The 70,289-nt window shown below is 54.5% G+C and overlaps 2 non-coding genes across 2 annotated transcripts; both read left to right on the top strand.

Moving 5' to 3' along the window:
• Nucleotides 1-36,614: 36,614 nt before the first annotated feature.
• On the top strand, nt 36,615-36,686 carry TRNAA-UGC (transfer RNA alanine (anticodon UGC)). The gene has a single exon. It is a non-coding gene; the product is annotated as a tRNA-Ala (tRNA).
• Nucleotides 36,687-40,070: 3,384 nt separating this feature from the next.
• On the top strand, nt 40,071-40,142 carry TRNAA-UGC (transfer RNA alanine (anticodon UGC)). Its single transcript has one exon. It is a non-coding gene; the product is annotated as a tRNA-Ala (tRNA).
• The last annotated feature ends 30,147 nt before the right edge of the window (nt 40,143-70,289 follow it).

The raw sequence follows: 70,289 nt of genomic DNA, 5'->3' as shown, positions 1-70,289 counted from the left end.
AGGTGAGAGTGACATGTCTGGGATATCGACTGTGAGGTCCGTTCCTCACAGGTCACACACGTAGGCCAGCAGGGAGGTGGGAGGTCATCCAGAGCATCAGAAAAGTCCTGCTAGCCAAAAGGAGAGGTCAGGGGGAGGGGAGATGAGAAGGCAGCTAGAGGAGGAAACAGTGGGATGATGGTGTCATTTCTTTTGCACTGTGGCAAGATCTTTGGAATTGAAGTTAGAACTGGGATGCAAGGATGGCATTCAGATTTATCCAATACAGTCCTATATCAGCAGAAATGGATCGTGCATGCTCTGGAGTGGTCACACAGAACCATGGGCCAGCTGGATTATCAGGGTTCACTGGCACAGTCCCATTGAGGGACTGTCATCTGATCCAGCTGAAGGTGCTATTGCAAGGACACCTGTGACAGAGACTACCATCATCAGCTGGACAGCAACCAACGATCCTGTTCAAAAGGTTTGGATTCCTCACATAAATATGACCTAAGCAAAAGATCTCAAGGAATTACAGAGAGAGAGATATATGTTTTTTTTAATAAACACTTTGACCAAAGTGGGCTCTGCATGGTGCTTCAGAGCAAACGTGCTGTTTCCTACAGCCAAGGCCAGAGATTCAGCTGTGGGTCTGATCTTGGGCCTGGCAGATGTCTCCTGGGGATCTCAAAGACATCATCCTGGTGATGGAGCAGGCACATGTGTGACACGCCACTAGAGGGGCGTCTGGAATTCCTTTAGATTAATCCAGACATGGTCTCCGGGTTTATATAACCCTTGCAGTTGAGTTTGAAAACTCTCTTCGGCCCTTGTAAATATAGTAGGCCAAAGGCGTTATCTGCGGGGCTTCCTGTTGGAGCCTGCCGCTTGTTCACGGTGAACACTGCTGGGCATAGGGCACGTCCCCACTGGAGCCCTTGTGTCCTCGTGTTTAATTGCTGTTTTAACAGTCCATTCCATCCCCCTATTGTCCTGTTACACTGGGGGTGATAGGGTAGATGGAACGTCCATCTCACACCTCGTCGCTCGCACCAGTCCTGGACACCCTTAATCTTAAAATGTGAACCATTCTCAGACCTAGTTTCTTGTGGTAAGGGTAGGATAGTAAAGCAATGGTCCAGGCCAGCACTGGTGGCCAGTGCGGTTGCCATGCTGCGTGGGTGCACCATTCCTATTCCGCTGATTCCTTCCACCCCAGTCAAAATATAGGTCCAGCCCCGGGGTGTCCTGCACAAAGGACCTATATGATCAAGCTGCCATACTTCCCATAATCCTTTCCCTTTGCGCAGGTTGGCATTTGACTGTCTTAATGTTACTTGTTTTTTCATTTCCTTACTAAATTTACAAATTTCGATTATATATTTGGCAGTGCGCCTCCTTACAAGCCATGCTCGCCTCCTAGCTTGTTTGAAGAAATGGAATTCTCCAGTATGTCCTAACCATTCTTGTAGCCACTGTGCTAAATAATCAATGCTCAGGGCTTCCAAGGAGTCTTCTGTGAGAGACATAATCTTAGCGTGTTATTCGGCCTCATTATTCCAAAAGTGGGCAGGGTCGGAGCCTTTCTGATGGGCAGAATCATGTGCTATTGCAATTGGTTGAGACTCTGAATGTCTCAGGATTTGCTGCCATACCTCCTTTCCCCAAACATCCCGCTTCTTTCCCTGCCAATTCTTCCTTTGCCAATTCCTCAACCATTGTGTGGCTCCTGCCCAAACAGCAGAGGAGTCAGTATAAACAGTCCTAGCTCCAGCTTTTAAAGCCATTCAAATGGCTTGTAGTTCAGCCAGTTGGGCAGACCCCTCAGTTTGGGTGGTTAGGACTTGTGGATTAGCCACGGACACAGCAGCAGCAGTTCCTAAGCATTTGCCCTCACATTTCTTGGCAGACCCATCAGTGAACCATGCCCCTTTGGATTGCTGAGGATCAAATTTCAGTGCTTCACTCCTTGGGGACTCAGGTTCCTCCCAATAGTCTTTGGGCATTCCTAGTCTCTGGACTTCCTCAGTTAATTTCCCTTCGCTTGGGCTCCCATCGCCACCTGTTCTAGGGTGAAGGTACAAGGCCCACCGCCGTCCTGCCATTTGGTGAGCCACCCCAGCAGGGAGAGGTTGTCCAGTTAGGATAGGTTTCAAGATGGGGAGGGGTAGTTTTCAATGTCCTTCTCTATCTCCTGGGATAGTCTCAGTATCTGGTAGAGCTCAATAGGCTCCCAGTACAACTCTCTCAAGCACTGAGGAGTTGCACTGTGCTCCCTGCCATGCCTTGGATCCAAAGTGTATACGCCGCTCTCCTTGGCCTTTGCCTGTTCTCTGCCACAACCCCCAGCAGGCCCCCAAATCTCCTACCATCACATGGAGTACAAAAGGGCCTGGGGGTGTAGTGGCCCTAATGATTGGTAAGCTTCTACTTCTTCCTTTAGTGTATTAGGGGCCTCCTTAGCTTGTTTGTTCCATTCCCAGTTGGCTGATTTCTTTCATAAGCTCTGTAAAGGTCAAGCTAGGATCCTGAAACCCGGTCTGTGTTGCCTCCAGAATCCCAATGTGCCAATAATTCCTCGTAGGGATTTCTTATCAGCTGGGTCGGAGAGATCCCGGAGATCTTCCAAGACATCTTGAGGTATCTCCTTTCTGCCTCCCACCCATCGCACCCCCAGAAACTTCACTTCCTCACTTGGTCCTTGCTGTTTTTCCCATGGTATCTCAATCCCTAATGCGTAGAGCTGACACATCACAGCATTGCTTCCTTCCCGTACATGTTGTTCATCGTCTCCCCTATCAGTATGTCAGCTATATATTGAAGAAGCGTGACTCCTGCTGGCATCGTGACTTCCTCTAGCACCTTAGCTACCTGAGCGTGGGCTAACGTAGGACTATGTTTGTATCTCTGGGGTAATTGGGGAAAGGTGTACTGCATCCCTTCCCATGTGAAAGCAAACTTCTCCTGGTCTTGTGGAGACAACAGGACCATAAGGAACACATGTAAACATCGAGGACTGCCATCACTTTAAACCCAGCTGTGTTGAGCTGATCTGATATTTCTAGCAAACTAGGAACAGCAGTGGTTAGCAGCTGTGTGGCAGCATTCAGTTTTCCATAGTCTACAGTCAGTCTCCATGCCCCATTGCTTTTTCTCACAGGCCACACTGGGGAGTTAAAAGGAGAGGGGATTTTCTTTATAATTCCTTGCCTTTCTAAATCTTTAATGAATTCCTTCACCAGCTTCCTAGCCTCTGGAGGGATCCAGTATTGCGGCGTGTTCACAACTTGGCTGTTGGGCAATGGTTCGATCATCTGCAGCAATGTCACTTGGGCTAGAGCGCAGTGCAATGGGGCAAATACCTGTGGGTTAGCAATTTCCCATTTCCCAAAGCAATCTAGCCAGCTCTGGCCACGACGGACATCCATCCCAAGTGTGTTCACTTTCTCCAGTACAAGAGTAGGCCTTACCACTTGGCCATTGGCTAGTTCCAGCTTAGCTTTAAGCACAGCATGTGTTGTTGACATCCTGTCCGTTGTCAGAGGTAACACAGCTAGATCAAGAGGTTCAAGCAGAGCAGATTGAAAAGCTATCAAGATAAAAGCAGCAGTTTACACTGAGTGCTAGTTTTCAATCACCAGATCACTGTTTCGACCAAAATTTAACCAGCTGTGAACTCAGAATTTATCCCTTGGTTTCTAATGGGTCTGTATTCATTTAGGTGGGATCCAGCTGTGCTTGTGTGCAGACCCAGTATCCAGAAAGGACTGAACTCACCTCAGTGTGTATAAGCTGCCTGATAATACACAGATATGTAATGTAACTTCCATTAAAAGGTATGATTTGAATGATGCAATGCTTTTGGAAGTGACACTAAAGTTACTAGACACTTTTCTGTAATTTTGAATACGTCTCTGTCCTTGTAGATACGTTCCCAGGATGGGCTGAGGCCTCACCTTGCAGACATGTAGATGCCACAACTGTTGCAAAAAAAAGAGCTCCTGGAAGAACAAATTGCTCATTTTGGTATTCCCCTAACATTATCTAGCCGGACCCATTTTTTTTCGGACACGTAATGCGGAAAATTTGTGCAGCCCTTCAAATTGAGCAAAAGTTTCATTGTGCCTCTCACCCCCAATCCAGTGGGGCTGTAGGAAGGAAAAAATTTCAATTTGAAAACCAAACTGGCCAAGATTTGCACAGAGACTGGTCTGAAATGGCCAGATGCATTACCTCTGGCGTTAAGGTGCATAAGAAATACGGGGACTAGGAAACTTGGGCTGTCACCTGCCGAGCTCTGAAGGGGCAGCCCCATGCGGCTGCCTCGCACAGCACCCTTAACACCCACGCAGGCAATCTTGCCACTGGCAGGTGATGCCCTTCAAAATAGTGCCAGGCATTAATGAGATGTGTAAGGTCTTTCTATGCACAGGTGAGAGAAGCCTCCCCTGCTCCCGCCACTGACATCTGTCACTCCCTGGAACCAGGACACTGGCTCTGCATTAAGGTACACCAGAGGACCTCATCCGGTGCTGTTAATTCCCGACACTGTAGCACAGAGCAAGGGCTGCCCACCTGGGTCTGTGCTTCCCAGTGTAAAAGGATTGTGGCACCGGCAGACACAGCGCAGTCTGTAGTTAGTTACAGTTCTGCTGCCACCGCAGAGCTGCACGGCCCAGATGGACTTCCTTCCACCAAGCGCCAGCAGCAGCTCCCTCTACAGCCCTGCAAGGAGCCTTTAATGACCCAGCTGTTACCACCTGAACTTCTTGCTGCTTTCTTTGTTTTAAAGATCATAACTTCATTTCAGGACTCTATATTGAGGTTTACATTACCAGTCATGTGCTAGCTGTGAAAAAAACTGTTACATCCAGAGACTTGTGGTACTAACCTTTATTGGAAGCTCACCCAAGAGTGAGTTAGTGTAATGATTTCTTCAAACTGTTGGTTATGTTTGTGTTTGCCCCATAATGGACAGGATGGTTAGGAAAGCTGCTTGAAAGGATGTCCAAGTATATTTCATTAGAATTATTAACCTTGGTCATTGTGCATGGATTGGTGCAGTTAATCTTCTGCTGTGGCAGATTGTTGTGGGAAAGGATAGAATGAGGCATAGCGCAAGCAGTGGGCCAAGTAATGATGCAGAATATAGTAAAGGATAAGGAAGAAGAAAAGGAAGATGTACTTGAGCTAGTGGCTAGAAGTGATAACAAAGGCTAGAGGCCAGGTCGGACGGTGGGACAGCGCGGCCTGCACAGGGATCGCTCCTGGGATCCCAGGAGGCGTGAGCAGGGCGTGTGGTGCCCTTCTGCCGGGCTCTGGACCTTAAGACGACATGAGACTGCAAGTCTCAAAGGAGGAGTGTGGAAGTAAAATAGTGGATGCCTCCTAGGCCTTTGCAGGCCTGTCTAGGGAAAACTGTCTGCCAAGTCAGTCTTCCCAGCTGTCCAAGGAGTGTATTGTCTGTAAAAGATTGCATTATCTGTGCTGTTGGGGCCTCCTCCTTGCTGCTGCTTGTGCTTGTGACGTCACTTCTGCCTCGATACCTGATAGGGCAGCAGCAGTCTCGTGGCTTTGATGCTGACTGAGGTGACTCGTGCCTGAGGACCTGATAGGAGAGCAGCAGGCACATTGCGTCAATGTAGATTGTGAGGTCACTTCTGCCTGAGCACCTGATGGGCCAGCAGCAGGAACCTTGCTTCAATGCAGATTGTGAGGTCACCTCTGCCTCCGGACCCAACAGGCCAGCAGTATGCACACTGCTGCTCTTCGTCTTGGTGACCTCACTTCTGCCAAAGGGCCTGATAGGCCAGGGCCAGGCACATGCCTACTTCTTGTGTTCATGAGGTCACTTCCGTCTGAGCACCTGCTGGGCCAGCAGCAGGCACATGGCATCGATGCTGACTGTGAGGTGGCTTTTGTCTCCCGAGCTTTTAGGGCAGCAGGAGGCTTTTGGCTCAGGCAGGTCACTGAGGAGTCGCCTCTTTCCCTGGCGGGGACATGCCAGAGCTGGGCTCATGTCTGCAGTGTCCATTGTGAGGTCACTGCTGCCTCAGGAGCTCATAGGCCAGCACCAGCCCCGTTGCTGCTGCTGGAGGCTGTGAGGTCATTTCTGCACAGCTCCTTCCCTGCAAAGCTCCTGTCCAGCTCAGCCAGGGTTCAGTCCACCTCCCCATCCCCTTAGACAGCCCGTACTTCATCAGCGCGTCTACGGAGCTGTTGCAGGAGACAGTGTGGAGCCTTCCTGGAGGCAGCTCAGCACCACCCTCTGCTCTCCCCTGCTGCACTGAGCTCCTTAGGGAGAGCAAGAGGTGCAAGCGATCCTGCTGAAGGCATTCAGCTCAGGGCAGAGTCCACCATGCCTCCTGCTTGCAATAAAAGTTTCTGAAGCTTTCTTTCCCCAGCAATCCTTGGGGACCTCCTCACGCGAATGTCGACAGAAATCCTAGTGTGCCGAGAATGGCAATGAAGGCAGCTGGAGCAGGATAGAAAAGCAGCCACATGTATCCCAGGCTCACAGGGTAGCTGAGGTGGGAAGGGGCTTCTGGAGGGCTCTGGTCCCACCCCCTGCTCAGAGTGGAGCTGACCAGCTCAGGTGTCTCCGGGCCTCCTTGCGATGTCAAAGTTTGACCATGTCCAAGGAAGGATTCCCCCATGACTCAGGGTGCTTCTTCCAGCACTTGGCCATGCTAATAATGGCTGGGAAGTTTTGTCTTCTCTCAGATGGGAATTTCCCTTGCTGCAGCTGGTGCTACTGCCTCTTGTTTTGTCCTGGGGCACCTCTGGGAAGACTCTGCCTCCATTCTCTCAACACCCTCCCTTTAGGCAGCTGCAGACAGCAGGAAGATCCCTCTGCGCCTTCTCTTCTCCTGGCTGCATCCACCCAGAGCCCTTGGCCTCTCCTCGTGTGTCCTTTGCTCCAGCCCTGACATGCTTGGAGGTCTACACTGGACCAGCTCCAGTGTGTCTGTGACACGCCACTAGAGGGGGGTCCGGGATTCTTTTGGATTCCAGGGTTAGTTGCACTGAACTGGAGACATCATCATTGGTCAAATAGAAGAATTTATTAGAGCTAAGCAGTTCCACACCTATGACAGACGCTGGACAATGCTAAACAATTAACACCAGACGATCTACAAGGATTACTAAACTGAAAGCTATTAGAAAGAACTAAAAACCAAATACACATATCAGAGCTCTATGGTTAAGCCATGGATGCATGGTACAATGACCATTCTCGCCCTTTCCTTGTACTTATGGGGCCACCCCTCCGGTATAGGCTTCCCCAGACTGTTCTCAACACGCTCAAACTGCGCCAGGATGATTCAGGTTCTCCCTGGCAGTTGGCATCAGGGATGTCTCTGCTGATGGGAGGGTTGTTGGATCCACAGGCCAGATGACGGTGCGTCCGGGTCCACACCAGAGCTATGTGCCTTATTTGCCTTTATCCTTCCCGGGCTTAGTTCAGTATCCAGCCGATCAATGCCAGACCACAGTTACACAATACAACAGATGGCCTCAGTCGGTAACAGTATGGGTACCAACAGCATGCTCCACAGGATGGTCAGCAGATGACAGTCAACGGTATCAGTACGGCTGCTCAACAGATAACCCAGGGTAAAATTTCACAAGACCTAGATGTTTACAGTGCGAGTCTGTGGTGTCACTTCTTCTTTGCTGCCTAGGTTCACTCAGCACTCAGCGGGTCACTGGAGGGCTACAGCAACCCCACGGTGTGGTGACTCCGGCCGTGGGGCACCCGGGGTTCCTAAACTCTTGGGGAGCACCCCAGAGCAACCCCCTCTTCTCTGGGCTGCACCATCCTGAGCCCCACGCTTGCCGGTGTGGTGCGGGTCAGCGAGCCTGTCTGGTAGAGGGGATCTCCAGAACAGGCCCAGAGCCCAGTGCGCAACAGAGGGGAGCAGCCCCTTCCCTCCGCCTGCCAGCTGCACTCTTGCTAACACAACCCAGGGAGCAGAGGCGGCCCTTGCTGCCCAGGCACACGGGGGACTCCCGTTTGCCTTGTCCCCAGGGCTCCCGGGGCCTTTGCTGCAGAGCTGCTCTCCAGCCAGGCATCCCTGCAAGAGACCGTTAAGGACATGCGAGTTGTTAACGTCTCAAACATTGTCACAAGACGAATTTCTGCAAACAAGTTCTGCGTGGCAGTGGCAAACCATAAAGGAAGTGTGCCAAAAACCACGGCACGGGGCTGCCCGCGCCCGGGAGAAGCTTCTGGAACCCGGCGGCGCGGCGCCGTTGGTCAGCACAGGACGGGGGGGGAGGGGTGCGCCGGAGGACGCACAGTCCCGCTTTCTGATTGGCCCTGACTTCGCAACGGGGGCGGAGACCACCAGAGACCCCGGAAGCCCCTGGACCATTTCTGGAAGGTTCCAGGAGGGTGGACTGCGCATGGCAGCCAATTGGCATGAGAAGGGAGGAAGCACCTCCCTGAGGCGGGGCAAGGGCCTATAAAAACCACAGACTGTATAACACACACGTGCCCACCACTGCGGGGTTGCCGTGCCCATCATGGACACCGCGGGCTCCAAGGGTGGTGACTGTCTCTTCCTCTGTCTTTCACTCCTTTTCTGTCTTTGTTTCTTCTTATAAACATTTCAATAGAACCCACACCGACCATTCACGCTTTACCAGTTTGGGTTGCCTCCAAGTTAGTGTTCTCTCTAAGTCCATGTTAATGAATAAAGCCTGTGACTGATCATTTAGTGTCATTTCACTTTAATTTAGCCCAAGGGAATCACGAAACCTGGATCTCTATGACCCTGGGTCAAAACAATCCACAGCCCTTTGGGGCTTCCCCACCTGCAAGGTGTATTTGGGGAAAACCCCCTCTGACCTGAGACTGAAGGAGACCGTGATGCAGCCTGGGGTATGGAAAGAAAACCAAAGAAAGCAAGCCCCCATCATGTGGAGACATCAGGCCCTGGGAAAGTAGCTGGAAGTAGCACAGATGGTTGGAAAGGGGAAGTCTCCACGTAGCAGATACCTGTAGCTCTTGGTGCCTGGAGGGCATTTCCATCTTTGCAGCATGCTTGGAGGGTGAAATTGCGTTCACAGGCCTCCTGGGACACATTCCCTGGGAGCACAGTTTGGGGCAGCAATGGTTTTCCTCTTGGAAACATCACAATCTTGGCAAAAGAGAAAGCTCCCCTAGAAACCTAGAGTGGCTTCACCTCTCACCCAGCTCCATGTCTAAGCTGGTGGAGGAGGTGGCCTTGGATGGTGTTTATAACTCCTGGCCTCCCTGAGGTACTGCCCAGGTGCAGACGATGCCCCCAACCCCAGCACCCACCGCTTTGCAGCCTCACCGTCTCTTGCAGCCTCCCCCACCTGCCACCTTCCCCTGAGAGGTGCCCACCAAAGACCTCAGCCTGGCACAGGCACACACAGCCGTGGGCAGGAGAAACGCTGCCCTTCAGCTCCCGGGTGTGAACGGGCAGTGTGGGAGCACACAGCAGTGTGCTGGCAGGGCAAATGCAGGTCTGCTGGGAAAGGCCCCAGGACACGGAGGGGGCAGAAGGGAAGAGCCCAGGGTGTTCCCTGTGTTACATGGACACACTGGGGAAGCTGCCCCAGGGCCATCATCCCAGACCAACCCCTCACATCAGCCCTTTCCAGGGTGGGTGGCTCACCCCGGCTGTGGGGTGGTCCTTGGCCAGGTCTCTCCTCCTGCAGGTCTCCGTATCCCGATGGAGAGGAAAAGGGCAGCCTTGCGTGGCCTCTCTTCTGCACCACACCACGGCAGATCCCGGAGCACGGCTGTCTGCTGACCCCGGTGTGGGGCACAGCCTGGGCTGGGAGGGGGCCAGGTGCTCAGATCCCCCAGACTCTGCTGGGAGATGTGGGCAGCTGGGAGGCCTCAGGCAGAGCTTACCCAGGAGAGCTGAGACAAGAAAGGCATTTAATACCCCAGCCCTTTCCATGCCCGAGGTCACCAGGGCCCCTGGCCCACTCAGCAGCAGGCCCACACTTGCCTTAGCTGCCTTCCCTTTGCTGTGGATGCCCTGGCAGGAGGCCTTCTCGTTGCCCTCCCCTTCCCTCACTGGTTCCAGCTGCAGCTGAGCTCTGGCTTGCTGCACTCCAACCCTGCATGCACGCACCAGGTCTCGATGCTCCCCCAGGGCAGCCCGTCCCCCTTCCACCCTCTGGGCACTTCTCCCCTGCGGCACCCTGAGTGCTGGTGCTGCCAGGGCAGAGGTGGAGGATCCCCCGGAGCGGCTCCTCCGGGAGCTCCCCAGGGAAAAGCTGTGCCAGCCCCAGCCCCAGCCCCAGCCCCAGCGTGGCAGAGGGGAGCTGCCCTCTCCCAACCCACCCTGGCAGTACCAGCCCCACATCAGTCTGCTCCTGAAAGGCTTCAGCACAGCCCTGGAGGGGCCCTGTGGCATGTCGCAGCAGGATGGTTTGACATGGGCACAGCAGCAGTGGTGCCGGGAGCAGGGGGAGGAGCAGGGAAATTGGGGTGAAGACCCCTGCCCTTGGCTGCATGGCTGGGGCTCTGGACGGGCGATGCCTTGGTGGCCGGCCAGGCTCCAGGTTCGGGGTGGATGCCAGCTCAAGGGCAGGAGCACCGGCATTTTCATGGGCTTCCAGTGCAGCCGTGGCTGTGGTGAAGGCAAGTGGGCAGAGCAGGCACACACAACTGCAAAGGCTGGGCATGAGAAAGGCACAGGGGTAAGGGGGAGCATGGGGGGCAGTGGGGCAGGGTGAGCAGCTTTGCTCAGGGCCCCATGACTGGCCCGGGGAGGGTTGAGGGCTCTGGGGCTGGCTGGGCTCCAGATGCTGCTTCATTGTCAGCTCCGTGCTGGGAACGTTGGGGTCTCACCCTTTGCAGGGAGCAGCCTGCGGTGGGGCCGTGAGTGGGGCCCTATCTGGACCCTGGTGATGTTCTGCTCAGAGGCAGAGGAGGACGAGGGAGCGTGGGGCCAGCCAAGGGCTCTGCCCCTCGCCCACCAGCAGAGCAGCCCTTGGGACAGGCAGAGCCTGTGTTTGTGCCTGGGGTCTTTCCATTCATGGATTTACAGAGGAGTTTTGGTGGGAAGGCACCTCTGGAGGTCTCTGGTCCAACCTCCCACACAAAGCAGGGCTGGTTGGAGCCCTATGGTCTTGTCTGGTGATCACTGGCCTGTGCCTGATGCCGGTTACCATCCCCAGTCCTGCTCTGCTCCTCTTGTCCGGGCACTGCAGGACAGCATTTCACACCAGTGGGTCACTGCCCTGCCTGCCTTGCCGGCACCCTTGCCTCCCATCTCCCCTTCCCGTACGCAGCAGCTCTGCTCTTGCTGCTCCTGACAACACACTCTTTGTAGCAGGAACCCAGCCACAAATGATGCATAAACCCTTGAGCTGTGACACAGAAAGACCTGCTCTCCTAACTACCCATCGTAAAATCAGACCCTTTGGCTGCCTTCACTTTGTCATCCAGCTAAGACCGTGTACAGTGGAAGCAGGGTAGTGGGTCCAAACCCAAATCACCAAATCTGCGATCTGCCTGCATCCAGCTTTCTTTGCCAACGCTTTCTGACTGCAGTGCACAGATCTGTCTGAGGTAGAGATGGGGAGTCAGGTCAGCAGGACGAGGACAAGGTCAGGTCAGGACCTGCGAGGTGCAAGGTCAGGCACAGGCATGTCCACAGCGTAACTCAGGCCAGGCCCAAGGACAAGGGGAGCAGTTCCCCAGCAAGGGGGAGGAGGCCCCGCAATGCCGCTGGTCACTCTGTGTCTCCCCTGCTCTTGTGTCCAGCAGATCCCCCTCCCTGTCTGCCTGCAGCCCCTCCATGCCCACCCCACTGCCCAGCACAGCACAAGAGCCCTGGCCCTGCAGCCCCTCCAGCAGCTCCTGCTGCCGCAGGGACAGAGCAGCCTGCCCCGAGCTGGGGCACACAGAAACCTGGGTCTCCTCCTCATTTTCCATCTCTGAAGGCTGCCCTGCTTTTCCCCTGCGACATCCCTGCTCCCCAGAGAGCCTTTCCCAGGTGACAACGTCCATGCTGGCCTGCCCAGCCATTCCTGCACCCTTCCCTGCTGCTCCCTGCAGGGTCCCAGGCTGGCGGTGCTGCTCTGCAGCGTGAGCAAACTGGGGGCCGCAGGGTGACACCTGACTGGGCACTGGCCGTGCTGGTCAGGTGGGAAGCGGGCCCAGCCAGACAGGGATCACCACCACCGACACTGCTGGCACGTGTCTGTGCTCATGCACAGTGCTCAGAGTGACCCCGAGGTGTTTGCAATGGCAGGAGATGTGTTTGGGTGGGCACGAACTCCAGCCTGGGGTGTTTCCCTGAGGGTGCACGAATCCCTCTCCAGTGCCCCTTCCCTGGGCCTCCTGGGTCCCCACTGCCCCTCCACGGGTGGCAGAGCCCTCATTTCCCTGGGCATACCTGCATTTAGTGCTTTACATTCGGGTGACTCCACCAGGGACTGTCCCTCCCTTGGTGAGCCTCCACTCACCGCCCACCCCCAGGCACTCATTGTCCCTCCAGATCCCCTGAGCTCTGCTGGTGGCTCAGAATCCCCTCCAGAAGAATGGCCATCTGTCATCGGCACTGTCACCTGTGCGATAGCCCAGGGGAGGCAACTCAGAGACCATTCTCCATCTCCACTGGCACCGCTCACTGAGAAAGGAGCCCCAAATCCAACCGGCGGTCCCTAACAGATCACATGGAGACTCTGAGCTTGTCCTCCAGAGCCCAGAGAGCTCACAAGCAGGACAGCAAGCCCTTTTGTGGTGCAATCCCTTGGGAGTCTTTTGGACTCCCCCTTCTGAAGAAAGGCCAGGCTTGAGGCACATCACAGAGGCGATCCCCTTTCATTATAAAATGTTTTTCGGAGGCCAGGTCTGGCAGAAAGGTGCCCAAAGCCTGCTCCTGCCTGCATTTACAGGAATGCCCAGGGAAGCACAACCCTACCACCACCCACTAGGAGAGTGCTTAGGCCATATATCCACAGCAGAGCACAGCAGGAGAGTGTGGAAAGAAGGAGAATAGCCCTGAAAGGGGAAGGTCCTGCTGGCATTGCTGGATGTGTCTCCAGGAAAGCTGCAGTCCTTGTGCAAAGGCTGCAACCAGGAAATTCCTGCTGTGGCAGTGGGGCGATGGTCCTGAGGAGCACAGGGTCTGTCCCCACAAGCTGCATCCAGACTCCTCTGCCCTCCTGCTCTGCTTTGAGTGTTGGAGCAGTGCAGAGGCAAGGGACCAAGCCACAGTGGCAGCTGGCTGCCACCCTTGCAGAGGAGGGCAGTGAAATCACCCTCTGACTGTGGCCAGGGGAGCTGAGCTCTCCTAATGGACACGGGACCCACGGTCTCACCCCAGCTGTGCTCATCCCAGCCTGACTCTGTTGCCCTGCACTCCCTTGGTGTCAGTGCCAAAAGCGACACTGCAAAGGGAAACTCTCCTCATTGCCCTGGGGGCATCGGAGGCAGCTCAGACCAGCGGGCTCCAAGGTTGCCCCTCTCTGCTGATGAAGGGCGAAGCCTGGCTTCCTGCTCCAACACGATCACTGGGTCAGATTCAAATGAGAGTTTCCTGAGGAGAGGTGGCAGGAACCAAACAATGTTTTCTGTTAACAATTAGGTAGAAGAGCAAAGTAGGCCAGAAAGAAAAGAACACAGAGCCTTGATGCCAGGTAACCTGGGAATGATGAGTGGATGCACGTGGGACAGTTACTGGTGCTGACACTGTCCCAGTTGAATGAGTTTCTTCAGTGCCTCCTTGAGCTCCTTGTTCCTCAAGCTGTAGATGAGCGGGTTCAGTGTTGGAGGCACCACCACGTACAGAACAGCCACCACCAGATCCTGAGCTGGGGAGGACATGGAGGGGGGCTTCAGATGGGAAAACGCGACAGTGCTGACAAACAGGGAGATGACAGCCAGGTGAGGGAGGCACATGGAAAAGGCTTTGTGCCGGCCCTGCTCGGAGGGGATCCTCAGCACCACTGTGAGGATCTGCACGTAGGACAGGACAATGAAAACAAAGCACCCAAAGAATAAACAGGCACTAGCCTCCATAACCCTGTCTTCCCTGAGGTGGGAGTCTGCGCAGGAGAGCTCGAGGATCTGGGGAACTTCACAGAAGAACTGCTCCACGACATTGCCTTGGCAGAGTGGTATTGAAAATGTGTTTCCAGTGTGCAGCACAGCACAGAGAAAACCACTGCCCCAGGCAGCTGCTGCCATTTTGACACAAGCTCTGCTGCCCATGAGGGTCTCGTAATGCAGGGGTCTGCAGATGGCAACAAAGCGATCGTAGGCCATGACAGTGAGAACATAATATTCTGCGGAGAACAAAAAGAAAAGCAGAAAACTCTGGGCAGCACATCCTGCATAGGAAATGGCCCTGGTGTCCCACAGGGAATTGGCCATGGATTTGGGGACAGTGACAGAGATGGAGCCAAGGTCGAGGACTGAGATATTGAGGAGGAAGAAGTACATGGGGGTGTGGAGGCGGTGGTCGTAGGCAACGGCAGCGATGATGAGGCCGTTGCTCAGGAGGGCAGCCAGGTAGATGCCCAGGAAGAGCGAGAAGTGCAAAAGCTGCAGCTCCCGTGTGTCAGCGAACGCCAGGAGGAGGAACTCGGTGGGGGAGCTGCTGTTGGACATTTGCTTCCTCAGGGCCCACAGGGACTATCCAAGGAAGAGGAGACAATGAGGAGACAGGAGAGCCTTCTACAAACAAAACCTTTGTGTAGAAGCCTCCCTCCCCCAAACATACACATTATCTCTCCTCCTCTTGCCAGGACCGTCACTGAGCTCCATGGCTTGAGCTCCCCTTTGTGCTGCCTGAGTTTGCCATAAGGAGCGGGGGCCTCTTCCCATGGGCTCCAGAGGACTCAGTCCTGACCCACAGCAGTGGGTGCATGGGAACATGGGTGACTAAACTTTCAAATTCACAGTTTTAGTCAGATTTCATCCACTCATAATGTTGAACGGCTTTTCAGCATCTTCACTCTCAGTTCTAAACAATGGGTGTTCTCAACTAGTTGCAAGCATTTTTTTTTTTTTTTAGATTCCCCTGAGTCATCATCCCTGAGGAGTATTCTTGGAGACAGAGATCCTCAGCATTGCAACTGCCCTCAGAGTGAACAGCTGAGATTCTGGAGAGGCAAAAGGATTCACTCTGTCTTTAGTGCAGAGTGAGGAGAGCTGGCCTCTCCATCAGTCTTGTTCCCAGCTGCCCTGTGCTTGCACCTCTGAGGTGCAGGACATTTGCACTCATGCTGCCCTAAAAAGAAATGACACTGCTGAGAGCAGAGGAATCAAGTTTCAAAATACAGACCACCAAGCCCAATAGTCTTTCTTGGAATATCTGAGGAAGGTCTCAGTACTCCCCTTCTACTCGTTGGACTCATTCCAGCTGCCCACACCCAGCCGCCCAGCAGCTTTCTCACAGCCTTAGCATCTAGGTGGCTTCTCCATGGGGCACCTAGATAACACCCAGGTGCAATGAGAGAGCTGTGCCCCTCTGGAGGGCAGCTTGAAGCCCTGCGGGACACCCCAGAGAAACAGTCAAACGTCCTAAAGATGGGGTGTCCTGAAGAGAGAGTTGGCTCATTCCCAGCCCCTACACCACATTGCTCAAAGCCCCACAGTTCAGAGGGGGACTTGGGCACTTCAGTGTCAAGGACGTGTCTGTATGACAGGACCTGCAGCATTGGTGTCTGATTTGCACCTGAAATGCCCCTGCCCAGAGAGTCCAAGGGGAAGGACAAGGACAGCATGGACAGATAGAGAAACACACAGCAATATCATGATATTTCTGCTGAAGGAAGGAGGAACAGCGAGAGACAGGGGACACTGAGGTGTTTCTCCTCTCTGGATGCCCATCTGCGAGGAAAAAGCCCATGCCCAGCACCTCACAGCCTTGACGGCAGAGGGCTGTGCTGGGAGAGCAGATGAGACACTGGAGTCTGCAGTTTCCTCTCACACTTAGACCGTGACTTTGCTGCCTGGAGCTGTCCCTGCAAGGAGCTCTTTCTCTGTCCCACGTGTCATGCCAGTGCTCACAGACCCCCCCATGCCACCCCTGGGTGCTCAGCTCTGCCCTGCAGAAACCTCCTGGGGGCAGGGCACTGCCCAGGGGCACCTCTGTGTTTGCAGGGGCTAAGGAGCAGGTGGGATAAAGCTTGATGAGGCTGGAAAGGTGATGCTGGTTCTGTCTGTAGGCTGAGGGGTGGAGGAAGGGATTTCTTGAGTTTCTCCCACAATTGTTCCCTTCTCACTGTTGCTATTTGGGAATCTCAATCCCCTGCTGAAACCGGACAGATCAAATAACATTTCATCCCAACGAAGAGAGTAAAACTGAAAGCAGAGACTCAGGAAAGCTCCTTCCTTTTCAGGCATCCCAGTCTTGACCTTCCTTTTGGAAAGACCCCTCCAGAAATGTTCTCAGGCTGAGCCGCAGCTGAGAGCAGCCCTGACCCATGCAGCACCCTCTCAACAGAGAAGGGAACATGTCCTGCCAGGGGTCAGTCATCCCACCCAGAGCTTCTCCCCACAGCACTGTGGGGAGTTCCCTGGGCAGGCTGAGTGCTGGCCCTCACAGGTGGTCCAGTCACTGCCCTGGGCACACGGCACCCTGGGGCACAGGCACACTGCTCTGAATTACAGCCCTGGGCAGACCTGTGTGCACACCCCGGCTTCACACCCTGGCAGCATCCCTGGGAGAAGATGGCAGGATGCCGTTGCCCTGTGACGGTGTGGCTGGAAATCCCTGCTCTAAAGCACCTCCTGCTCCACTCAGGAGGGACTGGCATACCCATCCTGGCAGACCCCATCAGCCATGGCATGTGGTAGCTTTAGAGAACCCCTCAGGATGCCTCAGCTGCATTGCCCTGCAGCCAGAGACTTACTGTGTTAGGGGCTGTGAAGATTTCTCCTCCAGTCAGCTCTCAGCCATCTACCCACTCCTGATTGCCTTCAACTCCTGTCTCACTCCTCTTGCTCATCTCCTTTGTCTCGTCGTGGCACCTGCAGGCAGTGCCTGCAGCCCTGCTGCTCTTTGCAGGAGAGCTGCTCCTGGACAGAGCTGACTCTCAGCAGTGCTGCCAGGTTGCCAGGAGCTCCCTCCGTCCCAGGAGCCTGGCCCCTCATGGGAACAGTGGCCCAGCTGAAGAGGTGACTTTATTTGTCCTTTGTACTCCCTCCTCCTGGGAAATGTTCAGTGAGGAAGACTAAAATAATCACTGAGGGTCTCTCTCTAAACACTGCAGACAGACCGATTCCAGCATTGCAGTTTGTCTCATCAGAGGACGTTTATCTACCAGAGGTGGAAATGTCCCACTCTGGAAGCCCCTCTTGCCATCTCCTAACTAGGCAGGACACCTGGACAGGGACAAGAAGGGAATTCATTTTCCCATGGCTCAGGGATTGATTCAGATGAGTTAACCTGCACATCTCATGCCATCTTGGAAGCCCCTGGCATGGAGTGGCATTTAGCTGCCTCTGCAAACACCTTAAGGGAGGGTGTCAAGAGGATGGGGCCAGGGTCTTTTCAGTGGTGCCCAGCGACAGGACAAGAGGCAATGGGCACAAACTGAAACCCAGGAAGTTCCATGTGGACATGAGGAAAAACTTTGCTGTGAGGGGGACAGAGCACTGGAACAGGTTGTCCAGAGAGGTTGTGCAGTCTCCATCTCTGGAGACATTCAAACCCCACCTGGATGCAATCCTGTGCAATGTGCTCTAGGTGACTCTGCTGGAGCCGGGCGGGGGGGGGGGGGGGAAGGGGCAGGGGGTTGCACTAGATGATCTCCAGAGGTCCCTTCCAACCTCAGCCATTCTCTGATTCTGTGTCCTGCACTCAGTGTTGCACACCCCCACCCTCACACTGCCCCCAGGAAGAGCCCTGAGCAAAGCCTGAGGGAAAGGATCACCCCTTTCCAGGGGCTGCCTGTCGGTGCCTGGCCAATCTGCTTGATAAAACACATCAAGGTTTACTGGACATCAGAGCCAGCTGCACATTGCCTTTGCCTACCTGCAATCAGTGCCTCCAACTTTCTGCTCTAATCAACCCCCAGGGAGCCTTTTTTTGTTAACGTCCCTCCGTGGGACCTATTAACACTCTAAGAAACTTTGGTGTTTGCTTCTGACTTCAACTTCTGGAGTGGTTTGATCAATCTCCTCTCAGCATCTGAGGTTCCTGGACTCAGCACCAAATACACCCGAGGGGCCATTCTAATGCCAAAAGCCCTAATAACCCCTGTCACTTTCCAGCATTTTCTTTAGTTCTTCAATCCTTTCATGGATAATTGGAGATTTTTCAGAAGTGTATCTAAAAGATGAGGCTTTCAATGAGCACCTAAAAATAGAAAGTTTCTCTTATTTTTATATTTTGTTTTCCAGCTTGCAGAACAAGTGATATGCACATTCTCCAATTCATACTGACCCAGTGTCTCCTAATGAAGTCTGGACATGTAGGGAAAGCAGTAGCCTTGATGGGAGATCTTTAGGGACAGCCTTCCTCCTCACCTCCCCAGCCCTGCCGTTTCTCTCATCAGCCTCTGGGGACTTAGATCACTCCTGTTAAAATCCAGCCTTTTTCCACTCAAGTCTCTAGCTGCATGCTGCATTCCCACCTGCTTTCCTTAGAGAACTGGTTGTAGACGCAGAAGAACTTTTCCTGTCTGCAGACAAACAAATACAACATACGATAGAGTTTACTAAAAAAATAAAATACACTCCCCAACTGTATGCTAAGTGCAAGCTGCCTCCAGTGAGGTCCACTTGCCACAAGAAAAACCTTCCCTGAAATGGTTTTGACAGAGAGATAGGAAAGGAGAGCTGGAAACACAACTAAGGAGGTGGCTAAAGAGACAATGAGACTCCTGAGAGACGAGGCAAGCTGCAGACTCCCTGAAGCCCAGAGCAGCAACTAGGGAGGTGAGAGGTATCTGAATGGCTAAAGAGTAAAGGCAGGAGGGAAACTGGGCAGCTATGGAAAGTGCTGAAGTCCAGACAGTCTGAGGCAAAGATGCTTTTAGAAATGATCAATTTAGTCAGGACATGTGAAAATAGGTGAGAGATTACTGAGACTACCTCCACAGTATAACAGACAGAGCAGTGGTAACGCAGGTTGAGGGGGACAGATCAACATTTCTTCTCCTGAGATTAAGACTCTTCCTGAAAATTGCCAATATTTCCACTATCACGGGAAAACATTGACATTAAAATTAGTCAATCATTTTAGCTGGTGAAAGTGTGTTCATACTTGTCAGATGTTGAAAACAGTTCTTCCCCTTTCCAGGCAGAGCTCAGGTGTCCAACCACAAAGACCCAGCAGCACTTGGAGAGGCCCCGGTGTCTCTGAGGCACCTGCCTGGGCCTGGCAGCTCTCACGGGGCACCTGCGGGAGACCAGAGCCCCTCCGGGCTGCAGGTGGAGGCTGGGCAGAGGGCACCAGGGCACCTGCGATGGCACCAGATGTCCATGACCCTGTGACGGCATCCCACCCCAATTCGGAGAAGCACTTTCCTTAAAAAAGACCACACACAAAAGCCCCTCAAAACACCAGCATATGGAGAAAATACACCACCAACAAGAAAATAAAAAAAGAAACCGAATCAAGGAGGGCTATAAGAACAAAGAATGCTAAAAACTGAAAAGTGCAACTAAACATTTCCTTGTTTACATTCTTTTTAAAATTTGTCTTGATTCATTTTTATTGACATTTTCTAAACATTTTTGTTATAATCAGACCCACACGATTAAAAAAGTTATTTTTATGTCTCGCACAGCGCTTAGTGGCCCAAACCACTCCCTGCCTGGGACAGTCCATGCAACTCCTCACTCTTTGCACAGAGCCATTCCTGCTCTGAGGTGTCGAGCTCTCTTGACTCAGAGAGGGAAGCAGGATAACCAGCTTCAATGAAACACTCTATTTTTGGATGGCCAAGTTTGCAACAATCTCAGCACACCTGTGTTATAGTGATGTCTTGAAGGAGTCCCTAAACATCCAGCTGCACTTCCTCTCCATCCCTGCCCAGCAAATGAAGTGCAACTCCATTTGAGGGGACAACAGGGAGGAGACACATCTCACCCCATGCCAGACCCCTCCAGTGCAGATGTCTCTGTCTAATCCAGGTGTCTGGACTTCCCTTTCTAGTCAAGGGAGAGAAATAAGGCGTCTCCCTGAGAGGTCTGGAGAGACTTCTCTTGGTGACCAGCTCATGCTTCAGACAGCTTCCCACAGGTCCTGGGCCACCTTTCCCAGCACCACATGGGAACACAGGTACCCCGGGCATCTCAGGCAGCAATCGTCTCTGTATGTGGGCAAATGAATAGAGGCCTGAAAACCTATCCAAACAATATCTCCATGCAAAGACTAAAAAGAAAACATATTCATTCCCAGAAATTCAGATATTTTTTATCAGCTCTAATGATCCTGCAGTTCTGATGCTTTAAAGTCACTAATCGTTGTGGTCCCCTCACATTGACTGCATTCAGTCCGGTAAGCCACTGCTCTGCCACCAGCCAGACAGCACCTGCCGCTCATGCAGTAAACCCTGCGCAGAGCTGCTGGAGCGGTGGCTGCACCTTCAGCTGGAGCAACACACACAGCCCCCGGGGGTGGGGGAGTGCGGCGAGCAGCCTGGAGAGCGCAGGGGGACCCGCGACACCCACTGCCCTGCCGGCAGCGTGCGTGGACGGGGAGCTGCCAGGGGCACAAACCGGGGCCAGGCAGCGTTGCCCACGTTGTACCCGCTTAGCTCCACGGCAGTTGTGGACCAAAAAGCCTTATATCCAGCTGCACTGGAGGACACAGGCATCTTGTGCCGCCTTCAGTTTTACCTTCTGAAATAGCAGCCTGTGCTGACTGAGAATGTATTTTGATAGGAATGGATTGGCATTTAAAATCCACTCCCTCCAATTTTCTCTGCTCGACTTTAGTAGCATATTGACAGCCAATGTTCCCTGTGTGATAGGAAAGGGGCAGTTAAGGATATCGCCTAGGCTCTGGGGGCGTTTTGTGTATCTGTTAGAAAAGGCAGCTAATGCAGTAGTGATGGTACTGGCTGGGTTTGGGAGCAAAAGAGAGGCAAATAATTGATTTTGTTGAGGAAATGGCAGAATATCCTTGCAGTGTCTCCTATTCTTTTTCAAAGGAAATGGGAAAAAAAAAAAAAAAACCCGAACTTGGAAGTTGCTTTCAGGGCAGCACAACCAATTTTCCTCCCCCCACAGCTCTCTGCTCCCTGCGCCTTGCACAGGCTGCCCTTCTTCAGGCACTCCCTAGCAGGCATCCACTACAAGGCCACCCCTGCTGCTCTGCCCACTAATCCTCACCCACACGCTCTCCACTGCCTCATCGCCCGTCCCTGCGCAGAGCTCCCTGCACGCCGCTGCTCTCTCTCCAGGGTTTCTTTCCTCCACATCACCCTGCACCTTTTCCTTGCCATCCCACACCACCACTTCCTCACTCTTTCTGCAGTCAGCCTCTCCCCTGAGCTGCCCCCACTTCAAGGCTCTCCTCACCTCCTTGCCCACCTGGTTGGCCATCAGGTCAGCAGATGGGAACAGTCTCCTTCCAAATGAAGCGTGACAACCTGCAGCTTTGCTCCCTCTCTGTGTGCTCCCCTTCAGGACCTCCTCCAGCTGCTGTAACCCCAGGCCAGCCGGGGAAGCAGCCGCTCCCCTCTCCTGGGAACCTCTTCCTGCTCTCAGGGCTGGTTTTCAGCCAGAAATCCTGCTCACCACAAAACTGCAAGGACTGTCACGGGCTAAGAGCAGGACTGTAGGCGATGGACCATGCGCTGCTGCAGCATGGTTTTACACCCCCCTCAGCTCCATGTGTCACCAGCCCCTAACCTGCCACCATGAAAAGGGAAAAAAAGGCTCAGCTCTAGTGCTGAGGGTCAGCACATGGGCTAGCTTTCCTCCACGCTCATTCACTACCCCCGAGCCCCCGGCCCTGTGGCTGCCCTGAAGAGCCAGGCCGTAGCCCCTTGACTCTGCCTTTCCCATCCTGCCCCTGACACACTCAGAATGACATTAAGCCCTGGCATTTGAAAGGTGTGGGGGGCATTAATAAAATTAATGAATTGCAATTAAGATGTAAACTATTGACTTTTATTTAAGAAAAAAGGTTCTTCTCTTTTCTCACCCCCCCACCCACCCCCAGCTCCTTTCCTTTGCTTCAGCAGCATGCTAAGATTGAGAAAGCAGAAGTGGGGAGGGAAAGAAAAGGAGATGCAGGAATGAACAGCAGAGGGAAGACAAAAGAAGACCTTCTCAGTCAGCACATGCTGCTATTTCAGAAGGTAAAACTCAAGGCGGCACAAAATGCCCCCAGTGTCCTCCAGGGCAGCTTTTAGCCAGAGACACGTTTCATGCTGCTCCTTCAGTCACACCTCGCCAGCATCGGTCTCCCAGCAGACACAAAGCACAACCCAGCCTTCTCCAGCGGTAACTGCAAAGAGGCTGAACACGGGCTGGGGAAGCTCTGGGGGGAGCAGCGGCCCCGGCAGGGCAGGGGCATTCCCCCAGGCAGAGGGGCTGCGTGGGGCAGGGCTGCTCACAGCTCCCGCTCGCCCCCAGGACACTTCCCCAGGGGCTTCTAGCAGGAAGCTCCAGGCAGGGACCACACCAAAGGCAAGCAGCTTCCCGGAGTCTCTGCTTCCAGGTCCCTGCTGCTGGCGTGGCGGGAAGGGAAAAGGAGCTGCCCAGCCGCGACAAGAGCCCCAGGCTCCGAAGCCCACGCAGAGACCAGCAGCTCTGCGAGGAAGCTCACCAAGGGCCTTCGCCCGCTCGCTGCCCACGCGCAGCACCAGCAGCACCGTGGCTGCCCCAGCAGGCTCTGTCCCAGCTGCTGCTGAGCACCTGCAAACACGCACGTGCCCCTCGACACTGCCCCGCTGCCGCCAGGGCTCTGTGGGGCAGAGCTGAGCGCCATGGGGCTGCCACGGGGGCCGGGGGCCAACGCTGCCCTGAGCACACGTCACCTGCAGACCCTGCACGGCCTCTGGGCAGGTGTCCACAGGGGCTGTGAGCACCCTCCAGAAGGGCACAGCTCTGCCGCAGCCGCTCCACTGCCACAGCCGAGAGCCTGGCTCTGGCCACGGCCACCAGCAGCCTCCGCACGTCCTGCTCATCCCGGTGCCCACGGCCGGGCTGAGCACAGGCAGGAGCTGGGCATCCGCCCGGGCAAAGCAGGGCTGTCAGCAGGGGCACAGGGCAGCTGGCGGCCTCCTGCCCCGGCCCGCAGCCACCACAAGCCCAGCCGCCCCCGCGCCCGCCCCGCACAGAGGCCACGGCACCCAGAAACGGCCACCGCAGCCGGCACCGAGCCGTGGGGCCGCCGGCAGAAGGGGCACAAGAGCCGGGGGCTCCTGCGGGGCCGCAGGCGGCCCAGGCCACACCCGGCCTTCCCCAGCAGCTGCTCGCACCCAGCTGGGCCGCGGCGGCTCCGGCCACCCCCGCGCGCACAGCCGCTCGCTCTGCCCAGCCCAAGGCCCTCGGCCCCGGCGCGGCAGCTCCCGCCCCTGCGGCTCGAGGCTCCGGGCGGCCCCGCCCCAGGACACGCTGCCCCGCGCGGCCGGCAGCAGCCGCCTCTCGGCCCCTCCCTCCCCGCAGGGCCCGGGCAGCCCCGGCACCGCCCCCGCCCCGCCCCTGGGCCGCCTCCTCTGCACCAGTGCGCATGCTCCGCCCCGCCCCTCCCAGTTCCTCCCCCTCTGCCCCTCCCCTCCCCTCCCCTCCCCTCCCCGCCTGACTGCCCAGCGCACGCGCACTGCCGCCCCCTCACCCCTCCCTCCCTGCTGCCCGGCCCCGGGAGGACAGGACCACTGTGTTCCCATTACTCACACAAGGTGCAAAGGCAGTGTGGTGCCCTCCCTTTGGACTGATGTGTTTTTCCTGTGTCCAGGTACAAGCTTGAGAGTGTAGCTAGAAAGCCACCTGTGAGGCCCGTGGCAGCTGCGAAGGCCACCCAGGCAGAGGAGAGGGGAAAAGCTGACTGCAGTGGCAGGAAAGGTAATGCAAGAGCTGATTTCTGGCAGGGGGTTGTGCCTTCTCCTCGTGTGCTCATGGGTAGGGCATCGGAGCCAGGGTGACAGTGCGATGGCTCAGGGAGCATGAGGTCCTAGAGGTGATGCCGCTTACCCGTTATGGGACATCTCCTGAGGGAACAAGCCCTTGGGGCAGCCCATCACTCCCACCTGCCGTGGATCCCTCTGATTAAACTTTCCCCCATTTCCAAGGGGACTGCATGCCTTGGTGTGCATTGCAAGCTCCTCTTCTGTTTGAGGAGGTGGTGCAGGAACGAATCAAACTTGTGACCAATCCTTGATTACTGTGAATCCAAAGTTGTGCCTAGAACTGTAGGTGATGGAGGGGCTGAGCTATCTCATGGACTCAATGTGTTTTCTTGTGCCCAGACTTCCTTTCATTTTCCAAGCAAGGAGTAACCTTGCTTTCTTAGTTTCTCATAATCATCCCCAAACAATGCCTTTGGGTTGCCTGTGTCAACAGAGGAACTGTAGGCATATGAGATCAGTAGAAAGATCCAAAGATGTGTTCCCCTTGTGTGAAATGATTGCCCCCAGAGAGACTCCGTTAGGTCACCAGCACATGCCAGCAAGCCCCCTTTCCCATCATGTGAAGAGGATAGAATGTGAGAAAACCAGTAGCACAAGAAATGATGTTGCCCAGGAAAACCTGCAAATTGGACAGGAGCCAGCATCCAGTAGGGCCTAAGACTGCCCAAGAAACAAGACTGGAAAGGAATCGGCTTGAGGCCGCCCAGTTTGACCACATGCTTGAGGAGATTTGCATATCCTTCCTGTTCCAAAGGTCTCCACAGTGCTGTCCTGAAGTGTTTCCTTGTCTCCTGCTTACAGGCAATCTCCCTGCCAACCACCTCCTCTTGCGAGAGCAGCTTCCTGCACGCAGACTAACTGCTCTGAACATGGAGAAAGGAAAGGGAGACACAGGCAAGGGCAAAGCTCCTCCTGGCAGGTGAGAGCCTTGGAGAAATGGCTGAGGGTGACCCTGTGCTATCATGGTTGTTTGGGTGAGATGTTTGCTTTGGACACAATGTTTATGGTAACTCTGAAGGCCTTTGACCATGTGTCCTAATGCCTGCTGATCCTTTACTGGATGGCCAGCACACCTGAAGTTCTTGGGAGACACCCATGTTTGCATCCTGTTTCTCCTGACTGCCTCCAGGTGAGAAGCTTTTTGGAAACTCCACATGGCCAAAGAGTCCTAAGTGAGAATGGGTTAAACATGGAGGAGCTCTTTCTTTGAATGGAAAGGGTGTTGCTTTGCAAGACAAAGTGAAATTGCACTCATCCTGCCACCCAGGATGCAGAGCAGAGTGTCTTTTCATGATTTCAGTTTAATTTGTTTCCCTCAAAGCCTTCTCATTCATATGAAACCTTGTCTTGTGGCTGGCACAAGAGATTGGCAGGGATAGGTAAATGGCAGGCATGCTTTACTCCCTCGACGACTTGCTCCCTCTTTGACACTGGGTCCCCCTAATAATCCATTGTACATCCCCAGACACAGAGTGTTTTGGGACAGCAAGCAGTGACAAATGCAACTGCCAGGAAGGGCGGGGGGGTGGTAAAGGTGTCTCTTGGAGCCTGTCCTTGCAGAAGACCTGGCTCCGCTCCTTGCTGCGTCAAGAGTGAGCCTGGCTTTGGGCATCCTGAGCATTTCTCTGAACATGTTAGTACAGCCTGGGGCGTTTCAGCCTGGGGGGATCTCTGTCTCTGTGGAAGTGAAGACATTTCTTTGAACCCAAGTCATTGCCCTGCAGAGCTGCCTTGTGCTGCAGAAGCAAGAGCCCAGCTTGTGAGCTGGGCATGGAGTCCAAGCTCGCCCTGTGCTCACACCACCTCCCCGGGATGTGTGTTTCCAGTGTGCTCCCAGCCATCGGAGAGAGCTCCTCGAGAAAGGTGGAGAAAGGCAGGAGGAAGCCAAGTGCTGAAGAATCATCAGCAAAGCCAAAGGAAAAGAAAGAAAGGGCAGCACTGAAGGCAAAGAGAGACATGGAAGAGCCAGAGGGGATCCAGGTACGGGAAGCCTTTATAAACCTTCAGACAGAAAAGGCCTTTCGTCTACTGCAGGGGAGCTGAACCTTGAAGGTCCCTCAGTGAGCCTGTCACAGGTGCCTTGAAATGCATCTGTAAGAGGCAAAGCACCATCAGGAGTGGGGTTTGTAGTCCAAGAGAAGCCCCAGTGTTCTTAAAGGCCCATTGCTGGTCTGTTGGGTGTTAGGGAAGCAGCAAGTGAGGCCATGAAGAGTCATGCTAAGAGTAAGAGCTAAGGTCAGAATGTGTATTTAGGGTGCTTTGTCCTGTCCAGGTGACCCCAACAGCAGGGCTGCATTCATAGGTTCTGCTCAGGCAACAGCAGTTCCTTCCCCTCCGTTGCTAGACTATGTGAGAGGTGTGCGACTGGGATGGGAAGTTTGGCTGTGAGGGCTGGTGAGCCTTGGTGAGGCTGGCACATGCCCTGAGGGCTGTGTGGAGGCGGCTGTGCTGTTTCAGCAGCTCTGACTGCCGCGTCCATGCCTGAGCAAGGGGTTTCTCCTGCCTTGGGGGGCCTGAGGCCCCACCAGACTTGGGGGCTGGTGAAGGCCCAGCTCCTGCAGGCGCCGGCTGCTCTAGTGTAGCATGTCCAGAGCGTCCGAGTGAGGGGAGACCCAGCATACAAATCCTGCTGTGATGCCCATGCAGGTTCGGCGGATGTCAAGGACCCTGACAAACCTGCGGCCTGACCTCAGCCTGCCCACGACCAGCAGGGACGAGAGGGCTGATGACCGTGCTGGGGAGAAAAAGCCAAGCATTAAGGATGTGTACATCTACCACCTGGGGCCAGAGGAGGAGATGACGGTCTACGTTTACTTCTCCCACATAGACGAAGAGGAGAAGAAGAAAGAGCAGCAGTCATCGCAAGAGACAGTATATGGCGTGAGTGTGTGTGATTGTCAGGGTGAAACCTGAGCTGAGAAGGGCTTGTGAGGATTGTGTGGTGTGAGCTGCTGAGCATGGTAGCAGCATTTCCTTTTGGAGTTCTGCTCTGCCAAAGGGATTCCCTTCCCCTCATTGATGATGTGAGGAGTGAGATCCCGGCGGGACATTGGGGTCCAATGGGCAATTGCTGGGATGCCCTGGTCACTCAACAGTTTCCCCCTGAGAGCATGCAGAGGTCCAAGCTTTCTGGGTTGTCCAGCTGCTGCAAAGTGCTCCCGTGGGAAACTGTCTGTGGGTCTTGTGGGCTGGGCAGCAGCACTGCACAGTCTTGAGGTTGTATGAGAATCTCTCTGCATGTGCAGGATTCGTTCACTTGCTGGATGATGGAGGAGTGGGAGGAATATAAAGGAGCATCATCTGCAGAGTACAAGGCCAGCAGCACCTCCCCAAAAAGGTACGTGTGCCCCAGCTGCAGCAAGGGCTGTGGCATCTGGATGGTGGTGAGCCTCTGGCTGCGGGGTGAGCAAGGCACATTGCTGGGTGGTGGAGCTGGCCTGCCCCAGGAGCCCCTGATTTCTCTGGGCATGGCAATGACTGGGGTAGAGCCTGCTGGCAAGCGCCTCTCTGCATCCTCCAACAAGTACGGAAACCTTGTGCGGAGTTGCAGGCTGCAAGTCCAGCTGGGAGTGTGTGTGTACAGGGCCTTTGGGAGACAGGAGGGCTCCATGCAGAGCGTGAGAGAGACCCTGTGCCCGCTCTCGCAGGATGGTTTCCAAGCAAAGTCTCCAGGCGCTTCAAGCAGCAGTGACGAGCCTAGTGAAGGAGGCAAAGAGTTTTGTAGAAGAGGTGGGAACAAAGAATGCTACTGAAGAACCCGAGTGCCTCAGGTGAGTATCTCTAAAAGCAAGTGTTGCTTCCCCTTGTGCAATGCCCTTCCTTCCACGCCCAGCAGCACGGGGGAGAGAGGGTCTTTTGTGGAGAGCCATCACGGGACAGAGAGCAGCAGGCTTGCGAGTCTGTGCCCTTGAATGAGGCAGCTCTTCCACCCAACGGTTATTTTTTGGTCCCTCAGAGGAGGATTTCCACGTGGGACAGGAGTGATGGAGGAATGAAGAGTCAGAGGGACAGAGCGGTGTCCATTGCTAGTGTTTTAGGTTTACTTAGCTACCTAGCAGCTTCTTCTTTTGTGTTCCTGCCTGCTTTTATGGCTGGCAGGAGAGAGTGGCAGGGATGGGTAAATGGCAGGCATGCTTTAGGCCCTTGACCACTTGCTCCGTTCTTGACACTGAGTGCCCAGTGAAGAAACATCTTCCATCCCTAGACATGGAGACTGGGGAGCACGGGGCTGTGGTCAATGCAGTTGCCAGGAAGGGGGGTAAGGGTGTGTCTCGGTGCCTGTCCTTGCAGAAGACCTGGCTGCTCTCCTTGCTGCCTCAAGAGGGAGCCCGGATTTGGGCATCCTGAGCTTTCCTCTGGGCCTGTCATGTAGCCTGGGTGTTTCAGCTGGGGCAGATCTCTGTCTCTGTGGACATGAACGCGTTTAGCTGAACCCAAGTCATTGCCCTGCAGAGCTGCCTTGTGCTGCAGCAGCAGGTGCCCAGCTTGTGAGCTGGGGATGGAGACCAACCTCCCTCTGTGCTCACACCACCTCCCCGTGATGTGTGTTTCCAGTGTGCTCCCAGCCATCCGAGAGAGCTCCTCAAGGAAGGCGGAGAAAGGCAGGAGGAAGCAAAGGTCTGAAGCCAGACTGCCAGCCGTGAGGCCTCTTGGTAGAAGCCAAGAGAGGGCAGGACAGGTATGTGCTACTGACTGAGGTCCCTCTTGTGCCACAGGGGCTTGTGGAAGAGGGCAGTTCTACAGGCAGTGGGTACAAAAGCCCTCTTCCTAAGTGTTCTTTAGACCATGCACTCACCTCTTCAGGGCCTTGCTTTAAAAGGTGCAGGCTATGCTCTATTTTCTCTAGGCATTTGTCACTACTGCATTCTGAGGATTGGCACCAGAAGCCCCTCTTTGGCCCTGTTTGTAGTGGAGATGTACCTGCTGGGCCTTTCAGGGAAGGGAAGGAGACACCTTCTGTTTCTCCCTGGTCAGAAGAAAACAGGGATTTTCTGTGTGGCCAGGACTAGCTTTAGAGCCTAAGAGTGCTGAGAGGAAGGCTGAAGACAAGGGGCTGGAGGGAGGGTGAGAAATTACCTTCCATCCCTGGAAAGAAACAGCTGCCAGTAATGCTCCTTGCTGTGTCTTTTCTGTGGCCCTCCAGCATGCAGGCTTCCCGTCCGCTCTGCAGGGGCAAAGAGATGTTTGGGAATCCTCGGCTAACCTGCAGGAGAAGAAAGAAAAGGCAACTCCGAGAGCAAAGGGAGAAATGGAGGAGGCAGAGAGGACCCAGGTACAGGAAGCCTTTTTAAACTTTCAGAGAGGAAAAGTCTTTCCTCTCCTCCAGGGGAGCTGCGCCTTAAGGTTCCTCAGGGATGCAGATTGGAGGTGCCTTGTTGCTGCAGAAGAGCGGGGCAGGGGAGTGCTGTCTTTCCTGGAATCTGAACCCCCGGGAAGATTTTCCTTTCCTGTGGGTTTTGCTGAAAAGCCAAGCAAGGCAACTGAAGAGAGAGGAGCAATTGCTTCCCCTCCTTTGCTAGGCTATGTGAGAGGTGTGCGACTGGGATGGGAAGTTTGGCTGTGAGGGCTGGTGAGCCTTGGTGAGGCTGGCACATGCCCTGAGGGCTGTGTGGAGGCGGCTGTGCTGTTTCAGCAGCTCTGACTGCAGCGTCCGTGCCTGAGCAAGGGGTTTCTCCTGCCTTGGGGGGCCTGAGGCCCCACCAGACTTGGGGGCTGGTGAAGGCCCAGCTCCTGCAGGCACCGGCTGCTCTAGTGCAGCATGTCCAGAGCGTCCGAGTGAGGGGAGACCCAGCATACAAATCCTGCTGTGATGCCCATGCAGGTTCGGCGGATGTCAAGGACCCTGACAAACCTGCGGCCTGACCTCAGCCTGCCCACGACCAGCAGGGACGAGAGGGCTGATGACCGTGCTGGGGAGAAAAAGCCAAGCATTAAGGATGTGTACATCTACCACCTGGGGCCAGAGGAGGAGATGACGGTCTACGTTTACTTCTCCCACATAGACGAGGAGGAGAAGAAGAAAGAGCAGCAGTCATCGCAAGAGACAGTATATGGCGTGAGTGTGTGTGATTGTCAGGGTGAAACCTGAGCTGAGAAGGGCTTGTGAGGATTGTGTGGTGTGAGCTGCTGAGCGCGGTAGCAGCATTTCCTTTTGGAGTTCTCTGCCAAAGAGAATCCCTTCCCCTCATTGATGATGTGAGGAGTGAGATCCTGGTGGGACAGTGGGGTCCAATGGGCACTTGCAGGGATGCCCTGGTCACACATCAGTTTCCCCCTGAGAGCATGCTGAGGTCCCTTTGTAGGTTGCAAAGAGCCACCCAGAGAAGCTGCCTGTGGGCTGTATTTGCTTAAGGGAGTTAAGGCTTAATATTGCAAGTATTAGCTCAGGACTGGGTGGCTCAAGTCAGGAGTCAGAGGAGACAGTTGGAGACAATCGTGCCCTGTGTGAAGAACCGTGCTGGCTGAACTCCCATCACCAGTCTTTGCCTGGGATGAATGCAGTGCCGGTGTCGTGCTCTGCAAGTCACAATTCCCTTCCGTCATTTGTGTTGCCATCAGAGATGCCAGCTTGAGAGAGAAGTGCCAGTGGGAAACAATAGTGAAAGCTGGTGGGGCTGTGACATAGCTTGGGCCTGTTGCAGTGACTCTCGTGGTTCTCCAGCTACGGCTGCAGCCTCCCTTGCTGGGGTGCCTGAGGCCAGGCCAGAGCAAGGGCTGTGGTCCAGGTGCTGGCACAGGTCCTGCAGTCCCTGGCTGCTCTCTTGGTGCATGTTGAGAGCCTCTGAGTGTGCTTGGAAGTGGCACTACAAACTTCCTGTGATTGTCTTGCAGGCTCAGCAGAGAAGTGAAACGCAGCCAAGGGTTCGGTCGGGCTCCTCCCGACCCACAGCTGAGAAAGAGGAGAGTGGTGGGAAGCTGGGTGAAGACAAGCCCTGTTTTCAGGATGTCCTCAAGTACCGCCTGGCATCAGACGAGGAAGAGACTGTCTATGTTTACTTCTCCCGCATAGACGAGGAGGAGAGAAGAGCAGCCGAGAGGCTGGGGACACAGCAGAGGCAGTAAGTGTGTGCCAGCTGGAGGAAAAGCCTGGGAGTGTTGAGGGGTAGTGACCCACCGAGGTGTCAGAATGCCAATGCCAGAGTCGCTGGTTTGGATATGACATCCTGGGCCTTTTTGTGACTTGGGATTGACCAGGGGTAGACCTTGATGCCATGCACCTCTGCACAGCCCCAAGCAAATGCCCAGCCCTCCCTTGGAGGTGGATGAGACATGCCTGCCCTCCAAGGGGCAGCTGTTTAGCACTCAGAATAGGATTACAGTGTGGGACATAGAAGTCCTGAGCAGCTGAACACCAAGGGATGTTTGTCTGCACCTTTTCCACCCTCTGCCTGAATGCTGAAGCCAAGAAAGGGATTGAGCCCCAGTCTTAGCCCCAGCAGACTCAGTCTCAGGCTGACCAACTGTGCATAGGCCCTTGGGTGGAGCCAGGGGCCTGTGTCACGTCACACTGAGTATGGATGTGCCATCAGAAGCACATGTAAACATGCGTGGCCTGAGATAGTCTGCAGTATTTCTCTGTCTTTCTCTGTGTGCATCCCACTTAGCATCTTGCTTTCTTGTTCCTTAGCTCTGGGGAGAAGAACTGCCTCCCGAGCCGGCAGGAGAGGGACCAGTGACTGCCAGCCGTCCCGGCACACACAGAACTTTGTTCTTGTGAATGAAAGCAACTCTCCAAACTGCTGTGGCTCTTTCCTTGGCATGGTGTAAACTCTGCCATTTGCAGCATGTGAATGCCAGAGGGGCCCAAAACCAACAGCTCAGGAGTCTGGGGTTGAGTGTCAGGGCCTGCTATGAGGGCAGCTCTCTCCCAAGGTCATGCCATACCTACTTGTGTGCAGCTGTGGTCCTGATGTCTCAGGGACCTCCTGCTCTTTGTAGGTCCCCGTCAGAGCAGTGGAGTCAGCCCTGTCATGGCAGCACATCCCCTGCTGACAAGGGGATGCTCCAGGGAGGTGGGAAGAGCTGGTTTGGCCCTCTTGAGGCAGGAAGAGGTTGCGCCAGGGCCTCTGTTTCCTGGTGCCAGTGCTGGCTGCAAGACAGGAGGGGACCTCAACTCTTGTGTGCGTGTTTGTTGCATTGAGTGCTTGGCTTTTGGGGGTGAGAAGGGAATAATGTGGATCGCAAGGACTAGCATTGGAAGGTCCCAAGCAGGAGGGTGTGGCCATGGTGGTCCGTGGCTGCCTTGGCTGTAGTGACCATGACATAGTGGAGTTGTGGACTCTGAGGGGAGGGAGGAAGGGGAGCAGCAGAGTGCAGAGCGTGGACTTGATGTGAGCTGACTTGCCCCTTGTCAGGGAAGTGGTAGGGGGATCCTGCAGGGCTGTCTGGAGGGCAAAGGAGCTGGAGAAAACTGGCAGGTGTGTAAGGACAGCACCTTCCAAGCACAAGAATGATCCCTCTTGATAGGCAGGCAAATGATCAGAGGTATCATGAGACTGTCTTGGCTCAGCCGGGACCTCATAGTGGAACTGCAGCACAAAAACGGGAGCATAGAGGAGGTGGAAGGAGGGACAGGCTGCAAAGGACTACAGAAACAAGTCCTGGATGTGCAGGGATGGTGTCCAGAAGGCCGAAGCTGAGCTGGAGTGAGACTTGCAAGGGGCGTCAAGGACAAGAGGAGTTTCCTCTGCTAAATGAGGAGGCTGAAGCGGAAAATACAGGTCTCTTGCTGCATGGGGTGGCTGAATTAATGCCAGCAAAGGAGATGCGGCTGAGCCTCTCTGTGCCGCCTTTGCCTCAGTCTTCACCAAAAGGTCTCTGGTCCTCTGTGCTTATGGAAGGGGTTCAAGGAGGAGAAGAACAAGCAGCAGTAGCAGAGGATGCAGTCGGGGATCCTTGATCCGAGTGGGCAGACTCTGGGATGCCCTGGATGACCTCACAACAGCGGCCCTCCTGCTTGCCTGCTGCTGGCTTATCACATGGCGGAGTCAGGAGTGACCTCTCGGCAAGGCAGCAGCCATGTCCTCTTTTCCTCCTCTGCCTCTTCTCTCCCCCAAATCTGTCACCTCAGCTGGGGGAATGTTCTGATGCCTTGATGACATCACACTGCCTGCCCACTTGCCTGATTGCTGATGGCCTGTGAAGTTGCTGGGATGAAGATGACCTGGGAGTTTGTCAGGGCCCTGAGGGCACTAAGAGGCCTTAATGTCCCTGAGCAGCCCCACCTGGGGCTTCCACCCACCCCCTGCCCATGGGCCCAGGAGCCCCATTTGGGCTCAGCCCAGGGCCTGCAGGCCCTGCCGGAGCTGTGTCACAGAGTGATGGTGTCCAGCTCAGCCAGAGCCATGCCCATGCCTGACTGTGGACACCACTGATCTAGACTCCGACCCATGCACTGCCTTTATGGCCTGCCCTTGGCGCTGCCTTGTCACCATGGACCTGCCCAGCGATCATGGGGCTGGGTCTGAGCCTGGTTATCCTCACCAGACCTGATCCTGGTCTTGACTCTGACCTGGGGATTGGCTTCCCAGCTTGAACACAAACCTGTTTCTTTATACCCCACTGTACTTCTTAATAAAATGCTACAAATCCTCAGAAGACCACAAGACTGGTGACCCTCCCCACAGATGGGATCTGCACAGTGTGCCACGGACTGACCAAAGGTCCATCCCCAGCTGTATTAGGTCGGGGTTCCCAGCATCAGAAGGGATGTCAGATTTTATAGTTTGCTGTCACCCTTTTCTGGGATGTTAATAAAATAGTATTTTTCCGGAGAGGGAGAGTTTGTGCCTTTCTTTTTGCACCCAAAGGCACCAGCACCTCCTGGTGCAAAGCAGACGTGGTGCTGGCTGCAGGAGGCAGTGGGCAAGGGGAGGGAGGTAGATCCCGTGAGGATGAGGGGGATGGTTCCAGGCAGTGGCTGGGGGGATGTCACAAAAGCTTCCCCAAGGGTCAGGGCAGTGGCAAGGTCCCGATCTAGTCCCAGGCCTAGGTACATCATCTTGTGCAATTCTCCTGCTCAAGCAGGGTTGCCTAGAGCACATTGCCCAGGACCCTATCCAGGCGGCTTCTGAATATCTGCAAGGATGGAGACTCCACAACCTCTCTGGGCAACCTGCTGCAGTGCTCTGTTACCCTCACAGTGAAGACATTTTCCTTATCTTCAGATGGAAATTCCTGTGTTTCAGTTTATGCTGAACATTGTGCTCAACATTTCCTGGATATCACGCAGACTTTTGTGTTCTCTGTCCCCTCAGTAGCAGCTCACAGCACCACTGGTGCGATCCTCCCCACCTCCCCTACCCGACCCTGCTCACCCACCAGACTGTCCTGGCCAGCCCAGCTGCAGCCCCTTGCAGCCCCTTGTCCCTGCACAGAGGCAGAAGCCCTGCTCCTGCAACCCCACAAGCTGCTTTGCTCCTCTTGCCCCTCTTGCCAGCTCTTGCTGCTGCTGAACCCTGCTCTCCCAGCAGCGGCTCAGCTGCGACTGCGACCCAGGACATCCCGCTCTGTCTCCAGGCTCAGCCTCTCTCCAGCCAACAGGTCAGGCCAAGGATCGAGCACAGACGGGACTGAGAGAGCTGTCCTCTCCCCGATTATGTGCTCAGGGCAGATGAAGGACTGACCCTGCCACAGGGGTCTCTGGCAGAGCTGTCTGCACATCAGGCAGATGTCAGAATCACTCCCACGTCCCCACACAGTTGCTGGAGTGGGGACTCAGCTGGCCTCTTCCACTGCCCCATGGCACCGCACCCTCTCTTCTCCCCATTCAGTAATGAGATGTACAGACACCACCACTCAGCACTGACACACACTGTTCCCTCTTCTGTCCTTCCCATCAGGCAAGGAGACGCCACAACCATCTCAGCTCAGCTTCAACAGGACCCATGTGCATCCTCCGTGCTGCTCCTCAGCTTCTCGGGCCATCCCACATGCTCCAGAAAGGACGTCCCACAGCAACACACACATCCCAGCCACCAGCAGACCTGCTGTGCCAGAGCTGGCTCCCCAGGGATGTACCTCCAGAGGAGTTTGGCTTTTGTTGTGACTGAGCTCAAGCGGGAGGAGAGGAAGGGTCTGTCCACCCAAACAAGGTGATTGTCTTGCCAGCTTTGAGACTGAGCTTGTGAATGCTTGTCCCTAGGGACAGGGACTGCAGGGCTGCCACTGCCCCAAAAGACTCTACCAGGTTGGTCTGGAGCCACAAACAGGAGCGTCTTTGATGACGAAGGGGTTTGAGCCTATGTGCACAGTGCAGAAGAGATGAGCAGTGCATTGCTGCAACCTCTTGGCCCCCTCTTCACCATGCTGTTGTTGTCAGTTTGTCTTCTTCAACTTAATACAAATCCAGCTACGGCCTGTTCTTCTGCTTTTGTTTGCTCTCATCTGGGCTGTGCAGCAGGGAGAAGTCTGAACGATGAGTCCTGTGTGCTTGTAGGCAGTGCTGAATCCAACAGCCCCACACGTCCCTTTTCCCTCGGGGTTTCCCAGGTCAGTTCCTGGGAGCAGAAAAGACCATTCCCTGCAAGCAGGGGAGGTGCAGGGAGGTTCCCAGCACATCAAGGGGCTGCGGAAGACACAACCATGAGATGCTTTGGGAAAGTGGGATTCATCTGTGGCTGTTCATGTTTCCCGTTCTTCTCCTCTTTAGAGGATGACACAGGCCAGAACGGACAGCATTGCCTAAACCCTGATTCATTATATTTTAGCCATTTTAAAGCGTGGGCCTTGTGCTTGGTGGTGATCCTAAGGCTGTTGATCCCTCTGCCCGTTCCCTCCCAGTGTAACACCCCTCCGCAAGACCCATCTCTGCACACACACAGGTGTGAACAGGAAGGTCAGTGGCACCAGCCCTGCCAGCGAGGACCCCTCTGTTCCCAGCAGCCCTGGTGCAGGAGACAGCCCCTTCCCTGAGCAATGCACCAGCCTGAGTCAGAGCTGTGGGGTTACCACAGGTTTTTCTGCACCAGGTCATGGGGCCTGGGAGCAAAACCCAGGGTGCTGAGCAGCACAACCCCCAGGCACCCCACCAAGAGGGCACCGTCCCTGGGTGGGCTCCAACCACCAACCTTTCGGTTAACAGCCGAACGCGCTGCCTGCTGCGCCACAGAGACCCCGCCTGGGGCTGTCCTGGGGCAGCTCTGGCATCGGGACAGTCCCCGGTGCTACAGGAATGGGAACATCCCTGAGCCCAGCCCCGTCCCCAGCCCCAGCGAAGGGGATACTGCCCTTCACCCACTTCCAGGTGCTGGTGGGCAGAGCAGTGCAGGGGGAGGCCTGGTACCCAGGTGAGGGGCTGTGGGCAGCTCCCTGCCCACCACCAGCTCTGCCTGCTCCTGTGGCCCCTCTGCTGCACACCCTGGGGGGCAATCGTAGCTGCGGGCACATCACCCCAGTGCAGCCCTGGTCCAGGAGCAGTGGCAGCTGAGAGGCAATGCCAACTTGCCCCATGCCAGCCTGCGGCCCAGCACGAAGGTTTGAGGCTTTCTGCTGAGGCTCTCAGGGCACCAGGGCACAACAGGGCTGTGCTTGTCAGGGACATGTCGTGGCATGAGATGTGCCCGCATCAGCCCCCTCCCCCCGACAATTTGTAAGGGGATGTAGCTCAGTGGAAGAGCACCTGCTTTGCATGCAGGAGGTCCTGGGTTCAATGCCCAGCATCTCCGGCGGAGGGGGAGCTTTTTCCTCAGTCTCCACCCCCCTGACCAACAGCGGGGAGGGCTGGCAAGCGGCTGCATTGCTCCTCTCCACAGAGTGTCGGCTTGCCCTCCAACGACATGGCAGGCTGTCATGTGGGAAGTGGAGCTCCCCATGCAGGAAGAGCCCAGCCACATCCTCAGAAAGCCTGCCCAGGGCAAAGGACATCATGATGGCACGACTCCTGCAACAAGCTGAGTGGCCAGCAGTAGGCAAACAGGCAGGACTTGTCAGATCCTCAAGTGCCTCTCAGCAGAGACCACAGCCCTGTGAGACAAGAGGGTGTCCCCATGAAGACGAGAGGGCTGGCTGCTGGCTGGGAGCTTCTTTTAGCTGCAGCAGCAGCAGCACTGCCCTGGCTGGGCAGGCAGGCGCTGGGAGGGCATCAGGCCCAGCAGGTACCTCCGAGCACGGGAGGTGAGAGCTTGGCAGGAGGGCAGAGGGCAGGCAGGTGGAGGGGAGCACTGGCACGTCGCTGGGGAATGGCTCCTGTGCCAGCAGCGCCGGCCAGCAGCAGGGGAGCAGCCACTGGGGTCACCAGGAGCGCTGGGAGCTGATTCAACAGCTGGGCATGTGGCAGCGGGAGCGGGAGCGGGAAGGGCAGGCACAAGCACAATGGCTGCTGTGTTGGTTGTGAGCTCACTTGCATTCCAGTTAGCCCAGTGGCCAGCAGTGGGTGGGCAGGCAGGTGTTAGGAGGTCATCAGCAGCATGGGAGAGGCTGCCCAGCAGCAAGGAGAGCTTGGGAGGAGGTGAGAGGGAGGGAGAGGTGAAGGTGACCTTGGTGGCTTGGATGGTGAGGTCTCTGCTTTCAGAGCAGCTGATTGGCCAGCAGCAGGTGGGCAGGCATGGGAGGTGGCCAAGGGCAGGACAAAGCCCAGGAGGTAGAGGGCAGAGCCTGGAGGGAGGAAGGAGGCAGAGAGAGGCAGGTGACTGTGGCAGCACTGGCACAGTGCTTGTGAGATGAGCTCTGTGACTGCAGCCTGCTTGGCCAGCAGCAGGCGGGCAGCACTGGGAGGTCATGCAGGGCAGGAGAAAGCCCCCAGCCGAGAGGAGAGCTGCTGAAGAGGGCAGAGGCAGAGGCAGGGAAAGCTGGCATGGCTGGGAGCTTGTTTGGGAGGTCACTTCTCTTGCAGCAGTCTGATTGGGCAGCAGGCAGGCACGGTGGGCTCGGGAAGCAGCTGAGTAAAGCTTGCCCATGGAGAGCAGAGCTCTGGGGAGGGCAGAGGTGGGTCTTCAGGAAATTATTGAACTGAAAGTGTCCAGAGGGAGCTGCTTAGGACAACTTCTATCCAACTTGCTTAGCAGGAGGAGCTACATTTGCTGCAGCCTTAGCCTGCACTCAGAGAACATGAGGCACTTTCACCTAGGTCAGTAAGCAAGGGCCCCAGAGCTGGTTCAAGCTGGGCAGATAAGGAAGCTACAAGCAGTCGGCATTGCTGTGTCTCACCCTCCGAAAGGGAGGATGTTGTTAAAGAAGAGTGACTTGAAACTGTCTAGAAATAGCTGCTTAGCACAACTTCTATAAAACTTGCTTAGCATGAGTAGCTAAATTTGCTGAAGCCTTAGGCTGCACTTGGGAAAAGTAATAAACCTTTACCGAGTTTAGTAAAAAATAGTGCCTCAGAGCTCGTTCAGGCTGGGAAAATAGGGAAACCACACGCAGTCTGCGTTCCTGTGTTACCCACCCCAAAAGGGAAGATGTCAAAACAATTGAAAAAGAAGACCTTGGGAGACAACCGCCAGACCCAACAAAAACAGAGGTACAACCTTCATCAGAGACCGCAAAAAACAAGAAGGAGGAGAAAAACAGCTTACCTAAGAACGACGGTGAGACCCAATGAGGAGCAGGAGACCCCAGACCAAAAAATTACTTTTGGTCTAGCTTCTGCGTGAGGGGTGGGAAATGTAAGTGGAAAAACCTATAATTGCCCAGGATTTGTTTACGTTAGGGTCCCTCTTTGGAGGCACCCAGCTCGAGCTGTAATGACGGCACGCGCGTGATTAAAATGTAATTTGTTTTGATTTGGCTCTGAACTTTACTTGCGGCAACCTAGGCTCGAGCCCTGTCATGGTGGCCGACAAGCCTAATTTCCATAACAGATGTCGAGGCTTTGAAATAAGACCGGCGCAGGGCATCAGGACCTTGAGGGACAAAGCCTCCGCTCACTGCTGGGGCAGTCGTCATTGCTATGGGTTGGAATCACCTCCTCCTCCTCCTTGTCTGGACCTTGCGAGGCAACGGTAGGCCCCAACAAGAAACAAAGACACATCCGTCAGCAGAAACCGCAACAGTAAAGATAAGGGAGAAAAGCAGCCTACCTAGGAACAACCATGCGAGCCAGTAAGGAGCAGGAGACCCCAGACCTGAATACTACTAGTGGTCTGAACTACCACGGGAGGGGTGGAGAGCTTCGATTGGAAAGTCGTAATGGCCCCGGGATTTCTTTGCTCGGGGTCCCTCTTTGGAGGCACCCAGCTCGAGCTGTAATGACGGCATGCACGTCCTTAAAATGTCATTATGTAATTTGCTTTGATTTGGCTGGGAACTTTTCTGCGGGAACCTAGGGTTGGACCCTGTTCTGGTGGCTGGCGAGCCTAACCTTCCCTAAGAGCGTGGCACCCCAGATGGGACCCTAGGTGAGCACTGTTGGGGCCTCTCGTCTCCAAACGATCATCTGGCGCCATGGGGTGAGTTCACCTGGGATCTTTGGCAAGAGGAGGCCCCAAGAAGGTGAGTCTTAAATTCCCGCCTGCATTCTAAATTCTGCTCTGGTAACAGAGTGCGCTGAAGGGGTACGCGGGCTGATCACCGTAAGGCGTCCCAGGCAGGGGGGTACGCGGGCTGGCCACCGTAAGACGTACCAGGGGGATGGGTAGGAGTCCCATCCCCAGGGTTGGAGTGGGTTTGAAGTCCCATCTCGGTGTGGCCAGAAAGGGGAGTGCACAGCCTGGTCAGCATGAGGCGCACCGCAAGACTATAGGAACAGAAATGTAGAGACACTGTGACTGGTGTGAGTGTGAGCAGTGCTGTGTGTGAGAGTGCGTAGAGCCTGGGAACGGACCGGGGCGCCCGTGGGCTGAGGAAGCCGCCCGCTGCGAAGGCACAGCAGAGGAAGCCGCCCGCTGCGAAGGGACAGCAGTCCTGGCAGTGCAAGCCTGGTCCAGGAGCAGTGGCAGCTGAGAGGCAATGCCAGCTTGCCCCATGCCAGCCTGCGGCCCAGCACGAGGGGTTGAGTGCTGCTTTCTGCTGAGGCTCTCAGGGCAGCAGGGCACAACAGGGCTGTGCTTGTCAGGGACATGTCGTGGCATGAGATGTGCCCGCATCAGCCGCCTCCCCCCGACAATTTGTAAGGGGATGTAGCTCAGTGGAAGAGCACCTGCTTTGCATGCAGGAGGTCCTGGGTTCAATGCCCAGCATCTCCGGCGGAGGGGGAGCTTTTTCCTCAGTCTCCACCCCCCTGACCAACAGCGGGGAGGGCTGGCAAGCGGCTGCATTGCTCCTCTCCACAAAGTGTCGGCTTGCCCTCCAACGACATGGCAGGCTGTCATGTGGGAAGTGGAGCTCCCCATGCAGGAAGAGCCCAGCCACATCCTCAGAAAGCCTGCCCAGGGCAAAGGACATCATGAGGGCACGACTCTTGCAACATGCTGAGTGGCCAGCAGTAGGCAAACAGGCAGGACTTGTCAGATCCTCCAGTGCCTCTCAGCAGAGACCACAGCCCTGTGAGACAAGAGGGTGTGCCCATGAAGACGAGAGGGCTGGCTGCTGGCTGGGAGCTTCTTTTAGCTGCAGCAGCAGCAGCACTGCCCTGGCTGGGCAGGCAGGCGCTGGGAGGGCATCAGGCCCAGCAGGTACCTCCGACCACGGGAGGTGAGAGCTTGGCAGGAGGGCAGAGGGCAGGCAGGTGGAGGGGAGCACTGGCACGTCGCTGGGGAATGGCTCCTGTGCCAGCAGCGCCGGCCAGCAGCAGGGGAGCAGCCACTGGGGTCACCAGGAGCGCTGGGAGCTGATTCAACAGCTGGGCATGTGGCAGCGGGAGCGGGAGCGGGAAGGGCAGGCGCAAGCACAATGGCTGCTGTGTTGGTTGTGAGCTCACTTGCATTCCAGTTAGCCCAGTGGCCAGCAGTGGGTGGGCAGGCAGGTGTTAGGAGGTCATCAGCAGCATGGGAGAGGCTGCCCAGCAGCAAGGAGAGCTTGGGAGGAGGTGAGAGGGAGGGAGAGGGGAAGGTGACCTTGGTGGCTTGGATGGTGAGGTCTCTGCTTTCAGAGCAGCTGATTGGCCAGCAGCAGGTGGGCAGGCATGGGAGGTGGCCAAGGGCAGGACAAAGCCCAGGAGGTAGAGGGCAGAGCCTGGAGGGAGGAAGGAGGCAGAGAGAGGCAGGTGACTGTGGCAGCACTGGCACAGTGCTTGTGAGATGAGCTCTGTGACTGCAGCCTGCTTGGCCAGCAGCAGGCGGGCAGCACTGGGAGGTCATGCAGGGCAGGAGAAAGCCCCCAGCCGAGAGGAGAGCTGCTGAAGAGGGCAGAGGCAGAGGCAGGGAAAGCTGGCATGGCTGGGAGCTTGTTTGGGAGGTCACTTCTCTTGCAGCACTCTGATTGGGCAGCAGGCAGGCACGGTGGGCTCAGGAAGCAGCTGAGTAGTAAAGCTTCCCCATGGAGAGGAGAGCTCTGGGGAGGGCAGAGGTGGGTCTTCAGGAAATTATTGAACTGAAAGTGTCCAGAGGGAGCTGCTTAGTACAACTTCTATCCAACTTGCTTAGCAGGAGGAGCTACATTTGCTGCAGCCTTAGGCTGCACTCAGAGAACATGAGGCACTTTCACCTAGGTCAGTAAGCAAGGGCCCCAGAGCTGGTTCAAGCTGGGCAGATAAGGAAGCTACAAGCAGCCGGCATTGCTGTGTCTCACCCTCCGAAAGGGAGGATGTTGTTAAAGAAGAGTGACTTGAAACTGTCTAGAAATAGCTGCTTAGCACAACTTCTATAAAACTTGCTTAGCATGAGTAGCTAAATTTGCTGAAGCCTTAGGCCGCACTTGGGAAAAGTAATAAACCTTTACCGAGTTTAGTAAAAAATAGTGCCTCAGAGCTCGTTCAGGCTGGGAAAATAAGGAAACCACACGCAGTCTGCGTTCCTGTGTTACCCACCCCAAAAGGGAAGACGTCAAAACAATTGAAAAAGAAGACCTTGGGAGACAACCGCCAGGCCCAACAAAAACAGAGGTACAACCTTCATCAGAGACCGCAAAAAACAAGAAGGAGGAGAAAAACAGCTTACCTAAGAACGACGGTGAGACCCAATGAGGAGCAGGAGACCCCAGACCAAAAAATTACTATTGGTCTAACTTCCGCGTGAGGGGTGGGAAATGTAAGTGGAAAAACCTATAATTGCCCAGGATTTGTTTACGTTAGGGTCCCTCTTTGGAGGCACCCAGCTCGAGCTGTAATGACGGCACACGCGTGATTAAAATGTAACTTGTTTTGATTTGGCTCTGAACTTTACTTGCGGCAACCTAGGCTCGAGCCCTGTCATGGTGGCCGACAAGCCTAATTTCCATAACAGACGTCGAGGCTTTGAAATAAGACCGGCGCAGGGCATCAGGACCTTGAGGGACAAAGCCTCCGCTCACTGCTGGGGCAGTCTTCATTGCTATGGGTTGGAATCACCTCCTCCTCCTCCTTCTCTGGACCTTGCAAGGCAACGGTAGGCCCCAACAAGAAACAAAGACACATCCGTCAGCAGAAACCGCAACAGTAAAGATAAGGGAGAAAAGCAGCCTACCTAGGAACAACCATGAGAGCCAGTAAGGAGCAGGAGACCCCAGACCTGAATACTACTAGTGGTCTGAACTACCACAGGAGGGGTGGAGAGCTTCGATTGGAAAGTCGTAATGGCCTCGGGATTTCTTTGCTCGGGGTCCCTCTTTGGAGGCACCCTGCTCAAGCTGTAATGACGGTATGCACGTCCTTAAAATGTAATTATTTAATTTGCTTTGATTTGGCTGGGAACTTTTCTGCGGGAACCTAGGGTTGGACCCTGTTCTGGTGGCCGGCGAGCCTAACCTTCCCTAAGAGCGTGGCACCCCAGATGGGACCCTAGGTGAGCACTGTTGGGGCCTCTCGTCTCCAAACGATCATCTGGCGCCATGGGGTGAGTTCACCTGGGATCTTTGGCAAGAGGAGGCCCCGAGAAGGTGAGTCTTAAATTCCCGCCTGCATTCTAAATTCTGCTCTGGTAACAGAGTGCGCTGAAGGGGTACGCGGGCTGATCACCGTAAGGCGTCCCAGGCAGCGGGGTACACGGGCTGGCCACCGTAAGACGTACCAGGGGGATGGGTAGGAGTCCGATCCCCAGGGTCGGAGTGGGTTTGAAGTCCCATCTCGGTGTGGCCAGAAAGGGGAGTGCACAGCCTGGTCAGCATGAGGCGCACCGCAAGACTATAGGAACAGAAATGTAGAGAGACTGTGACTGGTGTGAGTGTGAGCAGTACTGTGTGTGAGAGTGCGTACAGCCTGGGAACCGACCGGGGCGCCCATCGGCTGAGGAAGCCGCCCGCTGCGAAGGGATAGCAGTCCTAGCAGTTAAAGACTCGGGCGGTGTGACTGCGGTTCCCAGACAGCAAGAGAAAGAGTGTGTGATCCCACTAGCCGCAGAGGCTGGTGTTACTGGTAAGGAAGTGCGCTGCCTGATTTGCTTAAGACGCACTTTTCAGAAACTCAATATGGGGAATAATTTTGGCATAGAAAAGGGGATGCCCTTAGCTGAAATTTTGGAAAATTGGAGTAAGATTGATGGTACCAAAAATCTAAGGAAAAAGTGTTGATCCAGCTGTGTCAGGAGGACTGCCCATTCCTGACAAAGGAGGGAAACCCAGCAGAACGGTGGCCACCGCAAGGGACTTTTGATCAGCAGGAACTAACTTTCTTGTGAAATCGTCTAGAAGACAGGTTTCCAAGTCGAATGGATTACTGGTATGTTTGGGATAACTGGGCATGGGCGCGGGACCATTTGAGCCAGGAAGGAGGGAGGAAAGGAAACCCGCCGAAGGTAACACTTGTGCTAGCAGATACTAGTACCCCACAGTGTGCTCCAAAAGTTTCTGCTCCACCTTATATGCCTGATGATCTCTCTGTCATTACTTCTCCTTCTCCTCCTCCTTCTCCCTCTTCTCTACTGGCTGCCAGACTCTATCCTATGATCTCCAACGTGCTGACTAACCCTGCCGCTTTACAGCCAGGGGGAAGGGAGGGGCCAGTCCCCCTCCTCCTGTGCTGCGGGTATTTACTAATCAGCCCTGGGACCCTGGCGATCTTGCCTTATGGTGGGGGGGGGGGGTAAAATGCCAAGATTAAGAAAAGATGCTGAGCGATGTGTCCAGTTATTTTCTAATATATGCACTGGGCACAACCCAAACTGGAGTGATACCCAAATTCTTTTGAGGGAATTATTTCAACCAAATGAAGGGGATAAGATAATTAAAGATGAGGAAGTGGCGCAGCAAGCCGGGGGGATTAGAAACCTCTGGCTAGCAAATGGTCCAAATTGGGATTGTAATAATGCAGGAGATAGAGCTGTGTGTCAAACAGGACTTTGAAATCTAGCAGAAGTAATTAGAGCATGCAGAGAGTTAGGAGTAAATTGGACTAGAGTGCAACAATGCAGACAGTGATTAGATGAACATCCCCACGACTATGGGGGACTTTTGCGGTAAGCCCTGCTAAAATATGGAGGACTGACCCCACAAAACTTCAATGATGCTCTTGCAATTAGTGTTTTTATAGATCAAGCAGCCCCTGATACACAAAAGTATTCTGAAGAGCGTATGCCAGGCTGGCAAGGGGAGGTGGTGCGGAAGAACCAGGGGAGATAGATGGAATCAAAGTGAAGGTGGTGTACAATTAAGAGTTAATGATGTTTGTCATTATTGAGGGGAACAAGGGCACTGCAAGCAGGAATGCCCAGAGAGGCCCCGTGTACTTGGGAATAGAGGGGCCGGCATGAGACAATCAAACACTAAGAATGAGACCAGGCAATTCCCAGTCAGTCCACAATGACAGGAGATAGGAAACTCAGAAAATACTGTGGAAATTGGGGTAAATTTATGGGATATAGATTTGGATTTTGAGGGGCACGTAATGGCAAATATAGAAGGTTTAGAAGTTCCCTTTCTAGTGAATACTGGAGCCACCCTTTCCCTTTTAAATTTTGAGCCTAAAGGATGCAAGTCATCAGATAAAATGATGCGAGGAGTAGCGGGAAAAGGTGAACGAATGTTATCTAAGCCCTTATTGCTCACTCTTGCAGGTAAAAGAGTGTGGGGACGTTTTATAATTTCCACAGACTCGCCCTCTTGCCTCTTAGGGAGAGATCTCCTGCAAGACTTGGATACTCAGATCTGTTTACAGCCGGAAGGGATAAAATTAATAATTATGGGTTCATGTGTTCTGGCTAAGACACCAGAACCAGAGTCAACTAATCTGCAATTTCCAACAGGTTTAGAATCAGTTCCTAGAAAGTTATGGAGCTCTTCAGGAATGGATGTGGGACTACTGAAATCAGCTAGTCCAGTCTCGATAAAAACAAAGCGGGGATTGCCTCCCACAGTTAAGCAATACCCTATCCCAAAGGAAGCAGAGATGAGCATCCAAAAACAAATCGATCATTTGAAACTGGGTATCCTTAGAGTCTGTGAATCCCTGTATAACACCCCAATTCTACCAGTTAAAAAGAACAGGCAAGATTCTGATGGTGATCCGGAGTATTGGTTTGTACAAGACTTAAGGGCTATAAACCAACATGTAATTGCTCCACACCCAGTAGTTCCTGACCCATCAACCATATTATTACAGATACCTCATTGGACAACTTATTTTACTGTGACTGATCTAACAGCAGCCTTTTTTAGTATACCGATAGCTGAGGACAGCCAAGATCTCTTTGCTTTCACTTGGAAGGGACAACAATTAACTTGGACGAGGCTGCCACAGGGATTTACTGGGTCTCCGACTATTTTTTCGCGTATACTCAAAAATGACCTCTCAGATATCGAACTTCCAGCACATTCAGTGTCAATACAATATGTGGATGATTTGTTATAAGCAGGTAAAGATTATGAGACATGTTTAAAGACACTATTTCTCTATGTAATGCTCTTGCAGAAAAAGGGCATTCAGCATCTCTGTCTAAACTTCAGCTGTGTCAGTGAGAGGTAAAATATTTGGGTTTTATTTTAAAGGAAGGACACAGGTTAATTGATACAGAACGAATAAAGACAATGCTTAATATGCCCCATCCTGTAACAATAAAGCAACTTAGGGGATTTTTAGGAGCTGTAGGATTTTGCTGACCATGGATTCCTGGGTTAGGAGAACTTACTAAGCCTTTAGTGACGGCAACAAAAAAAGAGGAGATAGAGCCTGTGGCCTGGGGTCCAGAAAGGGAGAAAGCTTTTACATCTATAAAAAAGGCATTGGTTTCAGCCCCTGCTCTAGGGTTACCAGATTATAGCAAACCGTTGAAATGTTTATCCATGAACAACAGGGAGTAGCTAGACGTAGTAGCTAAAGGCACTCCAGGATGCATCAGAGCAATAGCAGCTACGGCAGCTCTTATTGAAAAAACACCACCTGTAGTTTTGGGTCACTCATTGACTGTGTCTGTGCCACATGAAGTAGAACTGTTAATGAAACAATACGCGACTCAAGCACTATCCCCACAGAGAGCTCACCGCTATGAACTGATAATACTGCATGCAGATAATGTGACCTTAAAGAGATGCAATATCTTAAATCCAGCAACGCTACTGCCTCTACCGGACGATGGAGAACCGCATCATTCCTGTGAGCAGGTGGTCGTCAGCTCGAGCAAGCCCCGGGAGGATCTTAAAGACAAACCTTTGGGAAACCCGGACTTAGTTCTGTTTACAGATGGATCATCCTATTTGGACGGAAGGCACCACTCAGGTTATCCTGTCAAGGAGCAGAATTAATAGCATTGACCCAAGCAGCAAAAATCGGTTAAGAACCTGCGGGTAAATATCTATACCGATTCTAAATATGCATTTGGAGTGTGTCATGCAACAGGGATGTTATGGAAAGAGTGAGGATTTTTTTTGTTTTTTACATCATCAGGAAAGAAAATAGCTAATGGAGAAGAAATACGTAATTTGCTGCAAGCAATCCAACTGCCCAAAAGAAATTGTTGTAATACACTGCCCAGCCCATACTAAAGACACTACAGAAATTAGTAAAGGAAATGCTTTAGCCGACACCGCTGCGAAGGCTGTAGCCCGATAACCTCTGAGAGAATGCATGGGTGTAGTTCCAAGGAGGAACCAAAGTGAGTGGCCAAATTTAATAGGCCCCAAAACCATGTATGAAAAGGACTGCTCAGTGGAAGAGAAAAAAACAATGGGAATAGTGGGAAGCAAAACAAGATGATGATGGAATATGGACAAATTGGAAGAAAATCAATTCTACCAAAGAAAAAAATATTTAATTACTATAGCTAGGTGGTTTCATGATAAAGTTCATGGGGGAGCCAAGGCGGTAGCTAAGCAGGTACAGAAAGTATGGGCCACTCCAGGAATTTATGCGGCTGCAAAAAGAATAATGAATAGCTGCCCGACCTGCCAGAAGTTTTTAAGTAGCAAACCAAGCTCAGAATTAGGGGAATGACCATGGGCCCACTTCCCTTTCCAGAAGCTACAAATAGATTATGTGGATATGCCATCCGCCAATGGGTACAAACACTTGTTAGTGACAGCAGATCAGTTATCAGGCTGGGTAGGAGCTTTCCCAACAAGAAAGGCTGATGCAGGGGGAGTGGTAAAAGCCTTCCTGAAAGAAATCATACCCAGGTATGGGGTCCCAGAAGCCATTGATTCAGATAGGGGTGTCCATTTTATGGCAAGGATAATCACTCAATTATATAAGTTGTTAGGAATAAGAAGAAACCTGTGTACCCCTTATCACCCACAATCTTCAGGACAAGTAGAAAGAATGAACAGAACATTAAAAGAAAAAATAGCAAGAATATGCACACGTGCTAGCCTAAAATGGCCAGAAGCATTAAACTTAGCTCTATGGGATGTTTGAAATGCCCCACGGAAACCCATAGGACTAACAGCAGCAGAAATTCTCTTCGGGAGACATTTAGCTGTACCAGGGACTTATTATTCTAGCTAAGACCAGCCTGGTAGACAGAGATGAACGACTAGCCCAGTATGTTCTAAGTATGCAAAAAGGTTTGAAAATCTTTAAAATAAATAAATAAATAAATGCTCAATGATATCAATCCACACCACCTGAAATACAAGTACCTGGTATACAGCCTGGGGACGAAGTTTTAGTTAAAGTATTTTCACAAAAAATCCAGGTTAAAACCTAAATGGAACGGGCCATATACTATCCTAAATGGAACGGGCCATATACTATCATACTATGTTTTTATTTTGCTGTTAAAGTTGAACTGTACTTGTATATGTTGAAAAAGGATGTGTATGTGTAAGAACACTTTGTAATCTTATATTCATAGATAACGTTATTGTAGATACAAGTAATCACTCAAGTATTTGTAATTGTAACTTTACCCAAAATTATGGGATGTGACTTTAACTATTCAGCTCCTATTAGATCTTATCAATTGTTACAATCTAATTATACCCTGAGCCAAAATTTACTACCTACCCCATTGGGATGAATCTCACCCTGGTAAGGAAACTACTACAACATGATGATTTGCGTTGACTGCTAGAACACACCCGAAAGAATGGACAAAAAACTCTGATTACCATTCATCATTATACAGAAGAGATGCACCATATCTTGGAAAGGGTAAAGAGGGACGGAGAACATCATGGCTGGGAAACTCTTCTAGGGTGGTCACCAACTGCAACAGGGATTTGTGGTCACATGTTCAACTCAGTAGCAACTGTGTTAAGTTTGTCTAATTGTGTTATGCCTCTTACTTACGATCATATTATACATAAGACTATGGAAAGTACTAGTACGCCCCGAAAAACTTTGAGAACTCTGTTTAAAGTATTAGCAGGGATGCTTCATAAAAACAAAGGGGGGACTGTTAAGGAATAGTGAACTGAAACTGTCTAGAGGTAGCCGCTTAGCACAACTTCTATAAAACTTGCTTAGCATGAGGAGCTAAATTTGCTGAAGCCTTAGGCCGCACTTAGATAAAATAATGAACTTTTACTTAGTCCAGGAAGAAAAGGGCCTCAGAGCTGGTTCAAGCTAGGAAGATAAGGGAGTTACAAGCAGTCTGCATTCCTGTGTCTCACACTCCGAAAGGGAGGGTGTCAAGGCTTTGAAATAAGACCAGTGCAGGGCATTAGGACCTTGAGGGACAAAGCCTTAGCTCACTGCTGGGGCAGTGTTAATTGTTATGATTTGGAATCACCTCCACCTCCTCAGGACCTTGAGAGAAAACAGTAAGATCCAACAAAAATAAAGGTACAACCGTCAGCAGAAACCACAACAGTAAAGATAAGGAAGAAAAACAGCCTGCCTAGGAACAACCATGAGAGCCAATAAGGAGCAGGAGACCCCAGACCTAAAAATTACTGTTGGTCTGAACTACCATGTGAAGGGTGGGAGACTTAATTTGAAAAAGCTGTAATTGCGCAGGGATTTCTTTGTTCGGGGTCCCTCTTTGGAGGCACCCAGCTTGAGCTGTAATTACTGCACGCGCGTCATTAAAATTTAATTATTTAATTTGTTTTGATTTGGCTCTGAACTTTTCTGCGGGAAGCTAGGGTGAGGCCCTGTTATGGCTGCTAACAAGCCTAATTTCCGTAACAGTCAGTAAAATCCCAGAGACTCAGGGAAGCATCAAGACCGTCAGAAAGTGCAAGCCTGAACCTCAGCTGACAGAAACCACCAAACTGCGAGCATCCCTGGGTCGCACCAGGATGCTCCAAGGAGGGAACACGGTCACCAACAGGCCTCACCCAGGTCTCCCAGAAGGACACTGATGGCAGGCTGGGCTCTGGGAGCAGAGCACTGCTCTCGCCAGCCACCTCCTCCCGTGCTGAGCAGCAAAACACTGGGGCCACCACCCAGCTCCACCACAGGGCACCCGACACCGTGGCACGCCGCTACCCCCGCACCTCACAGAGGGTTGGCAGCCAACACGCGCCTCTGCATCAGCGACACACAGGGCACCCCGAAGGGCCACGAAACACAGAAAGCCCAACTCTCCATCCGTTCAGTTCCCTTCTAGTCCTCCAAGGCCTTGCAACAGGCACTGCCTCTCAACAGCCACTCACAGCCCAGGGCCTGCTCACTTCCCACCTCCAGGAAGCAGAGGAGAAGGACTCTCACAGGGGCTCATCAGGCAGCTCTTGCCTCTCACTTGTGCCTCACCTTCTCTGAAAGCATCTCTCAGAGCCACTCAGAAATGCCATTTTCAGAACAAGAGAGACCCCTGGGAAGGGCCCCTCGTGAGGACACCAGCAGCCTGCTCACGCTTTGCCACCTGCAGCTCCCAAACGCAGCTCTGAGCTGCTCCTGGGGGCTGCGGTGGCAGCAGCTGCTCAGGGAAACCCTTGAAAATGGGTCTCAGACCCAGGGCAGGGGCAAAGCTTCCTGCCCCCAAACCCCTCCAGCCGCCCCGGCCCAGCTGCTCGGGGGCAGCCGGCACGTCTGGCTCGCAGGGCAGCTGCCCCGGGGCCAGGGCGCTTTGTCCCGTGCTCGGCCCCACCAGCCCCCGCCCTGGTGGGAGGGAACCTGCCGCCATCGGGATGCACCCGCAGCCCTGCCAGCCCTGCTCTTGTCCCCTCCTCGCTCCCGCTTTGATCCCGCCCCGCTTCCAGGGCTGTTTTTCCACATACTGCACTCCGATTGGCTGACAGAGATATCAGTCAATCCCAACCCGGCCCTCCTCTTCACACCAGCCAATAGGAGGCAGTCCTGGGGCGTTGCCAGGGGAACGCTGCAGCCTCCTGCCCTGGCAGCCAGCTCTGCCCCCCCACGCCGCCCCCCCCGCGGTGGGTCGCCATGTTGTGGGTGGCAGCGCGGGGCGCGGCGGGGCCTGGGGGAAGCCCGGCGCCGTGTGCCCGGGCAGTGCGGGGTCCCGGGGCCCGGCCACTGCGCCGCAGGGGCTGGGCTCTGCCGCAGGGGGCCCGCGGGGCGCCTGGCTGCCCTGCACCCGGCAGGGCTGGGCCGTGGCCAGGCAGGGACTGCTCTCTGCGGGGCCGGGCTGGGCCCTGGCGCGTCGCTCCGCAGGGCTGAGGAGCCCCGGGGCAGCCAGGGCCAGAGCAGCTCTGGGCCTGCCGGTGCTGGGCAGCGGAGGGGTGGGGCCGGGAGGGGCCGGGGGAGATGGCCCTGCTGGGCTCCCCCCAGCACTGCCCCCCACGGCTCAGAGAAACAGGCTTGGGGGCAGCAGGGACTTGTGGGGTGGCGATGGCACCCCCACCTGTTCCCAAGCTGCTCCCCCAAACAGGCTGCCTTTTGGGTGCAGAGGTCTGACCCCCATTTGCAGGAGAACAGGGGCTGTGGCCGTCAGAGGACAACATCTCTGAGCCCAAAACATGCTCTGCCATGTTATAAGAGTAAAAGGATTCAGGGGGAAGGAAGAGAGCTTCTCCCAAACAAGTGGACACCTTGGGGTTATTACAAGGTGAAGGATCCATTTCCAACATGGGCCTTTCCAGCAGGCTCTTGAGAGCGACACAGGAGCTGCAGGACACCCCAGCCTCCAGGACGCAGGACCCCTTTCCTGCCAGAGCCAGATCCCCAAGGGGAACCCACTCTCAGGGAAGCCTGGCCATGGATTGCCCCCCACCCTCCCCACAGGGATGGAGCCAGCCCCACAGGAGGCCTGGGGCTCAGGATAGCCCCAGCCCTAGGACCCAGGAGTCCTGGCTGCCACATTGTCCCCTGAGCCAGGTAGACCCTACAGCAGGGCTCTCGTGGCAGCCCCAAGCCCTGTCCAGCCACTCCCAGAGCCCAGGATCCACAGCCATTTTTGTAGTTAATGGTCTCTGTGCGACCCCTCAGCAAGGAACTCCTGAAGCCCTTACCCTTGGTGGAGAGCTGCAGGAGTGTTGGGAACAAGGAACTGGAGTGCAGGCTGACGGTCTTGGTCCAGCAGCCCTCCATCTCGCTTGCCCCCCTTGCCCGCTTGCCCTCGGATTGCCTCTCCAGCTGGGGAGGACGGACGGTCTTCTCATCTCGTCACCCAAACTCCTCTCCAGTGTGCCCCTTCTCCTCTGCCTGTTGACAAGGGGCCCCAACGTGGCCCTGCTGCCTCCTGTCCCCCATCCTTGCCACTGAGCAGCTCTGAAGAGCAGCAGTGGGGAGTGTATGAGCAGTGCTGAGCAGCTCTTGAGCCTTGCAGGGAAGTGAGGGCACTGCTGCGGCACCAGGCAGACCTCCCTGTGATGTGGCACATCCGACTGTGGATAGCTGTGTTCCCACGTGGTCCTGGAGATTTTGGAGGCGGCTCCTACGGGACCTTAGCTTGTCATGAGGAAAAGTATCTCCAAACACCTCAGCTGAGAAACCTATTTGCCTCCATTGACTAGAGAGGGAAGTCCCGACAGCTGGCTTAGACAGAGACATCTGCACTGATAGGGTCTGGCATGGGCCATGTGGGATCAGCCTCCTCCCTGTTGTCCCCTAAAAGGAAGTAGCACTTCACTGACTTCCTGCAGGGAATGTCAAGGGCGTGTGGCTAGATGTTTTAGGGCCTCCTTTCAAACATCGCTTTAAGACTGGTATGCTGAGATTTGTGCAAATTTGGCCATGCAAAACTAGACGAAGCGGGTCCCCCTGCTTTCCTCATCAGTTGAGAGAGCTGGATGCCTCAGAGTGCGACATGCTCTGTGCAAAGAGTGAGGAGTGGCATAGACAGCCGTGGGCAGGGGGTGGTTTTCTGAGTACCAGGCTCTGTGGGAGACAAAAAAAATATCTTGCTTAACGGGGCAGGCCTGATTATAGCAGAAATGTTTAGAAAATGACATTACAAATGAAACAAGAAAGCATTTGAAAAAAAGATATTTAAGAGATTTAAAGCAATGTGTTGTTATACTTTCTAGCTTTTTTTTGTGCTCTTCTTGTCTTTCTTGATTTGTTCTGTTTCAGTATACTAGTCTTCTGTGGCGATTAGGCATTCTCTTTTTGTCTGAAAAGGAAAGCGCTTTTCAGAACTGGGGTGTGATGTAGTCACAGGGTCCTGGATTTCAGGTGCCCTGCTCCCCTCTGCCCAGCCTCCCTCTGCAGCTCCCAGGGGCTGCGGTCTCCCACAGGCAACGTGGGAGAGCTGCCAGGCCCAGGCAGGTGCCTCACACACACCGGGGCTTCTCCAAGGGCCACTGGGTGCTTGTGGTTGGACACCTGAGCTCTGCCTGGAAAGGTGAAGAACTCTTCTCAACATTACAAAAAGAAAAAAAAAAAAGAGAGAGACCATTTTCATCAGCTGAAAGGACTGAATAATTCTAATCAAATGTCTGTATTTTCCCATGATGACGTAATGGAAATTTTGAGGAAGGTCATGAATCTGGGGGAAGAACTATTGATGTGCCCCTTGACTTGCATTACCACTGCTCCGTCTTTTATGCTGTGGCTTTAACCTCACTAATGTTTCACCTATTTCCACATGCCCTGATTAATTTGATCACTTCTAAAGTCAACTTTGCGTCAGACGATCTGGGCATATGCACTTTCCATCGTTTCCCAGTCTTCCTCCTCCCCTTGCTCTTTCTCTCAGCCTTTCAAACAGGACAGGATGCAGGGTATACCCCTGCATGCCCCACCTTTACCTGACTTCCCAGTAAAGCATGACCATTCATGAAAACCCTCTGAGCTTGATCATCCAAGCAGCTTTTTGCCCATCTGGGTGTCTACTGGACATCCATGCCTGTCCTCTCCTCCACAAGTGCAGGTCTTTTATCACAGCAGGCAATCAGGTGGGTCAGGAATGATTCACCATCAGGAAATCCATGCTGACTGTTGCCAGGCACCTTCTTCGTGTGCCCAGAAATGGGATCAGAGAGCACTGGCTCCACGACACACTCCTCCTCAGAGGGAGGCTGAATGGCCTGCAGCTCCCTGTTTTGTCCTTGTGGCCTTTTTGGAAGATGGGCACAGCGTATTCCTTTTTCTGCTCATTGGGACCTGCCCTGATCTCCACAACCTTTCCAAGATGACAGAGAGCAGCCTTGCTGTCACTGCAGCCAGCTCTGTGCATGTCCGTGGATGCCAGCCATCCAGTCCCCTAGACTTCTAGGGGTTGAGTTTGAGAGACTTGGGCACTGCGGGTTGTTTTTCTCCTCAGGACTCCTGACTCGAGGCACAACAGCTCAGGAGACTTGTTGGGGAAGGCTGAAGCCAGAAGGACTTGACTTGCCAAGACTTATCTACATCCACTTTACAACAATTGCTGCCCCTTTCAGCAGTGAGCCCACATCTCCTTGTCGATTCTTTTCCTGTCACTGAAGCAGTAGCAGCTTTTCTTCCTGTCCTTCACATGCCCTGCAAGTGTCTCTATCCCAGAGGAGCTTTGGCTTCCTTAACACCATGCCTACTTTGCTGGACAAGGTTTCCAAATTCCTCCTTTGCAGCCTCTGCCTTCTTCCCCTTTCCATAGGCTGCCTTATTAGCCTGGAGCTCCTGTGGCAGTTCCCTGTTTAGCCATGCTGGGGTCCAGAGAGGTCCCATTTTACAAACTCTTCCTATGGAGGATTCTTGTGCTTGACGGCTGCTGTCCTCAATGACCTAATGGCTTTCCTGAGCTCCTCTGCCCTTCAGAGCTGCCTCTCTTGGTCCATCCCATGGAAAAGCTCCATACATCCAAGATGCCCCTTCACACATAGGGCATGCCCCTCCTCATCTTCCCTGGTAGTCTCTCGTGAAGAACTTGCACCCTGCCATTGAAGGACTCCATCATGGGAGTGATCCCACCACATCTCTGGTATTCCAACCATGTGGCAGTCCTGCGACAGCTTGTGCATCTCCATTTGCTCCTGCCCGAACCTCAGGCTGCATGTGTTTGCATCTGTGTTGGCTTCAGCACCTCAGCTGTGGTGCCGACTGAAGATTTGTCACAGGAAAACATGTGACCAAGGACCTCATGTATGCCAAGGCTTTGATTGGAAGTGGTGATATAGTGGCATGGCTAGCAGGTGGCAATGTAATGGTGAAAGGAGGTTGCCACGAAGAAAGCAAAGCCTGCAGGGCCCCAGGCCAGGGAGAAACAGAGCTGGGCTGTGCAGGAATGCCAGGAGAGGGCTTTGCTGCCTGAGCTGACTCTGCAGCACCTTGGGGCCTGTGGCAGACTTGAACCAGTCTCCAGGAAGGACAGGGTGCAACTGAGGAAGGCCCTGGGCCTGGGCAGCTTGTGATCCAGCCACCCTGAGGACACCATTAGCCCAGTCCCCGTTCTTCTCATCTTGGGGGGTGAGAGGACATTCAGGGGGAGGAGAGCTAGAAGGCTTGGAGAGTGTAGCGACTAGAGCGGAGACCTTGCTGTGATGTGCCTCTCCCATTTAGGAAGCATACTTGGATGCAAAGAGTGCAGACTGCCTAAAGACAGTGGTGGGATTCCTTTGTTTGGGCACAGGCAGGAAACCTGAGATGCCCTGGGACACTGGCACAGCAACCCCTCTGAAGGGGCATAGTTTTCCTGTAGGTCCCATGCTGTATCTAGTAGGAACATGTAGTTATCCTAGACACCCCAGGCATCTGAAATGGCCCTGTAGGCCTCTTTCCGTGTCATTAAATCAAGGGTCTGCACTCAACCACAAGAGCTGTTTTTAACATTGGGATCTTCAGATGTCTCAGCTTCCTAGTGAGATGAGCTTTAGTTGTCGTAGGCATCCAGGGTCATTTGAGACACCCAAGAAGACTGCCCAGCTGCTCTTGCTTTGCCCTTCCTGCCACTTGCTCTTGCCTTGCCCTCAGCTCTTCTGTGCAACCAGGGAAAAAGGAGGCTCTTTGCATCTCGTCAGCCAAAACTCCTCTTCAACCTGCTCTTCTGCCTTTCAGCGAGGGGCCCCAAGGCGGCCCGCTGCCTCCTGTCCCCCCACCTTGCCACTGAGCAGCTCCAAAGGGAAGAGGTGAGCAGTGCGTGAGCAGTGCCCAGCAGCTCCTGGGCCTCACAGGGAAGTGAGGGCACTGCTGCGGCACCGGGCAGACCTCCCTGGGATGCAGCACATCCCACTGTGACCTCAGCTTGTGTCGTCGGGGGGCTCCCTAGGTCACCGCCATGGAGGTGGCACAGTCAGGGAGAGAGCAGAGAGATTTCCCCTCCCCTCCCCTCCCTTCACCCCAGGGATTTGCCAAAAACTTGCTGATAAATTCTTCAGCAACATCTCCAGATGGTGCCAAAGGCTGTGATACATCTAAAAGGGGGGCACTGCAGAGGTCACTTCTGCATCCCGGCACTGACAGGTCTCTGCACTGGGCAGATGTGTGCGGGAAGCTGGGGCGTGGGGGTTGGTTTGGGGTTTGGCATTTTTTTCCTCATCAGCTGAGAGACATGCTCTGTGCACCTCAGCTGTGGTGCCGACTGAAGATTTGTCACAGGAAAACATGTTACCAAGTGTGGCATACAACGACACAGACCTGAGGTAGGGTAGTGCAAAAGATCCTTTATTGAAAACACAATGGCCGGTTATATAGCAATCAAGCTCAGCCACTCCTCCAAGTACCTCCTAGGCATTGTGGCATCTTGTGATAGGTAGGAAGATGTCTCCTGATGCCTGGCAGGCGGGCAGGACAGTCCAGCAGGACAGGCCCACCGCAGCTGCTGGCATGTAGGCAGGAAGGCCCACCGTGACTGCTGGCACGTAGGCAAGAAGGCACATGATCACTGGCGACTCACGTGCACACATTCTGGCCACAAATCATAGTTAGCACATCATTACTTTCTGCCTTAGAGATTCTCTGCTGTCTTACACAGCATCACTCTATCTTGGTCCCCAACACCCCAGGGCAGCCCGTCCCCCCTTCCACCCTCTGGGCACTTCTCCCCTGCGGCACCCTGAGTGCTGCTGCTGCCAGGGCAGAGGTGGAGGATCCCCCAGAGCGGCTCCTCCGGGAGCTCCCCAGGGAAAAGCTGTGCCCAGCCCCAGCCTCAGCCCCAGCCCCAGCGTGGCAGAGGGGAGCTGCCCTCTCCCAACCCACCCTGGCGGTACCAGCCCCACCTCAGTCTGCTCCTGAAAGGCTTCAGCACAGCCCTGGAGGGGCCCTGTGGTGTGTGGCGGCAGGATGGTTTGACATGGGCACAGCAGCAGCGGTGCCAGGACCAGGAGTAGGAGCATGGAAATTGGGGTGAAGACCCCTGCCCTTGACTGCATGGCTGGGGCTCTGGACGGGCGATGCCTTGTTGGCCGGCCAGGCTCCAGGTTCGGGGTGGATGCCAGCTCGAGGGCAGGAGCACTGGCATTTTCATGGGCTTCCAGTGCAGCCGTGGCTGTGGTGAAGGCAAGTGGGCAGAGCAGGCACACGCATCTGCAAAGGCTGGGCATGAGAAAGGCACGGGGGTACGGGGGAGCATGGAGGGGCAGGGTGAGCAGCCTTGCTCAGGGCCCCACGACTGGACCGGGGAGGGTTGAGGGCTCTGGGGCTGGCGGGGCTCCAGATGCTGCTTCATCATCAGCTCCGTGCTGGCAACGTTGGGGTTTCACCCTTTGCAGGGAGCAGCCTGCGGTGGGGCCGTGAGCGGGGCCCTATCTGGACCCAGACGATGTTCTGCTCAGAGGCGGAGGAGCATGAGGGAGCGTGGGGCCGGCCAAGGGCTCTGCCCCTCGCCTGCTGGGAGGGCAGCCCTTGGGAGAGGCAGAACTTGTGTTTTTGCCTGGGCTCTTTCCATTCCCAGATTTACAGAGGAGTTTTGATGGGAAAGCACCTCTGGAGGTCTCTGGTCCAACCTCCCACACAAAGCACAGCTGGTTGGAGCCCTATGGTCTTGTCTGGTGATCACTGGCCTGTGCCTGATGCCGGTTACCATCCCCAGTCCTGCTCTGCTCCTCTTGTCCGGGCACTGCAGGACAGCATTTCACACCAGTGGGTCACTGCCCTGCCTGCCTTGCCGGCACCCTTGCCTCCCATCTCCCCTTCCCGTACGCAGCAGCTCTGCTCTTGCTGCTCCTGACAACTACTCTTTGTAGCAGGAACCCAGCCACAAAGGTTGCATAAACCCTTGAGCTGTGACACAGAAAGACCTGCTCTCCTAACTACCCATCGTAAAATCAGACCCTTTGGCTGCCTTCACTTTGTCATCCAGCTAAGACCGTGTGCAGTGGTAGCTGGGTAGTGGGTCCAAACCCAAATCACTCCTTACATATTGAATTTGGCTGTCAGGCAAGAGTTGCTGTGGGGCTGTTTGGGGACCTTCTGTACCCACAACCTTCTCTGGGATCTGCCTGCATCCACCTTTCTTTGCCAACGCTTTCTGACTGCAGTGCCCAGGTCTGTCCGAGGTAGAGATGAGGAGTCAGGTCAGCAGGACAAGGACAGGGTCAGGTCAGGACCTGCAAGGTGCAAGGTCAGGCACAGGCATGTCCACAGCGTAACTCAGGCCAGGCCCAAGGACAAGGGGAGCAGTTCCCCGGCAAGGGGGAGGAGGCCCCGCAATGACGCCGGTCACTGTGTCTCCCCGGCTCTTGTGTCCAGCAGATCCCCTCCCTGTCTGCCTGCAGCCCCTCCATGCCCACCCCACTGCCCAGCACAGCACAAGAGCCCTGGCCCTGCAGCCCCTCCAGCAGCTCCTGCTGCCGCAGGGACAGAGCAGCCTGCCCCGAGCTGGGGCACACAGAAACCTGGGTCTCCTCCTCATTTTCCATCTCTGAAGGCTGCCCTGCTTTTCCCCTGCGACATCCCTGCTCCCCAGAGAGCCTTTCCCAGGTGACAACGTCCATGCTGGCCTGCCCAGCCATTCCTGCACCCTTCCCTGCTGCTCCCTGCAGGGTCCCAGGCTGGCGGTGCTGCTCTGCAGCGTGAGCAAACTGGGGGCCACAGGGTGACTCCTGACTGGGCACTGGCCGTGCTGGTCAGGTGGGAAGCGGGCCCAGCCAGACAGGGATCACCACCACTGACACTGCTGGCACATGTCTGTGCTCATGGACAGAGCTCAGAGTGACCCCGAGGTGTTTGCAATGGCAGGAGATGTGTTTGGGTGGGCACGAACTCCAGCCTGGGGTGTTTCCCTGAGGGTGCACGAATCCCTCTCCAGTGCCCCTTCCCTGGGCCTCCTGGGTCCCCACTGCCCCTCCACGGGTGGCAGAGCCCTCATTTCCCTGGGCATACCTGCATTTAGTGCTTTACATTCAGGTGACTCCACCATGGACTGTCCCTCCCTTGGTGAGCCTCCACTCACTGCCCACCCCCAGGCACACATTGTCCCTCCAGGTCCCCTGAGCTCTGCTGGTGGCTCAGAATCCCCTCCAGAAGAATGGCCATCTGTCATCGGCACTGTCACCTGTGGGATAGCCCAGGGGAGGCAACTCAGAGACCATTCTGCATCTCCACTGGCACCGCTCACTGAGAAAGGAGCCCCAAATCCAACCTGCGGTCCCTATCAGATCCCATGGAGACTCTGAGCTTGTCCTCCAGAGCCTAGGGAGCTCACAAGCATGACGTCAAGTCCTTTTGTGGTGCAATCCCTTGGGAGTCTTTTGGACTCCCCCTTCTGAAGAAAGGCCAGGCTTGAGGCACATCACAGAGGCAATCCCGTTTTATTATAAAATGTTTTTCTGCAGGCCAGGTCTGGCAGAAAGGTGCCCAAAGCCTGCTCCTGCCTGCATTCACAGGAATGCCCAGGGAAGCACAACCCTACCACCACCCCACTAGGAGAGTGCTTAGGCCATATATCCACAGCAGAGCACAGCAGGAGAGTGTGGAAAGAAGGAGAATAGCCCTGAAAGGGGAAAGTCCTGCTGGCATTGCCGGATGTGTCTGCAGGAAAGCTGCAGCCTTTGTGCAAAGGCTGCAACCAGGGAATTCCTGCTGTGGCAGTGGGGTGATGGTCCTGAGGAGCACAGGGTCTGTCCCCACAAGCTGCATCCAGACTCCTCTGCCCTCCTGCTCTGCTTTGAGTGTTGGAGCAGTGCAGAGGCAAGGGACCAAGCCACAGGGACAGCTGGCTGCCACCCTTGCAGAAGAGGGCAGTGAAATCACCCTCTGACTGTGGCCAGGGGAGCTGAGCTCTCCTAATGGACACGGGACCCACAGTCTCACCCCAGCTGTGCTCAGCCAAGCCTGACTCTGTTGCCCTGCACTCCCTTGGTGTCAGTGCCGAAAGCGACACTGCAAAGGGAAACTCTCCTCATTGCCCTGGGGGCATCGGAGGCAGCTCAGACCAGCGGGCTCCGAGGTTGCCCCTCTCTGCTGATGAAGGGCGAAGCCTGGCTTCCTGCTCCAACACCATCGCTGGGTCAGATTCCAATGAGAGTTTCCTGAGGAGAGGTGGCAGGAACCAAAACAATGTTTTCTGTTAACAATTAGGTGAAAGAGAAAAGTAGGCCAGAAAGAAAAGAACACAGAGCCTTGATGCCAGATAACCTGGGAATGATGAGTGGATGCACGTGGGACTGGTGCTGGTGCTGACATTGTCCCAGTTGAATCAGTTTCTTCAGTGCCTCCTTGAGCTCCTTGTTCCTCAAGCTGTAGATGAGCGGGTTCAGTGTTGGAGGCACCACCACGTACAGAACAGCCACCACCAGATCCTGAGCTGGGGAGGACATGGAGGGGGGCTTCAGATGGGAAAACGCGACAGTGCTGACAAACAGGGAGACGACAGCCAGGTGAGGGAGGCACATGGAAAAGGCTTTGTGCCGGCCCTGCTCGGAGGGGATCCTCAGCACCACTGTGAAGATCTGCATGTAGGATAGAACAATGAAAACAAAGCACCCAAAGAATAAAAAGCCACTAGCCATAATAACCTTGTCTTCTCTGAGGTGGGAGTCTGCGCAGGAGAGCTTGAGGATCTGGGGAGTTTCACAGAAGAACTGCTCTATGGCATTGCCTTGGCAGAGTGGTATTGAAAATGTGTTTCCAGTGTGCAGCACAGCAGTGAGAAAACCGCTGCTCCAGGCAGCTGCTGCCATTTTGACACAAGCTCTGCTGCCCATGAGGGTCTCGTAGTGCAGGGGTCTGCAGATGGCAACAAAGCGATCGTACGCCATGACAGTGAGAACATAATATTCTGCTGAGAAGAAAAAGAAAAGCAGAAAGATCTGGGCAGCACATCCTGCATAGGAAATGGCCCAAGTGTCCCACAGGGAATTGGCCATGGATTTGGGGACAGTGACAGAGATGGAGCCAAGGTCGAGGACTGAGATATTGAGGAGGAAGAAGTACATGGGGGTGCGGAGGCGGTGGTCGCAGGCGATGGCAGTGATGATGAGGCCGTTCCTCAGGAGGGCAGCCAGGTAGATGCCCAGGAAGAGCGAGAAGTGCAAAAGCTGCATCTCCCGTGTTTCCGCAAATGCGAGGAGGAGGAACTCGGTGGGGGAGCTGCTGTTGGACATTTGCTCCCTCAGGGCCCACAGGGACTATCCAAGGAAGAGGAGACAATGAGGAGACAGGAGAGCCTTCTACAAATAAAACCTTTGTGTATAAGCCTCCCTCCCCCAAACATACACAATATCTATCCTCCTCTTGCCAGGACCGTCACTGAGCTCCATGGCTTGAGCTCCCCTTTGTGCTGCCTGAGTTTGCCATGAGCAGCGGGGGCCTCTTCCCATGGGCTCCAGAGGACTCAGTCCTGACCCACAGCCGTGGGTGCATGGGAACATGGGTGACTAAACTTTCAGATTCACAGTTTTAGTCAGATTTCATCCACTTATTATGTTGAAGGGCTTTTTGCATCTTCACTCTCAGTTCTGAACAATGGGTGTTCTTAACTAGTTTCAAGGATTCTTTTGTTTTCTTTTAGATTCTACTGAGTCAACATCCCTGAGGAGGATTCTTGGAGACAGAGATCCTCAGCATTGCAACTGCACTTAGAGTGAATAGCCATGATTCCTGAGAGGCAAAAGGATCCACTCTGTCTTTAGTGCAGAGTGAGGAGAGCTGGCCTCTCCATCAGTCTTGCTCCCAGCTGCCCTGTGCTTGCACCTCTGAGGTGCAGGACATTTGCACTCATGCTGACCACGACCCTGCTGCCTGGAGCTGTCCCTGCAGGGAGCTCTTTCTCTGTCCCACGTGTCATGCCAGTGCTCACAGACCCCCCCATGCCACCCCTGGGTGCTCAGCTCTGCCCTGCAGAAACCTCCTGGGGGCAGGGCACTGCCCAGGGGCACCTCTGTGTTTGCAGGGGCTAAGGAGCAGGTGGGATAAAGCTTGCTGAGGCTGGAAAGGTGATGCTGGTTCTGTCTGTAGGCTGAGGGGTGGAGGAAGGGATTTCTTGAGTTTCTCCCACAACTGTTCCTCTCTCACTGTCGCTATTTGGGAATCTCAATGCCCTGTTGAAACCGGCCAGATCCAAAGACATTTCATCCCAACAGAGAGAGTAAAACTGAAAGCAGAGACTCAGGAAAGCTCCTTCCCTTTCAGGCATCCCAGTCTTGACCTTCCTTTTGGAAAGCCTCCTCCAGATATGTTCTCAGGCTGAGCCGCAGCTGACAGCAGCCCTGACCCATGCAGCACCCTCTCAACAGGAGAGGGAACATGTCCTGCCAGGGGTCAGTCATCCCACCCAGAGCTTCTCCCCACAGCACCGTGGGCAGTTCCCTGGGCAGGCTGAGTGCTGACCCTCACAGGTGGCCAAGTCACTGCCCTGGGCACACGGCACCTGGGCCACAGGCACACTGCTCTGAATTACAGCCCTGGGCAGACCTGTGTGCACACCCCGGCTTCACACCCTTGCAGCATCCCTGGGAGAAGGTGGCAGGACGCCGTTTCCCTGTGACGGTGTGGCTGGAAATCCCTGCTCTAAAGCACCTCCTGCTCCACTCAGGAGGGACTGGCATACCCATCCTGGCAGACCCCATCAGCCATGGCATGTGGTAGCTTTAGAGAACCCCTCAGGATGCCTCAGCTGCATTGCCCTGCAGCCAGAGACTTACTGTGTTAGGGGCTGTGAAGATTTCTCCTCCAGTCACCTCTCAGCCATCTACCCACTCCTGATTGCCTTCAACTCCTGTCTCACTCCTCTTGCTCATCTCCTTTGTCTTGTCGTGGCACCTGCAGGCAGTGCCTGCAGCCCTGCTGCTCTTTGCAGGAGAGCTGCTCCTGGACAGAGCTGACTCTCAGCAGTGCTGCCAGGTTGCCAGGAGCTCCCTCCATCCCAGGAGCCTGGCCCCTCGTGGGAACAGTGGCCCAGCTGAAGAGGTGACTTTATTTGTCCTTTGTACTCCCTCCTCCTGGGAAATGTTCAGTGAGGAAGACTAAAATAATCACTGAGGGTCTCTCTCTAAACACTGCAGACAGACCGATTCCAGCATTGCAGTTTGTCTCATCAGAGGACGTTTATCTACCAGAGGTGGAAATGTCCCACTCTGGAAGCCCCTCTTGCCATCTCTTAACTAGGCAGGACACCTGGAGAGGGACAAGAAGGGAATTCATTTTCCCATGGCTCAGGGATTGATTCAGATGAGTTAATCTGCACATCTCATGCCATCTTGGAAGCCCCTGGCATGGAGCAGCATTTAGCTGCCTCTACAAACACCTTAAGGGAGGGTGTCAAGAGGATGGGGCCAGGGTCTTTTCAGTGGTGCCCAGTGACAGGACAAGAGGCAATGGGCACAAACGGAAACCCAGGAAGTTCCATGTGGACATGAGGAAAAACTTTGCTGTGAGGGGGACAGAGCACTGGAACAGGTTGTCCAGAGAGGTTGTGCAGTCTCCATCTCTGGAGATATTCATACCCCACCTGGATGCCATCCAGTGCAATGTGCTCTAAGTGACTCTGCTGGGGGAGGGGGGGGGGCGGGGGGGTTGCATTAGATAATCTCCAGAAGTCCCTTCCAACCTCAGCCATTCCCTGATTCTGTGTCCTGCACTCAGTGTTGCACACCGCCACCCTCACACTGCCCCCAGGAAGAGCCCTGAGCAAAGCCTGAGGGAAAGGATCACCCCTTTCCAGGGGCTGCCTGTCGGTGCCTGGCCAATCTGCTTGATAAAACGCATCAAGGTTTACTGGACATCAGAGCCAGCTGCACATTGCCTTTGCCTACCTGCAATCAGTGCCTCCAACTTTCTGCTCTAATCAGCCCCCAGGGAGCCTTTTTTTGTTAACGTCCCTCCGTGGGACCTATTAACACTCCAAGAAACTTTGGTGTTTGCTTCTGACTTCAACTTCTGGAGTGGTTTGATCAATCTCCTCTCAGCATCTGAGCTTCGTGCACTCAGCACCAAATACACCTGAGGGGCCATTCAAATGCCAAAGGCCTAACAACCCCTGTCACTCTCCAGCATTTTCTTCAGTTCTTCAACTCTTGCATGGCCAATGGGAGATTTTTTCAGAAGTGTATTAAAATGAGGAGGATTTCAATGAGCAAAGTTTGTCTTATTTTTAAGTTTTATTTTCCAGCTTGCAGAACATGTGATATGCACATTCTCCACTTCATACTGAGCCAGAGTGTCTCCTAATGAAGTCTGGACATGTAGGGAAAGCAGTAGCCTTGATGGGAGGGAGATCTTTATGGACAGCCTTCCTCCTCACCTCCCCAGCCCTGCCGTTTCTCTCATCAGCCACTGGGGACTTAGATCACTCCTGTTAAAATCCAACCTTTTTCCACTCAAGTCTCTAGCTGCATGCTGCATTCCCACCTGCCTTCCTTAGACAACTAGTTGTAGACGCAGAAGAATTTCTCTTAACTGCAGACAAACAAATACAACATATGATAGAGTTTAATAAAAAAATAAAATACACTCCCCAACTGTATGTTAAGTGCAAGCTGCCTCCAGTGAGGTCCACTTGCCACAAGAAAAACTTTCCCTGAAATGGTTTTGACAAAGAGATAGGAAAGGAGAGCTGGAAACACAACTAAGGAGGTGGCTAAAGAGACAGTTGGACTCCTGAGAGACGAGGGAAGGACATGTGAAAATAGGTGAGAGATTACTGAGACCACCTCCACAGTATAACAGACAGAGCAGTGGTAACGCAGGTTGAGGGGGACAGATCAATATTTCTTCTCCTGAGATTAAGACTCTTCCTGAAAATTGCCACTATTTCCACTATCACGGGAAAACATTGACATTAAAATTAGTCGATCATTTTAGCTGGTGAAAGTGTGTTCATACTTGTCAGATGTTGAAAACAGTTCTTCCCCTTTCCAGGCAGAGCTCAGGTGTCCAACCACAAAGACCCAGCAGCACTTGGAGAGGCCCCGGTGTCTCTGAGGCACCTGCCTGGGCCTGGCAGCTCTCACGGGGCACCTGCGGGAGACCAGAGCCCCTCCGGGCTGCAGGTGGAGGCTGGGCAGAGGGCACCAGGGCACCTGCGATGGCACCAGATGTCCATGACCCTGTGACGGCATCCCACCCCAGTTCAGAGAAGCACTTTCCTTAAAGAAGACCACACACAAAAGCCCCTCAAAACACCAGCATATTGAGAAAATACACCACCACCAACAAAATAAAAAAAGAAACCTTATCAAGGAGGGCTATAAGAACAAAGAATGTTAACAACTGAAAAGTGTAACTAAACATTTCCTTGTTTAACATCCTTTTTAAAATTTCTTTCTTGATTCATTTTTATTGACATTTTCTAAACATTTTTGTTATAATCAGACCCACATGATTAAAAAAGATATTTTTATGTCTTGCACAGCACTTAGTGGCCCAAACCACTCCCTGCCTGGGAGAGTCCACGCAACTCCTCACTCTGCACAGAGCCATTCCTGCTCCGAGGTGTCGAGCTCTCTTGACTCAGAGAGGGCAGCAGGGTAACCAGCTTCAATGAAACACTCTATTTTTGGATGGCCAAATCTGCAAAAATCTCAGCACACCTGTGTTATAGTGATGTCTTGAAGGAGTCCCTAAACATCCAGCTGCACTCCCTTTCCGTTCCCTGCCCAGCAAATGAAGTGCAACTCCATTTGAGGGGACAACAGGGAGGAGACACATCTCACCCCATGCCAGACCCCTCCAGTGCGGATGTCTCTGTCTAATCCAGGTGTCTGGACTTCCCTTTCTAGTCAAGGGAGAGAAATAAGGTGTCTCCCTGAGAGGTCTGGAGAGACTTCTCTTGGTGACCAGCTCATGCTTCAGACAGCTTCCCACAGGTCCTGGGCCACCTTTCCCAGCACCACATGGGAACACAGGTAGCCCTGGGCATCGCGGGCAGCAATTGTGTCTGTATGTGGGCAAATGAATAGAGGCCTGAAAACCTATCCAAACAATATCTCCATGCAAAGACTGAGAAGAAAACATATTCATTACCAGAAATTCAGATATTTTTTATCAACTCTAATGATCCTGCAGTTCTGATGCTTTAAAATCTCTCATCGTTGTGGTCCCCTCACATTGACTGCATTCAGTCCGGTAAGCCACTGCTCTGCCACCGGCCGGACAGCACCTCCCGCTCATGCAGTAAACCCTGCGCAGAGCTGCTGGAGCGGTGGCTGCACCTTCAGCTGGAGCAACACACACAGCCCCCGGGGGTGGGGGAGTGCGGCGAGCAGCCTGGAGAGCGCAGGGGGGTCCCGCGACACCCACTGCCCTGCCGGCAGCGTGCGTGGACGGGGAGCTGCCAGGGGCACAAACCGGGGCCAGGCAGCGTTGCCCACGTTGTACCCACTTAGCTCCACGGCAGTTGTGGACCAAAAAGCCTTATATCCAGCTGCACTGGAGGACACAGGCATCTTGTGCCGCCTTCAGTTTTACCTTCTGAAATAGCAGCCTGTGCTGACTGAGAATGTATTTTGATAGGAATGGATGTTCATTTAAAATCCACTCCCTCCAATTTTCTCTGCTCGACTTTAGTAGCATATTGACAGCCAATGTTCCCTGTGTGATAGGAAAGGGGCAGTTAAGGATATCGCCTAGGCCCTGGGGGCGTTCTGTGTATCTGTTAGAAAAGGCAGCTAATGCAGTAGTGATGGTACTGGCTGGGTTTGGGAGCAAAAGAGAGGCAAATAATTGATTTTGTTGAGGAAATGGCAGAATATCCTTGCAGTGTCTCCTATTCTTTTTCAAAGGAAATGGGAAAAAAAAAAAAAAAAAAAAAAACCACCCGAACTTGGAAGTTGCTTTCAGGGCAGCACAACCAATTTTCCTCCCCCCCCAGCTCTCTGCTCCCTGCGCCTTGCACAGGCTGCCCTTCTTCAGGCACTCCCTAGCAGGCATCCACTACAAGGCCACCCCTGCTGCTCTGCCCACTAATCCTCACCCACACGCTCTCCACTGCCTCATCGCCCGTCCCTGCGCAGAGCTCCCTGCACGCCGCTGCTCTCTCTCCAGGGTTTCCTTCCTCCACATCACCCTGCACCTTTTCCTTGCCATCCCACACCACCACTTCCTCACTCTTTCTGCAGTCAGCCTCTCCCCTGAGCTGCCCCCACTTCAAGGCTCTCCTCACCACCTTGCCCACCTGGTTGGCCATCAGGTCAGCAGATGGGAACAGTCTCCTTCCAAATGAAGCGTGACAACCTGCAGCTTTGCTCCCTCTCTGTGGGCTCCCCTTCAGGACCTCCTCCAGCTGCTGTAACCCCAGGCCAGCCGGGGAAGCAGCCGCTCCCCTCTCCTGGGAACCTCTTCCTGCTCTCGGGGCTCGTTTTCAGCCAGAAATCCTGCTCACCACAAAACTGCAAGCACTGTCACGGGCTAAGAGCAGGACTAGGCGATGGACCATGCACTGCTGCAGCATGGTTTTACACCCCCCTCAGCTCCATGTGTCACCAGCCCCTAACCTGCCACCATGAAAAGGGAAAAAAAAGCTCAGCTCTAGTGCTGAGGGTCAGCACATGGGCTAGCTTTCCTCCACGCTCATTCACTACCCCCGAGCCCCCAGCCCTGTGGCTGCCCTGAAGAGCCAGGCCGTAGCCCCTTGACTCTGCCCTTTCCCATCCTGCCCCTTACACACTCAGAATGACAATAAGGCCTGGCATTTGGAAGGTGTGGGGGGTGTTAAAAATTAATAAATTGCAAATAGGATGCAAACTATTGACTTTTATTTAAGAAAAAAGGTTCTTCTCTGTTCTCTCTGTCTCCCTCTCTCCCTCCCACACCCACACACCCCCTAGCTCCTTTCCTTTGCTTCAGCAGCATGCTAAGATTGAGAAAGCAGAAGTGGGGAGGGAAAGAAAAGGAGATGCAGGAATGAACAGCAGAGGGAAGACAAAAGAAGACCTTCTCAGTCAGCACATGCTGCTATTTCAGAAGGTAAAACTCAAGGCGGCACAAAATGCCTCCAGTGTCCTCCAGGGCAGCTTTTACCCAGAGACACGTTTCATGCTGCTCCTTCAGTCACACCTCGCCAGCATCGGTCTCCCAGCAGACACAAAGCACAAGCCAGCCTTCTCCAGCGGTAACTGCAAAGAGGCTGAACACGGGCTGGGGAAGCTCTGGGGGGAGCAGCGGCCCCGGCAGGGCAGGGGCATTCCCCCAGGCAGAGGGGCTGCGTGGGGCAGGGCTGCTCACAGCTCCCGCTCGCCCCCAGGACACTTGCCCAGGGGCTTCTCAGCAGGAAGCTCCAGGCAGGGACCATACCAAAGGCAAGCAGCTTCCCGGAGTCTCTGCTTCCAGGTCCCTGCTGCTGGCGTGGTGGGAAGGGAAAAGGAGCTGCCCAGCCGCAACAAGAGCCCCAGGCTCTGAAGCCCACACAGAGACCAGCAGCTCTGCGAGGAAGCTCACCAAGGGCCTTCGCCCGCTCGCTGCCCACGCGCAGCACCAGCAGCACCGTGGCTGCCCCAGCAGGCTCTGTCCCAGCTGCTGCTGAGCACCTGCAAACACGCACGTGCCCCTCGACACTGCCCCGCTGCCACCAGGGCTCTGTGGGGCAGAGCTGAGCGCCATGGGGCTGCCATGGGGGCCGGGGGCCAACGCTGCCCTGAGCAGACGTCACCTGCAGACCCTCCACGGCCTCTGGGCAGGTGTCCGCAGGGGCTGCGAGCGCCCTCCAGAAGGGCACAGCTCTGCCGCAGCCGCTCCGCTGCCACAGCCGAGAGCCTGGCTCTGGCCACGGCCACCAGCAGCCTCCGCACGTCCTGCTCATCCTGGTGCCCACGGCCGGGCTGAGCACAGGCAGGAGCTGGGCATCCGCCCGGGCAAAGCAGGGCTGTAAGCAGGGGCACAGGGCAGCTGGCGGCCTCCTGCCCCGGCCCGCAGCCACCACAAGCCCAGCTGCCCCTACGCCCGCCCCGCACAGAGGCCACGGCACCGAGAAACGGCCACCGCAGCCGGCACCGAGCCGCGGGGCCGCCGGCAGAAGGGGCACAAGAGCCGGGGGCTCCCGCGGGGCTGCAGGCGGCCCAGGCCGCGCCGGGCCTTCCCCAGCAGCTGCTCGCACCCAGCCGGGCCGCGGCGGCTCCGGCCACCCCCGCGCGCACAGCCGCTCGCTCTGCCCAGCCCAAGGCCCTCGGCCCCGGCGCGGCAGCTCCCGGCGCTGCGGCTCGAGGCTCCGGGCGGCCCCGCCCCAGGACACGCTGCCCTGCGCGGCCGGCAGCAGCCGCCTCTCGGCCCCTCCCTCCCCGCAGGGCCCGGGCAGCCCCGGCACCGCCCCCGCCCCGCCCCTGGGCCGCCTCCTCTGCACCAGTGCGCATGCTCCGCCCCGCCCCTCCCAGTTCCTCCCCCTCTGCCCCGCCCCTCCCCGCCCCGCCAGACCGCCCAGCGCACGCGCACTGCCGCCCCCCCCGCCCCTCCCTCCCTGCTGCCCGGCCCCGGGAGGCCCCGCCCCGCGGGAGCCAATGGGGGAGGCGGGGCGGAGGCTCTGTCTGCTGGGAGAGCGGTGCTGGCGAGGGGGTGGGGGAGGTGCAGGGCAGGAGAGCAGCTTTGTTCTGGGCACCTTTGTGCAGGGGATGCCAAAAGGAGACAGTCGAGGAGTGACGGTACCACCTGGGTCTGGGAGCCTAACAGTGGAAAAGGAGTGAGTTTGTTGAAGAAAGGCCAGAGTATCCTTGCAGTGTCTCCTCTTCTTTTTCAAAGGAAATGGAAAAAACAAAACAACAACAAAAACCCCTTAGAAGCTGCTTTCAGTGTCTGTTCCTGAAGGAGGAGTTTCCACAAGACTTCCTCTCTGTCTTAGCTGATGTAATACTTTGACTCTTGCCTTCTGCGTGGTGGGGAAGTGTGCAGCTGAGAAGTTTTGAAAGACCTCGTTCCTGAGCCCTGCTGGAGCAGCAGGTTATTTAAGTGTGCGTATGAGTTGCTCTTCCGTCTTGTCTTTCCTCACCGCCTTCGACATTTCTGCCCTCGATTGGAGTGTGTTCAAAGCAGAGGTGTGTGGAAGACCTTTGAGTGTCTCTTGATTCTCCCAGCTGGTTCTTGTGGCACCTTTTTGAAATGTTGAGAGCTTGCGTTTGACCTGCTGCCAAGTCCCTGCAGCTGCTCCCTCCCTCCCTCCCTCCCTCCGTCCCTCCGCGAGGGTCAGCCACCCGTGTGGCTGTGGGTTGTCAGCGCTGGCTGCCCCGGTGGCAGCAGCCGCCTCCGCTGTGCCGCCGTGGGGTGAGCG

Source organism: Dromaius novaehollandiae, unplaced genomic scaffold, assembly GCF_036370855.1.
Source record: "Dromaius novaehollandiae isolate bDroNov1 unplaced genomic scaffold, bDroNov1.hap1 HAP1_SCAFFOLD_42, whole genome shotgun sequence".
Lineage (NCBI taxonomy): Eukaryota > Metazoa > Chordata > Aves > Casuariiformes > Dromaiidae > Dromaius > Dromaius novaehollandiae.
Note: the sequence above shows the minus strand (reverse complement) of the source record. Positions and strands in the feature narration are given on the sequence as shown.